We start from the raw sequence: 72,089 nt of genomic DNA, 5'->3' as shown, positions 1-72,089 counted from the left end.
TAACTGTGCCCAGAAAAACAACATTCTGGAAAAACCTGCCTTTTTATTCTTTATACACCAATTATCTACTAAACTTACCATAGTACATTTGAGAATTTTTTAAAAATATGTATCATTTTGTTATATATTATCAAGCAGAATCATAAGCATAAACGCTATAGTATGGGAAATGAGAAACATGGGCAAGTCTTATTCATTACTTTGGATCACCAGATCATAGATTTGAAAGGAAATAAGATTTAGATTCCTTTTTTTTGAAGGACAGACTCAGACTTTGAAAATTTCAGGTAATGTAGTTAATAAATGGAGAAGTTAAAAACAAAATCAAGTCTTCATGCATCCAAAATCAGTGTTCCATACTGCTCATACCAATTATTACATCTTGACCAGTCGAATTGACCCAAAGTAACTATAGAGTTCCTACAATGTGATATGTATTGATGAGGAAACTAAACCTTAAAATGGTTTTCAAATTTTAAGACTGCTGACTGTACTACCATGAGCTTTATTCGTACATAGGAGATATGAGCAGTTAATAAGTAGTATCAAAAATAATATGGAGTAAAGTATTCAGTAGGATATGAACTAATGAAGAAAAATGGTAGGCATGGGGAATTAGGGCAGAAATAGCTATATGGGTTATTTTTATGGTCACCATAACCCTATACCTAAGAACAGTAACTTCAAGGAGCAAGGGACTTATTTTATTTTATTTTATTTTTATTATATTTTGGTGCTAGTACTGGGGCTTGAACTCAGGGCCTGTGCACTATCCCTGAGCTTCTGTGCTCAAGGCTATCACTCTACCATTTGAGCTACAACTCTGCTTTCAATATTTATGGTGCTTAATTGGAGATGGTGGTTAATTGAAGATAAGAATTTCACAAACTAGGAGTTCCGGGAAGATGGAGGAGGACAAGCTGGAGTCTAAACAAGCTCTCGCATAGAAAGCAGTTTTAGAGTTCCAGTGAACAGTCCTAAGTCAGAGAATCACACCAAGTGTGCCATCACAGGACAGAGAGTTAGGCAAGAGAGGGAAAATCCAGGCAAGGAGACACATCTGAGCTCTTGCCAGCAGCCGCCGCAGCGACGGCAGCTGTGGCGGTGGCGGCAATCGCAGGAGCCATACCTGAGCCACACAGAGTCCGGGAGGAAGGAGCCAGACGCAGCGGGTGAGTGGATTCTACTCAACACCAGCAAGAACGGACAAGGAGCGGACATCTTAATCCTGCAGTTCGCAGACCAGAGACGACCCAGGAACCAAGACTCAGCGTGAGTAGAAGCCTGACGTCCTCACTCCACTCCTTCTCAGGGAGCAGAGGAGGGAAGGCCACCTATCCCCCAACCCCAAGTACTGGAGATCTCCATCTTGGATACCGACAAAGCGCGGAGGAGCAGCTAGCTCCAACTCAGGCCTTGGAATAAAACGAGTCATTTAGCAGGTCACAATAACTTAACCACGGCATGACATACCAGACTCAGCTCCACCCAGGGAAAAGTCACCCAGCTCAGGCGCCAGCACTAGGAGTGGCTTTTTTCACTGGGTAATCAGAGCCAGAGGCTGCCCCTCCCTCGAGCAGCCTCAACAATCAATTGAAAATGAGTAAACAGAAACCCTGAGAATGGCTCCAGGCTGGGCTCTGTGAGTTTTTCACAAACTAGCCCCCGGGAAAAGCTACTCTCTGTTGAAAGGTCGCAACTCTACCCAGAACCTAGCCTCATCACTGCATCCCCCTCTTTTGTGATACTCAAAGCAGATCTGCCTCCCATTAAACTAGCCTGGGAGGAGGATCGCCAAATCCTGGGTAAAGCAGAGCATTTTTCTGCCTGTTCGAACAAACTGACTTAAGAAACCAACCAAGCCACAGGACCATAAGCAGACCAGAGACTCCAACAAGGGGCTGGTTACGGACACAAGGGAGATACAGGATTTTTCCCACCCCTCCCAAAAAAATCAAAGAACTTTTTTTTCTTCTTCTTCTTCTTTTTTTTTTGTACCTTATATAAAAAAACAAACTTTTTTTCTTCTCTAAAACTTTTTTTAATCTTTAATTTTTGCCTTTTTTGAAAAAAAAATGTTCTCCAGTAACTTTTTTTTCCTCTTATAATTTTTCTTTTAGGGATACGTGAGTGTGCGTTTTTCTTCCTTTTTTTATTTTCTTTCTCTTTTCTTTTTTAATTATCTTTTTGTTTTTTGTTTAGCTCTACTGAACTCATCTTTTTTTTTTCCTTTCTTATCCTTTTCACCTTCTCCTCTCTTTCGTTCCTCTTTATGTGACTTAATTCTTGTCGTGCACATCCTCAGATAAACCCGTAGTTGACTATTAGACCCTATCCCCCATTGTGTACACACTTAATCCACAAATTTATTACTCAGTTCAAAACCTCCGAGACTTAAATTCCTTAATAGCAGTACTACCTCTTTATACCTACATAATATTTTAAGCATTTTTATTTTTAACTTTTTCACATCTCTTTATATCCCTCCCCTTCCCTCAATATATTCATGTTCTCTAAATCGATTGTTTTCGATTCTACATAATATTATTACTTTTCTATTTTTTTCTGGTCTCTTTTCTTTTCCCTTTCCCTTTCTTCTTTTTTTCTCTCTCTCTCTACTTTCATCCTACCCAACATATTTCCTGCTTTGAGATTAGGACTTAGTTAACTCTCTCTGTGCCTCCCCACATCAATCTATTCCTATTTTTTACCCACATCTCTCCCTAACCCTAATAATTTCTGGTCTTCCAAATTCTTCTTCGCGGTTCGTAGCCCATTAACATATAGTTGTTTGATGTTGAATATATGTATCTGTTGAACTAGATTGTATCTGTAGACTATTGACTGTGCAAATTCAGAGTTTGGTTGATGCTTGCCTTAAGGTAGTGTTCTAGCACAAAACTGATGCTAGTTTCATCTCAAATGGGCAGAGTGAGCTAGAAAAACATAATAAAAATGGCAAATCCAGGTATCTCAATTCCCAATCTTGATAATCAGGGGACAGAACAGATAATGAATAATCCAGAGGAGAGTTCCCAAATAGCTCTACAAACGTTGGTGGCAAACATGATAAATGAAAAGATTAGAAACATACAAAGGACTCTGTATGAGCGTGATAGGGAGAGAGAGGAGGCAATCCAAAAGTTTATGCAGGAATATCATAAGTGTGAGGAAGCTACTCAAAAACTGATACACGATTTGGGTGAGCAGCTTGAGAATACTCAAAGAGAAAGGCAGGAATGGCGTGAGCAGGCTGAGAACACTCAAAGAGAACTACAGGAATCCCACGAACAGGAGGAAGCTAATGAAAGAGTAATACAGGAATTGAGAGAGCAGGAAGAGAATACACAAAGATCACTAAAGGCATTCATGGAATCCATTAACAAAGAGCTGAAGGAAGTCAGGGAGACCACAAAGGGACTGCTGAATGGAACCCAACAAAAGGAATAGGAGTCCAAGGAAACTATAACCAATCAACTAAGTGATTTGAGAATAAACACTGAACACCAAATTAAGGAAGTAAAGAAGTTCATACAAGATCTAAAACAAACCTTCAACAAAGAATTTGAAGCCATCAAAGCTGACCAATTAGAAGGAAAAGAGATAAAAAAAAAAAAACAAAGTAGAAAGTCTTGACAGCAGGTTAGACCATGCAGAAGATCGAATCTCAGGGATTGAAGACAGCCTAGATATTATAGAGAAAGAACATACAACCATCCAAGACAAGTCCAAGAAATATGATAGATCTATCCAATACTTGGAAGACACCATCAGAAAGCCTAATCTAAGGATAATGGGTGTAGAGGAGCACCTAGAAACAGAAGTTAATGGTCTAGGAAATTTGTTTAACAGGATCCTAGCAGAGAACTTCCCAAACATGCAAAAAGATAGGCCTATTCAGATACAAGAAGCCTTTAGAACCCCAAATAGACCAGACCAGAATAGGACATCCCACCGTCACATTATAATCCACACAGGATCAACTCAGACCAAGGAAAAGATCCTTAAAGCTGTCAAGGAGAAAAGATTAATCACGTATAAAGGAAAACCAATTAGAATCACCTCAGATTTCTCAGCAGAGACAATCAAAGCAAGAAGAGCCTGGAATGATGTATGCCATGCCCTAAAAACAAACAACTATCAACCAAGAATACTGTACCCAGCTAAACTCTCCTTCATAACTGAAGGCCAAATAAAAACCTTCCATAGCAAAGAAAAATTGAAACAATACATCTCCACCAAACCAGCCCTACAAAAGATTCTTAAAGATGTCCTACACATAGAAAACCAACAAGACCGCAATAAAGGCCAAGAAACTGCACCCAAACTGAGAATCCAAGAACCATAGGAAGAACCCAGTTTTCGCACCCCCCAAGAAGGTGGATAACATGGCAGGAACTCCCAAATACCTCTCAGTCCTATCTCTTAACATTAACAGACTGAACTCTCCAATTAAGCGACATAGACTGTCTAGTTGGATTAAAAAACAAGACCATTCTATCTGCTGCCTTCAGGAGTCACATCTTGCCCGTAAAAACAAACACATTTTCAATGTTAAAGGCTGGAACAAAATCTACCAAGCAAACGGCCCCCATAAACAGGCGGGAGTTGCAATCCTAATATCAGATAAAATAGACTTCAAATTAAAATTCGTGAGAAGAGATAAAGAAGGTCGCTACATACTAATTGAAGGATCTCTCCTTCAGGAGGATATTACAATTCTAAATATCTACTCGCCAAACAATGGAGCACCCAAATTTATCAAAGAAACACTACTTTCCCTCAAATCCCATATAGATCCAAAGACAGTAATTGTTGGGGATTTTAACACACCACTCTCCCCACTAGATAGATCAACTCGGCAAAAACTCAACAGAGAAACTGCAGATCTAAACAGCTGCATAGATCAACTAGACTTAACAGACATCTACCGAACATTTCACCCAGCAGCATCAGAATACACGTTTTTCTCAGCAGCACATGGAACGTTTTCTAAAATAGACCACATTTTAGGCCACAAAGCAAACTTGTCTAAATTCAGAAATATTGAAGTTATACCTTGCATTCTCTCTGACCACAAGGGAATAAAATTAGAACTCAACACCAAAAGCCACCAAAGAAAGTCTGGTATCACATGGAGGCTGAATAACACACTGCTGAATCATGAGTGGGTCATGGAAGAGATTAGAAAGGAAATTCAAATGTTTATGCTATTCAACAAAAATGAACACACAAATTACCAGCTCCTCTGGGACACAGCAAAGGCAGTACTCAGAGGCAAGTTTATAGCTCTGAGCTCCTACATCAACAAATTGAAGAGATCTGAAACAATTTAATGACACATCTAAACCTCGTTGAAAAAGAGCAGCAAGATAAACCACAATCCAGTAGACGGAAAGAAATAATCAAAATTAAATCAGAATTAAATGAATTAGAATCCAAAAAAACTATAGAAAGAATCAACAAAACAAAGAGTTGGTTCTTCGAAAAACTTAACAAAATTGACAGACCCTTAGCAAATCTTATCAGAAAAAGAAGAGAACACACCCAAATTAATAAACTCAGAGATGAGAATGGAAACATCACCACGGAAATAACCAAGATTCAGAACATTATAAGGGAATACTTCTCAAAACTTTATGCTAATAAGTTTGAGAACTTGACAGAAATGGACCTCTTCTTAGCAAATATTGACATGCCAAAACTAAACCAAGATGAGTTAAACTATCTTAACAGGCCCATATCAAGCATTAAAATAGAAACAGCAATAAGAGACCTCCCAGCTAAGAAAAGTCCAGGACCAGATGGTTTTACAGCAGAATTTTACAAGGCCTTCAAAGCAGAGCTCACACCAATTCTCCTCCAACTCTTCAATGAAATTGAAAGAGAAAGCTCACTACCGAACACATTCTATGAAGCCATCATAACCCTCATCCCAAAACCAGGCAGGGACTCATCAAAGAAAGAGAACTATAGACCCATTTCTTTGATGAACATTGATGCAAAACTTCTCAACAAAATTTTGGCCAATCGACTTCAACAAATCATCCAAAAAATCATACACCACATTCAAACAGGATTCATTTCAGGGATGCAAAGCTGGTTCAATATACGCAAATCAATTAATATTATTCATCACATCAACAGGAGCAAGAATAAGAACCACATGGTTATCTCAATAGATGCAGAGAAAGCATTCGACAAGATCCAACACCCCTTTATGATGAAGGTTTTGGAAAAATTAGGAATCCATGGAACATTCCTCAATACAATAAAGGCTGTATATGACAAACCTACAGCCAGCATTATACTCAATGGTGAAAAACTAAAGCCATTTCCTCTTAACTCAGGAACAAGACAAGGATGCCCACTCTCTCCACTTCTCTTCAATCTAGTATTAGAATGCCTAGCTACAGCAATAAGACAAGATGCAGACATAAAGGGGATCCAAATAGGGAAAGAAGAAATAAAACTCTCCCTCTTTGCAGATGACATGATCTTGTATTTAAAGTATCCCATAGACTCCACTCCCAAATTACTCAAGCTGATTCAAAACTTTGGCAAAGTAGCAGGTTATAAAATTAACCCCCAAAAATCAATGGCTTTTCTGTATGCCAACAATGAGAAAAGTGTGGCTGAAATTAGGAAAGCAACTCCATTTGTAATAGCCCCACAAAAAATAAAATACCTAGGAATTAACTTAACTAAAGAAGTGAAGGACCTCTATGATGAAAACTTTAAAATCTTGAAAAAGGAAATCAACACAGAACTAAAAAAATGGCAAAACCTCCCATGCTCCTGGATTGGAAAGATTAACATCGTGAAAATGGCAATACTTACCAAGGCTATCTAAAAATTCAACGCAATACCTATCAAAATTCCACCCTCATTCTTCAAGGAAATAGAAGAGGCAATCCAAAAATTCATATGGAACAATAAAAGACCCCGAATAGCAAAAACGCTCCTCAACGGAAAGAACACTGCTGGAGGAATATCAATACCAAATTTCAAACTCTACTATAAAGCCGTAGTAATCAAAACAGCTTGGTATTGGCATAAGAACAGACCTCAGGACCAATGGAATAGAATTGAAAACCAAGAAATGAACCTACAGACCTATAGCAATCTAATCTTCGATAAGGGAGCTAAAACAATAGAATGGAAGAAAGACAGCCTCTTCAGTAAATGGTGCTGGCAAAATTGGTTAACTACATGTAGAAAACTAAAGCTAGATCCTTATGTATCACCCTGCACCAGAATCAACTCCAAATGGATCAAAGACCTTGAACTCAAAGCAGACACTCTGAAAACATTATAGGATGGAATAGGAGAAACCCTAGGTCTCCTTGGCTCAGGCCGAAATTTTCTGAATAGAGACCCGGAAATACAACAAATCAAAGAAAGGTTGGACAAATGGGATTGCATAAAGTTGCAGAGCTTCTGCATGGCAAACGACATAGCTAGCAAGATCAATAGAAAGCCCACAGATTGGGAGAAGATCTTTACTAGCCATACAACGGACAAGGGTCTCATATCTAAAATATACTTGGAACTCAAAAAATTAAATCCCCCAACAACAAATCCTCAAAGAAACAACTGCCCAATAAATAAGTGGGCTAAAGACTTAAAGAGAAACTTCTCTGAAGAAGAAACGATGGCCAATAGACACATGAAGAAATGTTCAACATCCCTAGCCGTAAAAGAAATGCAAATCAAACAACATTGAGATATCACCTCACTCCAGTTAGAACGGCAAAAATCAAGAACTCTAACAACAACAGAAGCTGGAGGGGATGTGGACAGAAAGGAACCTTACTTCATTGTTGGTGGGAATGTAAACTTGTTCAACCACTTTGGAAAGCAGTATGGAGGTTCCTCAAAAGACTTCACATAGAACTCCCCTATGGCCCAGCAATCCCACTTTTGGGCATTTACCCTAATGTTTACAAAAAAGACCACACTAAAGCTACCAGCACAACTATGTTTATTGCAGCCTTATTTGCCATAGCTAAGATATGGAACCAACCCAGATGCCCCTCAGTAGATGAATGGATCAAGAACATGTGGTATATATACACAATGGAATTCTATGCCTCCATCAGAAAGAATGACATTTGCCCATTTGTTAGGAAATGGAAAGGCTTGGAAAAAATTATATTAAGTGAAGTAAGCCAGGCCCAAAGAAACATAGGTCCCATGGTTTCCCTTATTTGCAATATCTAGTATATGTATGAGTCAAGCGGAAAAGGTCAGATCATGTGATGTTAGGAAAAGGAACCCTTGAATATGTATTTTAATGTTTTCTTTTCTTTCATGCATGTGTTTCTAACGCATTTATAAGATTATTTCTTTGTTGCTTTGTATGTCCCCCCCCCACAGTGTAACCCCCGCTTTCACTATATTTGATGTCAGTATAACTTGTGGAGGAGATGGGGACAAACAAGTCGTTTAAGGATTCAGGTGGACCTGTTGCAACAATGAGAAGTACAAAATGTCATGTCAAAAATGAGCTTTACAATGTCGGTGTAGGGGAGGGTGGGAAGGATTGAGTGGGGGGGAGGGGGGAGGCTGGGAAGGGAGGTGAAGGGTAAACAAAGGAGGAGGCTGCAATGCTTGGTAAGAAATATATGCATTATCCTGCCCATGTAATTGTAACCCCTCTGTACAGTATGTTTTCAAATAAAATTAAATTAAATTAAAAAAAAAAAGTACAAGTTGTCATGTAGAAAATGAGCTTTACAACGTTGGTGGGGGGGGCTGGGAGGCATGGAGGATTGGGGGGGGGGGGAGGCTGGGAAGGGATGTGAAGGTTAAACAAAGGAGGAGGCTGCAATGCTTGATAAGAAATGTACGCATTATCCTGCCCATGTAATTGTAACCCCTCTGTACAGTGTTCACAAAAAATAAAATAAAATAATAAAAATTTTAAAAAAAAAAGAATTTCACAAGCTTTCCTGACTGAGCTGGCTTCAAAATATGCTCATTAGATTTCAGATTCCTACAGAGCTAGAATTACAGACCTGAGCCACCTAACACCTGACTTGAAAATTTTATTTTGACTCATAGTTTCGGAGGGTTCAATCATGATGGGGAAGGTCAGCAGAGCAGAGCAATCCACACCATAGTAATCAGGAAGCAGAGAAATGGCAATTCAGGCAGATGCTAGGCAAAATACAGCCCCTAGGGGCAGGCACCTGGAAGTATTCTTCTCCAGCTAGGTGTTACCACCCTCTCTTTCACCCCATACTACCATCATAGTAGGAATCCAACAAGGGATTAATCTATTTAGTGGATCAGGACCCTCGTGATCTAATTGTCTCTGAAATGTTATCACAGATCCTCACAGAGAAGTGCTTTACTAATCTCTAGGTATCTCCCTCCACCCAATCAAATGGACAAGATCAACCATCACAGAAGGGAACTATACTGTCTTCTCCAAAACAACTAAGCACCACTATGAGGAGCCATTCTCTGACTAGGGCAATTTCAACCACCAATATATTAAGAATAAAAATATAATTCTATATTCACTTTCTTCACAGGGCACATGTGGAAAAGTTTATGAGACATATATTTACTAAGGAATTGTAAATCCTTCTTCCAAGAAGATTAGCCATACAAACTATTCATATATGATTACATGCTGAAGCTAAAGTTTCTTTAACAATAGTTTCTTAGATCTCACTAGCATTCTACTGCTGTTATAGTCTTTCTTTTATCCAAATAGTATGTGACTCAAAAAAAAAAACATACAGCTTAGAACAGAAATCTTTATCAACATGGAAGCACTGAGTGTCCCAAATGCTTCATATCAATAATTAAAATAAAAATGAATACTTTGAAAATTATTTCAGGAAACAAAGAGAGCAAAATAAACAAGTAGCATTAATATTTTGGTTTTACCCATTTAAATAAAATGTTTAGCTGAGTTCGGGTGATTCACACTTGTAATCCTAGCTACTTGGAAGATAGAGATCAAGAGGTCTGTCAATCAAGTCCAGTCAATGCCAAAAAAAAAAAAATATGATGAAGCTCCCTCTCATCCAACAGCTTGGCAAGGGGCTTCGTGCCTGCTATTGCAGCTATATGGGAAATGTAAGTAAGAGGTTCATGGCCCAGGATGGCCGAGGCAAAAATAACCAGAGCAAAAAGGACTGGAAGCATAAATCATATGGTAGAGGACCTGCTTAGCAAGCATGAGGCCTGAGTTTAAATATCACTATCTCAAAAATATTGAAAGGAAATTTTATACTGGAGATACATATAGCTCAGTGGTAGAACACTTCCCTAAAATGTACGAAATCCTGGGTTTAATTCCCAGCACTGCAAAAGAGAATAATTCAAGGAGAATAAAATTACTGTAGTATAAAAATTAAGGTCAGGGTCTGGGAAGGTGGCTCAGTGGTAGAGAGCTTGCCTTGCATGCCTGAGGCCCTGGGTTTGATTCCTCAGCACCACATAAGCAAAAAGAAAAAAGCCGGAAGTGGCGCTGTGGCTCAAGTGGTAGAGCGCTAGCCTTGAGCTGAAGAGCTGAGGGACAGCGCCCAGGCCCAGAGTTCAGGCCCCACGACCGGACCCAAAAATAAATTAATTAATTAATTAAAATTAAAATTAAAGTCATAAATATGTGTGACTGATCTATTTGAAAAATAAATTACAGGAATTGGTGCTGTGGCTTAAGTGATAGAGCACTAGTCGAGCTGGAGAGCTCAGGGACAGTGTGCCCACACCCATGACCAACAAAAACAAAAGAAAAAAATATAAAAAAAGATATTACATCAACTAGAAATTCTAAAGCAAACATTATGCCATTATATCCATTTTAGCATGACTATATCCATATTTCTCTTTACCTTTTTACGTTTTGTTTACTGTTGTATTATTCCCAAGGTCCTGTAACTATGGTGGCACATAGTAGGAGTTCATTAAATATTTCTTTAACTTTTCTATATTGGGCTCATTTCCTCTTCTCAATGTATTAACATTTAATTTTGATGGTTGCTTAGGCCACAAGGACTACACAAAGAGACTAACAACATTTTGAAAACATACTTTCAAAGACATTTCATCAACAATGCTAAAATTAGATGTCGTCTTGTGGAAAAAATCCATTTCTCTTTCTAACTGTACAAAAAAAAATACAGAGAGAGATTGAAACTTGCAATAATTTCCACAGCTCAGTGTAGTTCAGAAAAAGACAGGTAGACACACAGACAGAATGAAAATGAAAAATAAAAGGAACAAGACAGTATGACACACTATGAAAGGACCAAATAACCTTCTATCGATCACTCTTAAGAGAAAAATAAATAAGCATAACAAGCACATTATAAATACTGGTCCCAACAACAGAAAATTGAAATTGTGTGATTTTACTACCAACTGATACTTTTAACCCTTGGCTTGAAAAACATTGGAGGCTATGGAGTTTTGAGTTATGAGTACTGGCTTTGGGTTTAAGTAGTTCAGCATATTCATTCTAATTTTACCTCTTAGTAAATGTGAGATTTGTGGGGTTAGTGTAGCATCAAAGGAAAATCAATAACTAGCACCTACCTACCAATAAGGATAGCCTTTTCAGTTTCTAAAGTTGCCATTAGAGTTTAGATTACAAATAGTAATCATGTATTTAGTCTTTTTTTTTCTGGCCATGGGGCCTGAACTCTGGGCCTGGGGTCTGTCCCTCAGCTCTTCAGCTCAAGGCTCTACAACTTGAGCCACAGCTCCACTTCCAGCTTTTTCTGCTTATGTGATGCTGAGATATCAAAATCAGGGCCTCATACATGCAAGGCAAGCTCTCTAACACTGAGCCACCTTCCCAGCCCTAATCATGTATTTAGTCTTAAAAGGCAATTTTATGACTAAATCTAATATTCTCATTATAGGTACTACAGACCTGTCAGCAAAATAGCTAAAATTTTATCACTCTAATAGTTTCCCTCAAGTCAGTCACAGAAGAGAAATTTCCAAAAATATTTACACATGGAACATTATTTTCAGTTTGATGAGTTATAGCCAGATTACCTCCTTGAAAGGCACTGACAATTCAAAAAGTGCAATATTGATAATGCCCTTTATCTAATTTAGGTGATGAGCATGGTTTGCACATTTATATTTTCTCTAATTGTATGGTTGAATTTTTTTAAATCTCACTGTGAGCACTAATTTGCATCTTCTTGATATTTCTATTTTTTTTTATTATTTTCATTTCTCCTTTTCACAAGGCAATTCACTTTTTATCACTATAGTGAAATATTTGAGGCTGGCTTATTCATAAAAAAAGAAAATCATTTAGACTTCCTTTGGGGTAATGAAAGTCCAAACACATCACTGTCTTTAGTGAAGGCCCTATTGGTTGTATGTCACTACATCATGATGGATAAACACAGTAGGAGAACATGAAAGAATAAGATACCACATGGCAAGACAGGAAGCCAGAATGAAGGGAGAGGACAATCTTGGTGGTTGTTGTGTGTATAACAACCTTCAAAAAAAAACAATTTGGGTTTTCACAAAAACGACATTAAATATGTATGAGTCAAGCGGAAAAGGTCAGATAATGTGATGTCAGGAAAATGAACCCTTAGATGTGTATTTTAATGTTTTTTTCTTTCATGCATGTGTTTCTAACACATTTATAAGATTATCTCTTTGTTGCTTTGTATGTCCCTCCCCCACAGTATAACCCTTGCTTTCACTATATTTGATGTCAGTATAACTTGTGGAGGAGATGGGGAAAAACCAGTTGTTTAAGGATACAGGTGGACCTGTTGCAACAATGAGAAGTACAAGTTGTCATGTCCAAAACGAACTTTACAATGTTGGTGGGGGGGGGGGCTGGGGGGAGGGAGGAAGGAGAAGGATTGGGATTAGGGGGGGAGGGGGGAGGCTGGGAAGGGATGTGAAGGATAAACAAAGGAGGAGGCTGCAATGCTTGGTAAGAAATGTACACATTATCCTGCCCATGTAACTGTAACTCCTCTGTACAGTAAGTTCACAAATAAAATTAAATTAAATTAAAAAAAAAAAAAAAAAAAAAAAACGACATTAACCTCTTACAAGGATAGTGTTTCTGATGATGCCCAACTAGATTTAGCCACTGAAGGGTATAACCACCTTTCATATTACTTCCTATACATGAATGTTTGAAGAAAAAAATTGTTATCCACACCATAGCATAGAGCAAAATAATAAATTATTTACTTACATTAAAAAGGATTAGGGTAAGGAGTAGGGGTAAAAAATAGCTTTTCCATAATGTTAAACATTTTTCCAATGAGAATTTATAAGTTAATAATTATGGCATTATCAATTGATGCCCCCCAAGTAATTCCCCTTACCCCTGACCCTGGAGGGCTGGCAAGGACCTGCTACCTAGAGACTCTGTGTCCATCTGCCTGCCTTTCCTGCCTCCTGGTAAACACAGTCTCACCTGGGCAGAGTACAACTTGCCTCATGGTCACTCCTCTGCCACCATCTCCATCCTGCCTCTACTGGAGATGCTCCAAAGGGACTCTTTGAACTCCCATTGGAGGCATCATGGTCCATGTAAAGATTGATGTCTCTGGGAAGTCTAAGTCTTTCCCATCTGCTTATGATCATTCCGCTTAGCTATGGGGGCTCTAGGGAATGGGGAGAATGAAGTTAGCTTTCCAGTTGGAAAGATATATATATATATATATATATATATATATACAATAACTATTTCCTTATGATTATGTTTACAACTTAATGTAATATAACTAAAAATGAGAAAAAGTCAGAAAAAATGTTTAAAAGTTGGAGTTTTTTTCTTTTAAATGAATTGTTTTATCATCTTTAGTTATACAAATGAAAGTCCTTTCAAAATGACAGTTTATAAGTACAATGCATCTTGATCACTGTCACCCCTTCTAATAAGTGTCTTCCCCTATCTCTCCCAACCCTACTCATCCCTAAGGTTTCCTAGTTCCATTTTCACATATGGACATTGAGTTTCACTGTATTTGTCATTCATTCCTCTCTCCACCCATCTGCCTCTCTCCCTTGAAATGCACACCACCAGACAAGACATATTTCTGCTTCCTGATATTTATTTTTTAATTGTCTGTTAATTTTTCAAAGGGATTACACCAGGGGAATCCACCCCTGTATATATGATACTTTAGTCAGGTTTGCAAGCCCTTCTATCTCTGAACATACCTGACACTTAACTTCATTTGTCTTTATTTTTCTTATCTATGTAATTTGGATATCTCACAAGACTACAGTGAGAAATGCCTCAAAACTTCCAGAGAGCTAAAACCCATACCTGGTACAAAGTAATTGTACTTGATATTAACTATTATATCAATATTATGTATCTTAGCTCAATTTAACAAATATTCATTAACTAGCTCTTTATTAATGGTTACTCTAGTTGCCATTACGGTATAAAGATGAGTAAGAATCAGTCCCTGCATTTAATATGCTCAATCAATGTGTAAATTCATGATGTGGATATCATGGTCAGTAGTTCAAAAGAGTAATATTTATGGGGCTGGGAAGGTGGCTCAGTGGTACAGCGCTTGCCTTGCATACATGAGGCCCTGGGTTCGATTCCTCAGCACCACATAAGCAGAAAAAAAAATAAAGCTGGAAGTAGCGCTGTGGCTCAAGTGGTAGAGTGCTAGCCTTGAGCTGAAGAGCTGAGGGACAGCGCCCAGGCCCAGAGTTCAGGCCCCACGACCAGATCCACACACCCCCCAAAAAAGAATAATATTTATGTTGTGAGAACAGAGGAGGCCCACTCAACCCACCACTGGAAGGCAAGGGTGACGGAGTGGGCATATTAGCTCTGGAAAATTCCAATAACTTTCTCTCCATTCCCTTTTTCAACAAGGAAAAATGCTTGCTTGATTATATATTCTTCTCTAGAAATGTAAAAGTGATCCACTAAAACCACAAGTCTTGAGATTACAGCACATACTTAGCAGTCAAGAGTTGCTAGTATGAGACATTACAGAATTATTCCACAGGACAAGTTGGGAAACAACTACAAATTGTGTTGTAAACCTCACAGGGAGCCAACTTTATTCCACAGGGTGCCAGCCTTTCAAAACATAGTTTCCTCATTTAGTGAGCATTTTATGGTCAGTTGCCAAATGTTGTTTCACAGCAAATACTTCAGCTCTTTGCCAAGTCCTTCTTGGACTTGATGTTGTACAAACTCAAGATAAATATGAGTCAGCATTGTATTCCTTAAAAAAGCTATAACAAAAGCATGTATTCATAAAAGCATATTATCTAGGAACTATTAGGTAACTCTCCAATAATAGGTGAATGTGTTGCAGGATTCAGACTAAATATTTAAGAGAGAGATAGGAAATCTGACAATGATTAAAAAGTACAATATGTAAGGCAATAATAGACTAAAAGAACGAGGAACACTTTCCCACTATTTCAGTAAGACTTATCCAAGCAAAAAATAAGAGATTTTTGCTCATGAGACCTCATGGTCTAGTCAGAAATACAAAATGCACATGCAGAAATGTTATTAATTCTTATACAAGATGAAGTTAAAATATAGTCTCAAGCAAGCAGGAATTTAGTCTCTAAAAAAAATTCTCATTCTTGGGGCTGGGAAGGTCGTTCAGGGGTAGAGCGCTTGCCTTGCATGCATGAGGCCCTGGGTTCGATTCCTCAGCACCACATAAGCAAAAAGAAAAAAGCTGTGGCTCAAGTAATAGAGCACTAGCCTTGAGCTGAAGAGCTGAGGGACAACACCCAGGCCCAGAGTTCAGGCCCCATAACTGGACCCAAAAAAAAAATTCTCATTCTTTATGTAACTCTTGTTAATAGCTTTTTCTTGTCCAAAAAATAAGTCAACATTCCTTACTATCTCCAAATAGAAATAAATAGTACATCTCAAGTTTCACATCTGACATACTTTCCTATATAAATCCTAGACATAAGTAGCCACATTAAACTAATCTCTTCCATGGAAGTTTCATAGCTACTAGCAGCCCACACTCTTTCCCTCCATGAAATACTTCTACCACTTACCCAGAGTCTATAGTTTCAGTCTAATGCTCTCCCAAGTGAGTTCAAATACTCTGGAAAGCAGTTTAGAGGTTCCTCAAAAGACTAAACATAGAGATTCTTTATGACCAAGCATATATTCAAATGGACACAAACAAGGCTGCACTAATGCCACCAGCACAGCCATGTTCATTGCAGCATTATTTACCATAGCTAAGATATGGAATCAATCCAGATGCTTCTCAATGAATGAATGGACCAAGAAAATGTGGTATGTATACACAATGGAATTCTATACTTCCATCAGAATGAATGATATTGCCCCATTCATAAGGAAATGGAAAGACTGGAAAAAATTATATTAAGAGAAGTAAGCCAGACCCAAAGAGACATGAGATGCCTTGTTTCCCTCATTTGTAATAATTATAATGTGCCTATAAGTCTACAAGTAAATACAATGGATAGTAAAAGACAAAAAAAAATTGCACTTGGACATAATTAATTAAACAGGACTGTAAACACAGTGACAAAGGAGGATATTCTTAGAAGAGGATCACAAGGGCTCAATAGCTATGTACATATTATCATATAAAATAATATTTATTGAAATGAACTTATCAAAATGGAAACAAGAGGCTTTTTATTGTACTGTTTGTGGTTGTGGGTTTTTTTTTTTCCTTTTTCCCTTTTGTCGCTGTTTTTTATTTCTGTAACCTTTGCCTTGTGTAAAAGTTTATCTGACTTGGGGAGAGGAAGGGGAAGCACAGAAACAGTGGGACAAAGGATGAACCAATTCAGCAGTGATACTCACTAGACGCTATGTTAGGAATGAACTGTACAATTTGTTGGGGAGTGGAATCAGGAGAGGAAAAACTGGGAGAAAATAAGGAAGCAGATAACACTGTTCAAAAAGAAATGTACTTATTACCTGTCCTATGTAACTGAAATGTCTACTTAATAATAAAAAATAAATAAGGAAATAAAAGAATCTATAGTTTGCTTTTGTTTGTAATATCTACCTCTATCAGACACTGATCATGAATTAAGAAATTTACAAACTACAGAAGCATATGGTCCAGGGCTGGGAAGGTGGCTCATTGGTAGAGTGCTTGCCTCGCATCCTTGAGGCCCTGGGTTCGGTGTTTTCAGCACCACATAAGCAGAAAAAGCCGGAAGTGGAGCTGTGGCTCAAGTGTTAGAGTGCTAGCCTTGAGCTGAAGAGCTGAGGGAAAACACCCAGGCCCAGAGTACAGGCCCCACAACTGACAAAAAAAAAAAAAAGCATATGGTTATCTCACGTGGTCAGAATGACTCACAGGCCTCTGATACTTGACTCAATCCTAATTGTATCTAAGGGGAGCACATATTGATCAAAGAAAAAAGGAATACCCAAGAGCCAACAGCTCATACCTATAATCCTATAATACCTGTAATACCTGTAATTCAGAAGGCTGAGATCTTAGGATCATATTTCAAAGCCAGCTGTACCAGGAAAATCTGTGAGACTCTTATTTCCAATTAACTACCAGACACTGGAAGTTGAACTGTAGCTCAAGTGGTAGAGTACTAGCCTTGAGCAAAAGTGCTCAGGGACAGTGCATAACCACTGCTTGAGTTCAAGCCCTAGGACTGGCACCAAAAACATTGAATACATATCTTAAAGATTAGATTTGGCTATATCCAGACAGCACTTTTCTGGAGAGAGGAAGTTTTGTTCCCTAGACTTAAGTACTTCTATTCCCAGAGGCAAAGTATGTACAAAGTTTTCAGCAGCTTCCTGAAAACAGACTGCCAATACACATATACACGTGTTAAAAAAAAATATATTGCCAGTCATGGGGCTTGAACTCAGAGTGTGGGCGCTGTCCCTGAGCTCTTTTACTCAAGGCTAGCATTCTACCACTTTAAGCCACAGCTCTATATCTGGTTTTTCAGGGATTAGTTGGAGATAAGAATCTGACAGGGACTTTTCTACCCAGGCTGGCTTTGAACCTCGGTCCTCATACCTCAGCCTTCTGAGTAGCTAAGATTACAAGCATGAGCCAGTGGCACTTAGCTGACATCATATATTTTTGTTTCCACTTTTTCTATCCACTGCCAGAATTTCCTACCCACTGGATGAGAAATTTCAGAAGCAGAAATTCTCCAATCTGCATTTCTCAGCTTTATTGCAGTATAATATACACACTGTTAGTGTAATCTCTTTTTGGTGTCATAAATTTAGAGATTGTAACCAATGTATGGATGAATAACTATAATCATAATTAAGTTATAGAATGCCTATGACAAACTTCATATATATATATATTTATATGTATATATATATATATACACACATGTCGTATATATGTCAACAAAAAGAAAAATACACTTTTCCTAAAAACATACAAGTAACAATTTTTTCACCAAAACATGTTATTGTGGAAGGGGGAAGGAATGCAGTCAAGAATTCATTGTAGGGCTGGGAAGATAGCTCAGTGGTAGAGCGCTTGCCTTGCATGCATGAGGCCCTGGGTTCGATTCCTCAGTACCACATAAGCAGAAAAAAAAAAAGCCGGAAGTGGTGCTATGGCTCAAGTGGTAACGCTCTAGCCTTGAGCTGAAGAGCTGAGGGACAGCACCCAGGCCCAGAGTTCAGGCCCCAAGACCGGACGAAAAAAAGAAAAAAAAATTCATTGTATATATCACAAAATTAAGTAAGAGAAGAAGAGGATCAAAGGGGGTGAGAATGTTGAAGGGGTGACATTGATTAAGATTTATTGTACTCATAAACTGTTTTGTTATATAGGCCCTCTTTTGTGTAAGTACTTAAAGATGACCAAAAACGTTTTAAATGATATTGTCATGTTAGCTTACCAAGACAGAATTCATAATGTACTGACAAAATCCTGAAAATGAGAGACAGGATTATCTTTTCAGGCCTAAGTTATGTTAAGACAATGTATTAGAACAGAATTATAAAAAGCTACTTTCATAAGACAGAATATTTCACAGGCCTGAAATCTCCTTGACTGTAATCTGACTGCAAATATTGTATTAACATAGTGTCTCTAGCAGAGGGAAGATTGGTTTGGTCAGTTATTTTCTAGACAAGTATTAAGGAAAAATGTGATCCTTGGACTGGTGCCCATATAAGGACTATTTGAAACAGGTCTATCATGAGGTAAGTACTGAAAAGGAAGGCAAACAATTAGAAGTTTTATTATAACTTGATAGTAATTTTATGCCAATTGAATCTAATTATTTTACATGGTGTACCTTGTCTCATTTTTTTTTTCTTTTGTTGGTCGTGGGGCTTGAACTCTGGGCCTGGGTGCTGTCCCTCAGCTCTTCAGCTCAAGGCGAGCGCTCTACCACTTGAGCCATAGCGCCACTTCTGGTTTTCTGGTGGTTTATTGGAGATAAGAGTCTCATTGTCTTTCCTGCCCGAGCTGGCTTTGAACTGCGATCCTCGGATCTCAGCCTCCTGAGTAGCTAGGATTACAGGTGTGAGCCACCAGTGCCTGGCTTTCATTTTTAATACTTTATTTTTATTGTGTTTAAAAATCATTTGGGTTTATGATAGGGAAAAAACTAGCTCTTCATCTCACAGATTGGGAAGAACTGTTGGAGTTCTGTCCTGTGCTACTTCCCAAATCTTGGACATTTTACCCCTTACTCATGTACTAACTTGAGTCAAGGTTATGCAAACTTTTTTCTGTAAAAGAGCAGATAGCAAATACTTTCAAATTTGCAGGCCATCTATCCAATCTGTCACAATTAATCTGCTCTGCCATTGTCAGCCAAAAGTAATATCAAGCAATATACAAATGAATAAACTTGGCTACCTTCCGATAAAACTTTACAATAACTAAAGGCTGGGCTGGAAACATGGCTTAGTGGTAGAGTGCTTGCCTAGCATCCATGAAGCCCTGGATTCGATCCCTCAGTACCAAATAAACAGAAAAATCAATAAGTGGTGCTGTGGCTCAAGTGGTAAAGTACTAGCCTTGAACAAAAAAAGCTCAGGAAAGTGTCCAGGCCCTGAATTCAAACCCCAAGGCTAGCAACAAAAAAATAACTAAAGGCAATCTAGGTTTGATTCACGAGCTATGGTTCACTCTGCTTATATTGTCATTTAATTTTTTAATTTTTAATTTTTTTATTTTTTTTCTTTTGTCAGTCATGGAGCCTGAACTCTGGGCCTGGGCACTGTCCCTCAGCTTTTCAGTTCAAGGCTACCGTTGTACCACTTGAGCAACAGTGCCACTTCTAGCTTTTTCTGCTTATGTGGTGCTGAAGAAATAGAACCCAGGGCCTCATGCATGCAAGGCAAGCACTCTACCACTGAGCCACCTTCCCAGCCCTTATCATTTAATTTTGTCAAATTAGATTGAATTTCTTCAAATGCAGACCCAAGGGCTAACTTTTTTCTATTCAAATACTGACTGAAAATTTCAATAAATACTTTTGGAATAAAGGAAAAACGAATACTCATTAAACAAGAAGGCTAGAAAACTATTCCAGATTATTGAGACCAAAGAAAAAACATAAAAAATTATGCATATGGGGCTGGGAAGGTGGCTCAGTGGTAGAACGCTTGCCTTGCATGTATAAGGCCCTGGGTTCAATTCCTCAGCACCACATAAGCAAAAAGGAAAAAGCCGGAAGTGGAGCTGTGGCTCAAGTGGTAGAGCGTTAGCCTTGAGCTGAAGAGCTGACGAACAGCATCCAGGTCCAGAGTTCAGGCCCCATGGCTGGACCCAAAAAAAATTATGTATATTTGTGTTTCAGTTTGTTTGCACTGTTATAACATAATGCCATCAACTGAGTGCCTTATTAACCGTAGAATTGGCCAGATGCTGGTGGCTCACACCTGTAATCCTAACTACTCAGGAGGCTGAGATCTGAAGATCATAGTTCCAAGCCAGCCTAGGTAGGAAGGCCTGTGAGACTCTTTTTTTTTTTAACTTCTTTTTTAAAAAAATTTATTGTAACTGTGATGTACAGAGAGGTTACAGTTATATAAGTTATTAAACGAGTACATTTCTTTTTGAACAGTGTGAACCCCTCCCTCATTTTCTCCAGTTCCCTCACAAACACTCCCCTCCCCCCAAGTTGGAAAGTTCACTTTCAATGTAGTATGTAGTATCATTGTTGCATTGGTTCACCCTTTGTCCCACCATTTTTGTGATTCCCCTTCCCTTCCCCAAATCAGATAAACTTATACACAAGACAAAGGGTATAGAAATAAAAAAAAAATAAATAACAACAGGGAATAAATCAAAGAGGGGAAGAAGGAAATAAATGCAAACAGTATACTAAAAAGACCACACAAAAAAAAACAACAATGAAAAAAACAAAAGGCTCTTGTTTCCATTTCTTGGAGTTCAATTTAATAAGCATCATTTTAGACTCTTCTTTCCAATTAGCCACCAGAAACCAAAGTGGCACTGTGGCTCAAAGTGGCAAACTGCTAGACCTGAGTTCAAGCCTGAAGACTGGCAAAAAAAAAAAAAGAACCTCTTCAAGTGTCTCACCTAATACCAGTAGACAGATGATATAATTTTTATATGTGAATTTGCTGGTATTGGAGGCAAGGTGGTACACGCAAACATTCAGACCAAAACAACCAGTTAAAATAAATCAATCTAAGCCAAGAAGAATGATGATATTTTTTCAAAATATCCATTGGCTCTTTAACATCCTGTTGTTTTAAACAGATATGATTTTAAAGAAGATATGTGAATAACCAACAGGTAGGTGAAATGTTACTTGTTATGACTTTTAATATTTCACTCTCTAAAACTGTTTTTCTACCTTGGCTGAACACAGAATAGAGAAAACAAGTTGTCAATTTTTCAGAAATGATATAGGTGCACATAAAGACAAACTTCTGATAAACTGTAGTAGATTGTGTTGATCAGTAGGGGAATCTTTTAAATTGTTTTCTTAATAGAAATTAGCCTGAATGAACTGTTTTAAGAAATTTCATTAAACTATCCAAGAAATGTCTTGGGTAATTCTTTAAGGTTGCTTTTTATTTTCAAGACTATTAATTTATCAGATGACTCAGTTTGCCCAGAGATAGTAGACCTTATAGCTCTAATAAGGAAAGTCTTTAAAAGAAGCATAACATTTTTGTTTTAAAATAATTGATACACAAAATTATATATTATGCCCAGAAAAAAACAGTCTAAAGATTTTTAAGAAAAGTACTCACTGTAATAAGTGACTAAAATTTAATCCAAATTTGATGCCTTTTGCCTTAGATCACACAAATATCCATGTGGGCATTAAAACAAATAGAGGAAAGAGAATAGGTTATAAATATTGCAAAGGTGGAATATAAAGAATGTTAAATAAGTGAATTGTCAGTCTTCATTACAGCTGTAAAATTGTCACATAAAGTCACATTCATGTATTCACTTAGGCAATAGCACCGTGAATTGTGAATCACAGTATGAATCAAATATAAACCTTGCTTTCAAGGTGCTTAGGTAAGATGTAAGATGTGAAAAGTGAAATAGCACAAGCTAGCCATGTATTACCACAAGCCAACAAAATTTATAGGCACTTTCCAAAACCTATCAATATGCATTACAAAACTTAGTGGAGCTGGGCGCTGGTGGCTCATGCCAATAATGCTAGCTACTCAGGAGGCTGAGATGTGAGGATCATGCTTGAAAGCCAGCCCAAGCAAGAAAACTCCATGAGACTCTTGTCTCGCACCAAAAAAAAAAAACAAAAACAAAAACAGAAGTAGAGCTGTAGTTCAAATAGTAGAGCACTAACTTTGAACATAGGGACAGCACCCACACCCTGAATTCAATCACTAGGATTGGCAGGAAAGGGAAGGGAAGGGAAAGGAAGGGAAGGAAAGGGACTCTAATATCAGCTGTACATTGTATTGCTACTATGTCTCCCCAAAACAGAATTGTTGGCTCTGCCAAAGTAAAATAATAACCACTTTGGAGCAACAGAAAATTTATTAGCCTAATATGATTGCCTCAAAAGGCCTAGTGGAAGGGATATAACTAACAGCAAAATGAAAAAGTTTCAGGCTTAGGAGTTTCATTCCAACTTATTCTGATGTATAGTTAATATACACTTAGACCACAGATATTTAAAAAGCCACTTGAGATTCTTGAAAGTCACACAACCTGTAACAAAACTCTTGGCAATTGAAATATTTACAGATGTAAATGAGTCATATTGTGAAAGAACTATCTTCAGCTTCCTTAATTAAATCAATTGCATACTGATTTATACATTAAAGCAAAAATGTAAAGTCTGAGATAAAGGTCACTCCTTTTGTATACTTAATGACTTTATTAACCAAAAAAATTTCCATTAAAATCAACTTTTTAAAGACATCATAATATGGAAAGTTTGATTTCTCTTCAACTACATGCGGCATTATGGTCTACACTCAAGGTAGATCAACTTTTTTTAGATCAACATTTTAAAGACATCTTAATATGGAAAGTTTGATTTTTGTTCAAACACTTGTAGCTTTATTGTCCACATTCATGATAGAAGAACTCTGATCTGGTCCTCGCACCACAGCTTAGTCAGTGTGGAATGAATTTGCAAGTGTCAAAGGTCTCCATCAGACTGGGAGTCACTAAAAATTTCTGTCTACTTTCTATCTAACCCATGTTCCTCATATATGAGGCCCAGAAACTAGGCACAATGTATTTTTTGGTAATTTTTACTGAAGAGCTGGTCTATTATTCAAGATTTGTCACCAAGTCTAGGGCCATGATTGACTCACAATAACCTCTCTGAATTGTCTCAGTGTTTTGGTACTCACAATCCTAACATTACCCAAATTAAATCTTTTATTTTGACTTAGGATTTTAACTTGTGTTGTATGTTCCCAGTATTTGAATCCAATCTTCTAATGAATCCAATTTTCTAGATCTTAGTCATGACCAGATTTTGTTTTTCCCTGCCTATTTTTCTTTTTCTTTCTTTTTTTATTTTTCTTTTTTGTCAATTGTGGGGCTTGAAATCAGGTCCTGGGCACTTGTCCTTGAGCATCTTTTTTCCAAGGCTACCACTTTGAGCCACAGCTCCACTTCTGCTTTTTGAGCCACAGCTCCATTTCTGGTTTTTGAATGGTTAATGGGAGATAAGAGACTCACACTTTCCTGCTAGGGCTGGCTTTGAACCATGATCCTCAGATCTCAGTCTCCTGAGTAGGTAGGATTAAAGGCATGAGCCACCAGCCCCTTGCTGTTGTTCTTGATGCCTTGATTCCAGTGGAGCACTAACCTAATAGAGGCTGTTGGGTTACATATGTGCTAATTCTGCCCAATAGTATGCTAGTTAGAATGTTAGTGATGAAGTTTATAATGAATAATTCATCAAAAAAACTTGCATTTACCTGTACAAAGCAATGTTAACTCATGTGTGTGTGCGTTGTGTATGTCTGTGTGTTGTGTGTTACTGAGGATTAAACCAAGGGACTCACATGTGAGTAACAAGTGCTTTACCACTGAAGCCACACCTCTCCACTCTTCATTTTGTATTTTGTTTTTCAGATAATGTCTCACTAACTTTACTTGATTGGTCTAAAATTGCAGACATTCCTGTTTCTGCCTCCTTAGTAGCTTGGATTACAAGATCAACTATTTGGTAATACAGCCAAATCATCCAAAAATCCTCATCCTCAGGGAGCTCAGTCTAATGAGAGGTAGCAAAAAATAAACAACAATTGAAATAGAATGTGCTGTAAAAGTACCACATAAACCTGGGACCGATGACTTACGCTTGTAATCTTAACTACTCCAGAGGTTGAGATTTCAGGATCACAGTTAGAAGCCAGCCTGGGCAAAAAAAATCCATCAGAGTCTTATCTCCAATTAATCACCAAACAAATTAGAAGTGGAGCTCAAGCAATAGGGTGCTACCCTTCAGCATAAAGATGCTCAGGGGCAGTGCCCAGGCCCTGAGTTCAAGCACCAGGATCAGCACACACACGCGCGCGCGCACACATACACACACACACACACACACACACACACACACACATACATATACTACACAATAAAAACCATGCAAATATAAGGAGGATAATAAAAGTTTCCTGAATGAGATGATATATCTGAGGCTTAAAAATCAATTTGCAAGATAGAAAAAATTAGTAAGAAAAGGGCAAAAGAGGTATTCCAAGAAGAGAAAGAGGCACATGTCAGCAAAAGCTGACATAGAAAAGTAGAGAGCTACAAATACCTTAGTATGACTACATGCTTGTGCTCAAATACTGAAATAGGATTGGTTGGAGCCATGTGATGGAGTCCCTTAGAACTGTATTCTATGTAGCAAGCAATAAAGCCACTGAAGCAGATTAACTGAGGAATGCAGTGATCAAACATGTTTTACATTATTCCCCAAAGTGGTAGAATAGAAATAGTTGAAGGAGAATAAACACAGAGGTGACTCAACACTAATCCAGCTAAAATGTAATGAGGCACCAAAATAAGAGAGCAGCAATAGAAATAGAAATGAGGCAGGGGAGTAAAACAGCAAGAGATGTTGTGGTATTTGACCCTAGAGAACTTGACAAATCTTGGGGCACAGGGGAACAAAACAATTCTAAAGTAAGTTTGAGATACTAAAGGAAGAAACCGTTTGTAATTGAAGACGTGATACAGGTGATGGCTTACTGGATGATGCAGAGTATCTTGTGATTTGTCAGCATCCAAATGGAGATACATAGTGGACAGCTGGTGGTAATATTCTGCAGCTCAAGATAAAAGTTGTACCTGAAAAAGACGTGTGGCTTGTCTGCACAGACATTATAGCTTACCGGAATGAGTGGAGAAAGTTAAAAAAAATCTGGACATATTTTCAAAGGAAATTTTAGATAAGACTATAGTTTCCTGTAGGGTTAGTATTTTGTGACATACAATATGTAAAGTGTCAAGAGAAAAATCATTATCTTATCCATTCATTTCTTTTAATTTTATTTTAAAGATGCTGTATAGAGGGGTTACAGTTACATGAGGAAGGCAATGAGGACATTTCTTGTCAAGCATTGTTACCCCTTCCCTTCTTGTTCTCCGACTCCCTCCCCCACCTCCCTCACTCCTCCCCGTCCCCCCGACCCAAAGTTGTAAAGTTCCTTTCCAATACACTGTCTTGTGAGTATCATTGTTGCAATAGGTCATTCTGTGTCCTTGTTTCAGCATTTTGTTATTCCCCTTCCCCTCCTCAAATTAGACAAATGTATATACAAGATGCAAGGTACCAAAATCAAGTACACTGACAACAGGGGATATACCATAGGGGGAAGAACATACAAAGGAAACAAAAAAAATCACATAGTACATTAAAAACAACAACAATAAAGAAAGATCTCTTGTGTCCATATCTTGGGGTTCATTTCACTTAGCATCATCTAACATGGTCATATGTACAGAGCTTTTGAGCTCTTTTGCTCATCTGATAAAAAATTAGATGTATACTATTTATTTCTAAAAGCTTTCAATTAATTATTTTCAAAGTAGTTCTTCTTACCTAATTTCATGTGAACCTCCTCACAAATGCACTTTAAATTCAATAGGTCAACTAGCGTTCCTTTTCAAAGAACTCTGTTAATCCTGGAACCTCTTTTGCTTCCTTCTGTCAGACTCTGGATTTGAGCCAAACCAAAAGGCTTGGCCCTGTTGTTAGCCATGTCCCAGCATGACATTCTGACATTTATTTTATAGATATAAGGGACAGGGCACTAAATATTCAAGTGTTTGCCAGAGGCCACATATCAAAGTAAAATAGGATGTACAGAAAGACCTAAGAATTGTTGGCTTCTTGTTTTGGAACTATATTTTATAATGTACTTTCCAGAAATAGAAGTATTACACAAAGCATAGCAGAGTGTTTACAATATACACTTTAACTATACACATATAATCATATAGTTATTGAAATGTATTATTTATTTACCTGTGACAAAAAAAAAAACAGTGGAATTTTAAACATTTTACAATGAATATTTATTTTAGCTTCTTACTAAAATATCTAACTCTAAACATGAAATCAGTTCCCACAGGAAAGTTTCTTGCTTTTTTTCTTTTTTCTCTAACATAAATAAAAATTGCTGTCAGGAGCTGGTGGCTCATGCCTATAATCCTAGCTACCAAGGAGACTGAGATCTGAGAATGGGATTTCAAAGCCAGCCAGGCCGAAAGTCTGTAAGACTCTTATTTCCAGTTAAACACCAGGAAACCAGAGGTGAAGCTGTGGCTCAAAGCAAAATTGTTCAGAGACAGTCCCCAAGTCCCAAGTTCAAGCCCCATGAACATAAACAAAATTGCTCATTTGAAAATACAGCAAATCTCCTAACATTAAAAGATTTATAGTGTCTAATAAAATGACATGGTATACTCTAAAAAAATGCAAAACACTAATAACAGAAGTTTTAGCAAAAACTATAAAATAAAATACCTTTCTAAAAATAAGGATGTAAAGCTTTATACATTGCAGGAAATACATAGAAGAAAGGAGAAAATATGTTCAGGTAACACTAAGATACCTTCTAATAATTTTGGAAATTACTCTAAGAGATATTAGAAAATCAAGACTTAATGAAACTGATCATAAATGGGCAAAGACACATTAAAGAACAATGACTCACAGACTATAGCAAGTTTAACAGTATATAGCAGCATATCTAAACAAAGCATGAATCTCTGGAAGAAATCCGACAGGAACATTTACAAATGGCCTTGGCAAGACATCCTAGCACTTTAAACTGTCCAGAAGAAAGACGTATGTCCTGTGTCAGGACTGTAGGATACTGTAGTCCTGTTAAAGGTAGAGACTAATTCCCAAAATGGATACACTGATCTTTCAGAGTCACTAGTTACTTCATGCTGGTCTCATCCCACTTGCTCTTCATGTCACCTTTCTATTGTGTAGGACCTTCTATACAGAGAGAACATTTCGGTTACTTAAGCATACACATTCCATTTACTGTAAGGGATATATATTTTGTTGTTTATCAATTGACTGAATTTAGTCAATATGAATATATCTATGAGCCATAGAGTAACTCTCTAGGTAAGCAAATTCAATTTTTTCTTGTTTGTTTTTGTTTTTGTTTGCTTCCCTTTTTCTTTTTCTTTTGGGCTAAACTGGGATTTGAACTCAAAGCTTTACACTTGCTAAGCAAATATTCTACTATATGAGCCATTACACCAATCCAATTTGCATTGATTATTTTCAAGAAAGGGTCTCAGTTTATGCTCAATATGTCTTAGACTGTGAATGACACGTACTACTGCATCCAGCCAAACTTTTCAAATCAAAGCCATTGATTAAAAACACACTTTTATGCCCTGGATGGCCTTGGATATCCATCCCCTATCTTTTCTCACGTCCTTTTCCTATGCTAGGATTACAGGCTTCAGACACTGGCCTGACTTCAAAATCTGCTTTCCTAGGCTACCTTGTTAATTGACCCACATTGACCTGGGAAAGTGCCTTTACTCACACTTGAAGAGAAGAAATATACATAACCAATACAGGATCAGTTTCTATATTCTCTACACAGAGTAAAAGCATAGTATCTCAGCTATAAAAAGTATTGCTAAGGGCCAGATGCCAGTGGCTCACACCTATAATCCTAGTTATTTAGGAGGCTGAGATCTGTGGATCATGGTTCAAAGCCAGTCCCAACACAAATGTCATTGTAAGACTCTTATACCCAATTAACCAATGAAAAACTGGAAGTGGAGCTGTGGCTCAAAGTGGTAGAGAACTAACCTTGAGCAAAAGAGCTCAAAGACAGCACCCAGACCCTAAGTTCAAGACCCACAACCAAGAAAAGTAAAATAATTTTTTTTAAAAGTACTGCTAAGAACTAAGAATGGTTTAAGTTGGCAACTTAAATTTTTTTTCAGATATTTATTGATGTTTTGGGGTTGAATCTATTCTCTAGATGCAAAACATTGGCTCATATCTACCTTAGATACATACATTCATGGCCCAATCCCAAATAAACATGTATAGCACTACATAAATTAAGTGGGTACATATATTATCCATTTCTTCTCATTTTCTCTCAGAAAAAGATTCACAGAACAAACAGGTTTGGGAATTAGAGATCAGTTGGAAACAAACTTTCAGCACTTTCTGCTTTCTTATTTTCTCTCTGTCTCCGTTTCATTATCTTTAAGGTGGAGCTAATGATGATAAATAGTTCATAGAACTAGTGAGGAAATTAAATGAGATAATATATGTACAAATGTTCAGCTATCAGTTTTGTTCCTCTTCCTTTTCACCATATGGCCCATTAATTTAAAAAATCACACATAAGCTGGGCACCAGTGGCTCACACCTGTGATCCTAGCTACTTAGGAGGTTGAGATTCTGATGATTGTATTTCGAAGCCTGCATGGGCAGGAAAGTCTGTGAAACTTTCTATTTCCAATACGATAAACTATTCAGAAAAGTGCTGAAAGTGGTTCTGTAGCTCAAGTGGAACAGCACTAGCCTTGAGCACAGGGCTCAGGGACAATGCCCAGAGCCTGAGTTCAGTCCACAGAACCAGCAAAAGAAAATAAATCAGGTGGCTCGCACTAGCTACTAAGAAGTCTGAGATCTGAGGATCATGGTTCCAAGCCAGCCTGGGCAGGAAAGTCCATGAGACTGTTATCTCCAACTAATCACCAAATAGCCTCAAATGGAGCTATGCTCCTTCTGAGACTTTGTCCACCACACATTATGTATAACCTCCTTTGGCCTTTGTTAATGATTATGGTCCTATATAATTTATAATATCCCAGTGCTATTTATATATATTTATATATATATATATATATATATATGCCACATTTTCTTAATCCATTTGTCCACTGAGGGACATCTAGTCTCATTCTATATCTTGTCTATGATAAACAATGTTGCAATAAACAAGGTGTGCTGGTGGCTTTAGTGTGGCCTTGTTTGTAATTATTTGGATAAATGCCCAGGTGTGGGCATTTTGAGGGACCTTCATCAGAGTGATTGAACAAGTTTACATTTCCACCAGCAGTGTAATATGGTTCTTTTTGGGCACTTCTCCACCAGCATTTGTTACTGTTAGGTTTCTTGACATGCTTGTAATCCTAACTACTCAGGAGGCTGAAATCTGAAGATCATAGTTCCAAGCCAGCCTGGGCAGGTAGAATTCTAATAATGGCCATTCTAATTGGAGTGAGGTAGAATCTCAAAGTTGTTTTGATTTGCATTTTTTATGGACAGAGATGTTGAACATTTCTTCATGTCTGTTGGCCATTCTTTGACTTCTTCTGAGAAGTCTCTCTTTAAGCCTTTAGCCCAATTATTGATTAGGTTGTTGAGTTTTTGAGGGTTTTTTTCCTTGGGAGAGCCAGTAATTTTTTGAGCTCTAAATATATCAAATACATTTTGAACCATGAAGTCAAACTTAAGAAGTTGAGATTCTGTGGAACTAAATTTCTGAGTCAGCTTAGTGATATCTGTTAGTTAACTTTTTTGAACCACCACACACATTAAAGGCCTTCATATATACAAAAGACCTTATTCAATGTTATCTCTGTAGCTTCTACCTTGTGACCTATGAGTAGTCAATGGGAAGTTGACATTTTAAAAGTTTGGGGTTTTTTGGTCAATTACTGATAGGCAAATGCAATTAGCACGCCAAAGCTGCCTTAATGAACTACTGCAGTCTGAGTGACTTAACCAACAGAAATTTATTGTCTCCCAATTGTGGGAGCCAGAAATCCAAAATTTAAATGTCAATTGTCCTCTTACAGACTATGAAAGAATGACCTAGAATAGGTCATTCTTTCACAGTCCATAGGAGGACTATGAAATTCTAGGTCATTCTTCCTGATTTTCTATCTACTATCTATTATCTACTCCAAATATCTTTTTTATTATTAATTTACTTCATTGTTATTATAGAGGCGATGTACAGTGGGATTACAATTGCAAGAGTCAATAATGAGTACATTTTTTTTAAACAGTGTCTTTTGTTCCCTTAATATCTCCCTTCTATCTCTATCCACAAATTGTATAGTTCACTTTCATCAGTGTCCAGTGAGCTCTACTGCTGCACTTCTTCCACCCTTTTCCCCTGGATGTATACCCTCCTCCCAGACCCACTGAAGGTATACACTTGTATACACCATACATAAAGAAAAAGAAGACACAATCATCAAAAATCCAAGATTATAAATGTTTAAAAAAAAGGAAAAAAGAAAAGAGAGGAGTCTTGTTTCCATATCTTGGAGTTCATTTGGATATGTATTATTTTATATAAATATGATGAGGCACTGAGACATTGTGCCTTTCTGTTTCTCTTGTAAGAGTATCCTCTTTTGGTCTCACTGTGTGTGCATATTTAGAATCCGGTGTAGTTTATCATATCCCAATGTATTTTAGATCTAATTTCAGCATATCAGAGACAACATGCACCATTTTTGTCTTTCTGAGCTTGACTTAATCTCACTTAACATGATTTGTTCTACCCCAATGTCTTCACATTGCTTTTCATCTATGTCTAAATTTCCCCTTGCAGAAGTACACCAGTGATATTGGGTTAAAGCCTAGTAATGACCTCATCTTAAATTATTCTAACTTCAATGACCCTGATCACATTCTGAGGTACTGTTAGTACTTCCAGTTATTTTGGGGACATACTTCAATCTGTCACCGGACAGAGGTGAGGGTTAATGAAGCTCCCCTTTAAATATAGGAACTCTTCACTTAGGGTTCTTGACTTCAATCGCAGAATAAGAATTTCTGGACAAGTCACAATGGTAAGAAAACTTGGCAGAGCTTTATTAAGTAAACAAGCAAGGAAATAGGCAAAAAAGCAAACGAAAGGGAAGGGGTACACTCTAGCAGAGTGTGGGTGCTGTCATAGGGACACAAAGACACAAACACAGACAAGGAGACACCCAGAGAGACACCCAGCGCCTTGGGCTGTTATAGGGTAAAGGCAGGGGGTCTGGCTTTAAGTTATGCAAAACTAGGTGCTTTGTCTTTGCTTTAACTTCACCTGGTGTTCCAGCTAAGAATGCACCCTGCCATAAAACAGATCCTTATCCTTGAAAGGAAGAGGCATCCTGCTATCTGCATTTTGGGGCATCCTATCAGGCAGTTGTGAATTCTTGGGTGAGAATCGCATCCTTTAGGAAAGAATGCATTCAGTTGCCTCTCTTTGAAGCAAAGATAGCATTTCTAAGTTTTTAGATACCATATTTCTTAGTTGCCTATACCAGGCCTCAGTTTCTATAAGTTATCCTGCTCCAAATCCATAAAAACAACTTCTTTAGCGCCTCTAGGCATAGCCTATCCTTCTGGTTGTTTTCTCATGATTAAATACCAAGAAAAACTATTTGGTAGTTACGGGATTCACCTTTTAGGATATTTGGATGGTCCTGAAATAACCTGAATATGCAACCATGCCATGTGGTAGAATGGGTCAGTGAAGTTGTGAGAGAATCTCACCACCTACCAAGCATTGGCATCTTAACTGTTTTCTATTCTTGAGAACATTTTGTGTGTTGAGAGACAAGAGAATGAAGGGATAAGCAACAGTCTGGGTTACAAATTTTAGTGAATTTTGATAGTGTAGCATATAAGGATATTTTTCTGATAGTTTTAAGATTGTTTTTAGTTTGATTTTTGTTTGTGAGATTGTCTCACTGAATAACTCAGGCTAGCCTCAGAATTGAGATCCTCTTGTCTCCGCCTCCCAAGCAATGGGAGTATATGTTTAAGAAATGCAATTGTCATTCCAGATATACACAAGGAACTGTAAGAGCATGAAAACAAGATCATGAATTTGAGATAGATGAATTTCACAACAATATTAAGGAATTTCTAGACATAGGACAGGAATAAGCCTCAGTAATGATTATATATTTCCATTGAAATAAATCAGAATGCAGATGTTCCATTGTTTTAGGCATTTTCATGATTTGGGTGCAAGTGAATTAATCCAAATATTAGTCTTTAAACTGGTTAAAGAAATTGCCTTTTTTAGAATTGGCAAAGAATTTCATTGACTGTAAAAGAGTTTCATTGAATCTGTGTCCTATTTCCCATCTGTTCATCTAGATCAACGTATGGGAAGAGTTTACTTTGCTTGATTTGGGGAAATAAAGATAGATTGATACAATGAATGCCCCTGTGAAGGAGGATTTTCTTTTTGTGGCGATGCTCTGTGCCTATCACAGTAATAGTTTAGTAGTCTGGAAACTGACACCTTTATTCTTAACTTGACTTCTAAATATCTTGTGTGCTTGATAAAGTCACATCTTTGTCTCAAATGGAAAGCAGTATGTTACAAAGGAATGGGTTTTGTACCAAGAAGGAGAAATGTCTAGCTTCTATCAGTTCTGGCTTGTGGCCTGGGAAAATCACATGAGAGCTCTTGGTTTGTCTTGCAAACTAAAGGTTTTTTTTTAATCAAGGGATGATGATATGTAAGTTCTCATTTAGCTCAAAAGCTCTACAATCCTGTTGCATACAACAGTTAGGTCTTCATTACAATGTACTTCACTCAAATGCAGGACCTTAATCTAAAAGAGAACTTTTCCCAGCTGTTGGAGGTGTAAATGGAGACTATTCACATGAAGAACCACTCCTATTTGCTTTGCAAATTATTTCTTATGGTTTCATATTGTAATTCCCAAAGTACACATAAAAAGCTACATGCTTTTAAATATTTTTGTCTTTTATTCCAAAATACTAAACTCTCTCTGCTATATCACTATCATTACAATGTAACTAAAAGCAATATAATTTTATTTTACATAAAACTTGGCACAATTACCTTGGCGCTTTTGCCTTGGCTAAGTACCAGATGCATATGTACTGGATGTATACCAACTATTCTTTGTATTTTAAAAATTATCCTTGATAATGTTATAATTCCTCTAAATAATTAAATGGACTATGACTAGCTTTAACACTGATAACAAAATTTTAACTTAATCTTGCAATTTTAGTATTATCACGTGATACTTGGAATATTAATGAATTTAGCTTGTATTCCAAGTATTGCATTTTGTGACACTTACATTGAATAATCAATGTTTGATATTATGCAGCCTTTGTAAACCAAGCTCTTCAAGGAAGATAGATTATATATTGATTAGCTTATAGGCAGAGTTTAATTTTTGTAATACAATATTTAAAACTGAGGATTAAATTTTTATATTTTAATTCATAACAAAACCCATTCTACTACTTTATACTTTTTTCTTTTTTCTTTCTTTTTTTTGGGGGGTCCGGTCATGGGGCCTGAACTCTGGGCCTGGGCACTGTCCCTCAGCTCTTCAGCTCAAGACTAGCCCTCTACCTCTTGAGCCACAGTGCCACTTCTGGCTTTTTTTTCTTTTTTGCTTATGTGGTGCTGAGGAATCGAACCCAGGGCCTCATCCATGCAAGGCAAGCACTCTACCACTGAGCCACCTTCCCAGCCCTAATACTTTCTTTTAAATTAATCTGAGAATCAAAATTCATTTCCACTGTTTTCTTCATAGCCCAATGTGATAGGCAACAACCTCTTGGAAATGGAAATTTATTCTTATTTCTTAATGCAATTTTTATATTTCCTGTTTATTGTAGCATCACTCAACTATTTTTATCATACTGTTAAAAAATTGGAAAATCTTTACTTATTACAATATTTTCTCCAGTTCAAGTTTACTTGAAACTACAAGAACTCAATCCTTTTCTCTGTGTGTGTGTGTGTGTGTGTGTGTGTGTGTGTGTGTGTGTGTGTGTATGCACGCGCACGTGCGTGCACCTGTGCAGATCCTGGGGCTTGAACTCACAGACTTTTCTGCCTGGGCTCTCTTTGAACTGAAATCCTCAGATCTCAGCTCCTGAGTAGCTAGGATTACCAGCATGAAGCACCAGTGGGCCAGCCCTAATCCACTTTTATTAACATAATTTTAACAGAAATGGAATCTATGCAATTTATCATAGCAGGCAAAGATTGTCCTAGGAGATTACTTTCTGTGTTTGGCACCAGTTCTTTGTGCACTCTGTGCTCTCCCACCCTAATTATAAAGTATTAATACAATATTGCAGTATTTTCTTTTAGAGAATAATGGCCACTTGAGAATGGTTCCTCTAATTCCTACTGGATACTTTAAGTCATAAGCACAAAATTTAATACATGTTGTGCAACTGAAAAAGTCACTCTCCATATCCATATCTTTTTTCCCTTGTCTATTTTGGGATTCAAATGAATTAATATACATGGAGGCTTGGGAAATATGTAGTATCATACACAAATATATAGACTGCTGTTATTGTAGTCATTGTTACTGTTGCTGATATTATTATTTATTAGGATATGTGATGAAAGAGATCATTGTGATAGAAAAATAATTCTATCTCATCTCTCTCATATGTCATAGTGAACTATTTCATCATATAATAATATATTCAGATTCTGAACTTCCTTTCCATCATCATAATACTTAGAAGACTTTTACAACATGCAGAAAACTAGAGAAAGGAAATTTTATAATGTATTATGAAACTTATAAGAAAACTAAACTTTTTCATCATGAAGAGCCCATGGCAAAAAAAGTGAAGCTAATTAAGGAAGAATTGGAAAAGAACCTAACTGTAAACTTCTGTAAACCTCCAGAAAAGTCACACCATGCATGGCAGCATCCACAAGCAGACAGGTCATCAAAAATTCAATTACTGAATGGATCTCAGCAATGTGAAACTAGCTCCCAAGTTGTATTTCAGGTGGGAATCATGGATCTAGTATGGTCCTTTGGTGTGTTTTAAACCACTGATCCATAGGTAATAGTATACCTCCAAAAGACTTTCATTGCGCATGCTTTACTATAAATTCAGCAATTATCTTATCTAAAAAGTTTTACTTAATCACCATCAAATTGTGTTTAAATCATTCTTTTGTGTTTCTGCACTTTTTGCTGCTCTACAACACATACAACAGCTGTTAGTTATTAAGTACACACTCTACACCAAGTATTTTACTAGGAATGTGGGAAGAATGGTTAAAAACAAAGTCTGTGCCCTTATGGGTCATGCATTCTAAAGAGGAGAAAAGAATATGAACAATGAAAAATAAGCAGGTAAATATAAAGTGCTTTGTGGTGATGAGTACTGTTACCAGGAATAATACAGAATAATAGGTATAGAGAGCTGAGGGGGGGGGGGGGCGGTAAATGGTATTTTATATACATGTCTTTAATCCTCTTTTTAAAGTTTATCTTGGTTAATAAATTATTATTTTCTATATATATATTCCTTTAGAAGGAAGTATATGCCATATCTTTATAACGAGTTCCTTATTGTTGTCAGGTGTTTAACCTTATTCCTCTACCATAAGCAATACTGAGCCGGACATAGCTATTTATGCCAGTGCATCCTTGATCATTTATTTAGGAATGGAAATCATTTCTAGGAAGGGGTTAGCTGTACTCAGTTGTAGCGTTCTCAAGCAAATCTGCATCATCTTCAATTCCTTGCACCCTGGCACTGATATCAAAAGCCTCTTTCTCCAGGAGTCAGTACCAGAACTTAGTTCCTTACTTCTGATGCTAGACACAGCCATTCACTGTTCTTGTTCTTTCCTGGTGATGCAGCAAGTGTATTGATTACAGGTGTGATGATTCATACCTGTAATCCCAGTTCTCATAAGGCTGAGTCAGGAATACTGAGAATTCAAGGACATCTTGGGATCCACAGTGAGTTCCAGGCCATCCTATGTTACCCTATGAGATTCTAAAGAAAAGAAAAGAAAAGGATAAGGGGAAGAGAGGGAAGGGGAGGGGAGGGGAGGAAAGGGAAAGTGAGGGGAAGTGAGGGGAGGAAAGGGAAAGTGAGAGGAAGTGAGGGGAGGGGAAGGGAAGGGAAGGGAAGGGAAGGAAGGAACTTAGTAGGAGCCACACAGGTTCAGATTCTCCAGAAGTAACTTCCTAGAATTTAATACATCTATATCCCAAACTGATTGGTCTTGAAATCCTAAAATATCTACTTCAGGTATACATGCTGTCAATGTTCAGGTGGACAGTAAGAGTGTCCTACTTTGCTTCAGATCGGTCTTCATTCCTATACAGAGCAAACTTAAGTTTGAGAACCTGTTTCTTGACCTTCCTCTTCTGGAATTCATTACTTTCGTCTCACCTCATTTCTACTAGACCTCAGCCTTCCACACTTTTGAATCTTGGCTGTCTTCCTAGCTCTAGTTCTGATCACATTGTTTTAATCTAACAAGAAGTAAATAACTTAGGTAGCCTCCCTATAATGACCAATATTGGCTCTACTTTTGGTGTTAGAGCTGAGAATTGGATGATATGTCAATCATTTCCCATTCTCTTGTGTGTGTGTGTGTGTGTGTGTGTGTGTGTGTGTGTGTGTGTGTCTGTCTGTCTGTCTGTCTGTCTGTCTGTCTGTCTGTCTGTCTGTCTGGTGCTTGTACTCTGGGCATATGTTCTTGCTAGGCAAGAATTCAACAACTGATTTACATTGCCAGCCCTCTATTGTGCTCATAATTCTGGGAGAGGGTTTTGCTTTTTGCCCAGTTTTGCACCTGTACCCATGATCCTTAATTTTATGCTTTCCACTGCACTGTACATGGAATGACAGGTATGTGCCACCATGCACAACTTCCTCTATTGAAAGGAGTGGCCTGGAACAACAATCCTGATCTCAGTCCTCCATTTAGGTAAGAAGATAGACATGTGTTACCATGCCCAGTTATTCATTGACCGGAAAGCAGGCTCAAAACGTTCTACCAGAACTGGTATCAAATCACAATTTTCCTGATCTCTCTCAGCCTCCTATCTAAGATTAAAAATGTGAGTCACAACACCTGTCTTACTGATAGTTAAAAAAAATGATGATTAAAGAAAATCAGGCTAATGATTAGATTTTACTTATTCTTCAAAGCACAAATGATTATAGTCTCCAAATAAGCTATTCTATTTTTCTATCAGATTTGTAGTAACTCTAGCTTAAGAAGTTTGAAGAATTAACAGTTATACTAGCATCAAGGAGTACTGACAAGAATATAAGAAGAGCAGTCAAGTGAAAATATTTATTAATTAGATTGTGAACATATGTATCTCACCCCACAGACTTGTTCATTTTAATCAACTCAATTTAAGAACTAGAACTCATACAGTTAGACCAAAACTGTAAGATCTTCGAAAAACAGGCATTTAAGTACCCTGAAGAAAATACATCTACTTTAGAGAAACAGTATTTTTTATCTGACTTTTTAGTAGGTGTGATTACCTTTCTTTTTTGTAGTTTTTTTTCTGTAAGTTAATTACAGTCATTACTACAGATTTTCTCAAAGTGATGATGGACAAATTAGAAGCCATAGAGCCACCAGCAGATGTGACTTCAATTCTGCTTTTCTCAAGGAGTGTTCTTCAAGCAACCAGAACGTGCTGTGCACCACAAAGTCACATTTTTGCTCTCATCCGCAGAGATTGGGAGCAAGAGTTACTGCTCTGTGAGTTACCTTGTGAGAATCTTTTATTGTTTTCCTACTTTCTTGGATATACAAAGGAAATAAACAAGCCTAACAAGGATGTAAGATTTATCCTGCCTAGAAAACAATATACTACACAGCATGAACACCGCCAATAGCTATAGCAGATGTTTCTAGAGATGATAAGTGGTGTCTTCCCACCTATAAATCATAGGTCACGCTATCCCATCTCCTCTACTCCTTGAATGATGGATTTCACAGGGTGTTGTCCGTCACATAATCTATATCCCACTAGTTCTTTCACTTTCACCTGAAAATGGAGCTGGCAAGGCCATAAAAAGTTGGTATTGAGAAAAGTGGACAAAAAAACCTGCTGAGAGAATCAGGTTGCTGAATTTACATCAGATTGGAAATATTTCAAAGTCTACCTAAAAGTAAATGTCACATATTCACCCTAACTTAGATCAAAGCCTGGTTAGGTTTCTGTTAGAAGCATGAGAGTCCAACTGGAGATGACCAAGAATCGGGAGACAAAGATGATGCATGAGGGGCTGGGAAGGTGGCTCAGTGGTAGAGTGCTTGCCTCTCATGCATGAGGCCCTGGATTTGATTCCTCGGCACCACATAAATAGAAAAAAAAAAACAGAAGTGGCACTGTGGCTCAAGTAGTAGAGCGCTAGCCTGAGCTGAAGAGCTGAGGGACAGTGCCCAGGCCCAGAGTTCTGGCCCCATGACTGACCAAAAAAAAAAAAAAGATGATACATGAGGAAAAAACAGCAAGCTATAGATAGGCATGCAGTATCAGGAAGAGCCAGAGAGCACAAATCCATAAGGTGCCTGAAAGTAAGGAAGGTATGACAGCAGGAAAAGATGAATGAAAAACTATGTTCTGTTTTTAGTATTGGAAACCTGAAAAGCACTGGTTTATATGAGGTTCTTTTTTTTTTTTTTTGCTTTTGTATAATAAAAAAATCTAGTGGTTGTTATATCCAAGCTCAGAATGAGAGCTCTTAATGTCATCAGAGAACCAGTCTCTCTTATTGTCTTCATTTGTCATACCCCAGGTGTGTGTCCCTCATCTCAATCCTTCCATAATAGTCACTGAAACTTCATTTGCCTTTAAAGAAGAGTCTTGCAGGAAGCTTAGATACTTTTCATACATGTCTGCTTTTAGCATCCCTATTTATTTATAGAGAAGGTCATATAATTTTATGCATACCAAATGTATATAAGTTCTGTTTGTGAGAATATATGCGTATATATATATATTAGCATCTATGACTAACAACTTGTACAATAATCCAAAGAAGAATCATTGGGACAGCTTCCATTTTGTGATTTAAGAACCCGAGTTTCTTCCATTTTTGTGATTTAAAAACGAATTTCCTGTTTTTTCTTTTTCCATCTCTTCCCTTACTTTTCTTAATTTTGTGGTATATACAATCAATTCTTGATTGTATTCTCTCCCTTCCCCCTTCATTTGTCTACCCTTTTCCCCTTGGCCCCAACCTTCTTTGCAAGTACCCATATCTTGGTGCTTATTTTGATGGACTTTGACTTTGTCATTCTACAAAATTATACTATTTGAGCTCTCTATACAGTCGATTATACTTGTTTATTCATTTGTAACCTCTTGCATACAACCCAATGTTGTTTCTGTATAGGTTTATAGGCTCATTCTATCTACCACAAATAAGGGAAAACATGCAACCTTTGTTTCTCTGGGGCTGACTTACTTCACTCAACACAATTTTTCCAAGTCTTTACATATCCTTCTTTATCTTTATCTTTATCTTTTCCTTTTGCTTTTCCTTTTCAGTTACTTTCATTTTCTGCCTTTCTTCCTTTCTCCTTCCTTTGTTTTTTGAGAGAGACTCTCACTATGTATCCTAGGTAGCCAAGATAGGTTTTGAACTCAGAATCCTGATTCAGCCTCTAAATTCTGGGATTACAGATGTAAACTACCTTACAAACTATTTTCAATACATAGTTTTAGTGGTCACCACAAAAAGGAAAAGAAAAGGCAGGAAAGAGACACTTTCTTAACAATCTTCGCACTAATTCATCTTACTTTGGTTTACACCTACATACAAAAAGAAGACTTGCTATGCCCTGGATATTCATATACTTCCTACAGTAAGGAAGAGAAACAGCAATGTTTGGTGGCTGGCTAGTCATACGCAGGAGGGAGATTAGACAATAGAAACAGGAAATCAGCCAGAAATGAGAGTTCAAAGACTAGGCCAACACTCCATGAAAGGACTAGAAAGGGGTTGTTTCATACCTAGGCTGCACATTAACTTTATTACATATATTAGCGTTTTCAATACAGTAATACTAATACCCAGGATCAAACTTGGAGCTTGAACTCTGGCCCTGAGCCCTGTCCCTGAGCTTTTTGTGCTTAAAGCTGGTGCTCTCCCACTTGAGCCGCAGCACCACTTCTAGCTTTTTGTGGTTAATTGAAGATAAGAGCTTTATGGACTTTCCTGCCCAGACTGCCTTTGAACCATGATCTTCAGATCTCAGCCTCCTGAATAGCTAGGATTACAGGCAGACTCTCTATTTATGATGAATATATTTTATTATATACAAAGCATACTATTTATTAGTTTTTTAAATCTTTTACTTGGTTACTGTGACAAAAACTTTCTGTAATAATCATCTTAAAAGAAGGGAATGTTTAAGCCAGGCACTGTTGGCTCATGCTACTAAGGAGGCTGAGACCTGAGGATCACGGTTCAAAACCAGCTGGGGCAGGAAATTCCATGAGAATCTTATCTCCAATGAACCATCAGAAAACTGGAAGTGGCACTGTGGCTCAAGTGGTAGAGCACTAGTCTTGAGCTGACCAGCTAAGGGACAGCGCCAAGGCCTTGTCAAGCCCCATGACTAACCCAAACAAAAAAAAAAAAAGGAAGGTTTATTTTGGGACACAATTTGGAAGGTTTCACTCTATAGTTTGTTGGCCCATGCTTTTGGATATATGGCAGCACAACATATCATAGCCAGAAAACAGGGCAGAAAAGGCCTAAGTCCTAATGACCAAACACCTTTCCCTAGGCCCCACCACTTTCCACTACTTCTCAATAGTGTCACTGGCTAAAGATTGAACCTTAGCAGTTATTGCAAATACAAACTGTAGTAGTAATTAACACAAAATTAGGGATTTAAAACAACATTGTGTTGTTGCTAAGAAGACAGACTGGGTTCTTATCTGGAGCTTAGGCTCTCGTTCCAAAGTTATGTGATTATGGCATAACTCCGCTCACTGTGACTATAGAACTGAAGCCTTGTTTCCTTCCTTGCTATAAGTCAATAGAGGCTCCCATTTAGAGTCTTAACTCTTCACTACATGGATTACTTCATCTTTATGACTCAAGAAACGGAGAATTTTCATTCATTGGAATGCCTGTCATACTTCATAGTTCCCTACCTGGAAAAGCCTAGCCTCTCTTCCAAAATTCATGTGACTGGCCAAGTGCTAGGACACAACACAATCATCAGTTCCATCCATACTAATAGGAGATTATAGAAGAACTACCTCTTATGTACATATTTCAAATACATTTATTATAAAAGTAATCTAATGCAAAGGAAATTAAGAGAAATTTAATGTTGAACTTTAGCTACTTACTCACATGGTCAGATCTGGGAACTCATTATCAACCCAACTGCACAACTTGGGAAAACTTCAATTAATACATCTTAGTCTCTGACCACAGTCTCTTATCTTTGTAGCTCCTTTGCCCCATTAGTTCCGCTGCATTTATTCTGTGACCTGCAAGTCCTCTAGTATTTTCAAATCTGTATGCCTTTATACTTACCATCATTATTCTAGCTTTAACTCCTTCCTCATCCAATTCAGACTCCATGGTACATCATTGTAGTCTCTTGTTCCTCCACATTATAATACTTATTAAATTGTGTCATCATATGTGTATTCCTCCACTAGACTTATTGCTACAAGGTCTTGTCTAGCATACAATAAAACCTAAATAAAAGGGCTGGGAAGGTGGCTCAGTGGTAGAGTGCTTGCCTTGCATACATGAGGCCCTGAGTTCAATTCCTCAGCACCACATACACAGAAAAAGCCATACGTAGAGCTGTGGCTCAAGTAATAGAGTGCTAGTCTTGAAGAGCTAAAGGACAGCACGGCAAAAAAAAATCTAAATAAATACTTGCAGAATGGGGAAGTAAATGATTGAGATACAAGTTATGTGTGCAAGAAGGGATTTGGAGTGAGGGAAAAAGAGAAGCCCTAGTGAGTAAAAACAGTACAGAAGACTGGTAGTAGAAATCAATTTAGAGGTTGAGGGCTACATAGGATTGGGACAACTTTGGAGTCAATCGAATTCTTTCCAGGATGAAGAACAGTAGAAACAAAAACTTGCATGAATTTTAAGGAAGAGTGTGCATCACAGCTGAAGTGGGACCATAAAGAGATCAACTTGATTGGTTGAAGTAGAACATTGGGAGGGATCTGGTGATCAGTAACAGATGGAGTTCTAGTAGAAGACAATACCACAGACATCAAAAAGATGGTAAGAACAAGAAAACAAAAATAAACAAATGAAGTCATGAAGATAACCCATAACTCTACTGAAATCAATCTAAAATCTAGAAAATGGGAATCTAATTGGAAACTGGAAGGTCCTAGAACATATCTGAGTGAATTATTCATGTAACTCTGCAAATGATCCTTTTCAACCAGGATAGTTTTGTCTGGATTGTGCAATCCTTGACTTCCTTTGTTTTAAAAAGCTTTCTCTGGCATCTGAAACAGAAAGTAAATTTTGAAATATGACAGACAGAGAGAGAAAGTTCTGGATATAGAAAACTTCAGAAACATGGAAAGGAAGTTTTGATTTAATGCAGTAGTAAACCAAGATGAGGCCTATTTGGTAGTAAAATTGGTGGAAAAATAGAAAAGCTTGTAAGGCTGTATAATGTAAGATAAATTTGTCATAACAGACATTTTCACTCTAATTTTAAAATAGTTTTGGGATCATATTAGCATTTATATGATCCAGAAATAGGTGATTTCTTGAATAACATGTCCATGTTTGAAATAAACCATAAAACGTCAATATTTTTCCTATATTTGTTTCAAACATGTTATGAGGAAGTTTGGATTTGTTTTTAACAAATGAAAGTTGGATTTTAACAATCAACAGTTATATATTAAAATGGGAAGGAGAAACAAGGCATTCATTCTTTCTTATATCATTTTGTTAATTAACATAAATTTAATAAATAACCTGAAATATATCAAATGAAGAAATTAGTAATTTTTCCAAAACTTTTCCATACCATTTGAAGCAAAATAAAAACTGTAACTGACTGATTTAATCATATTGCATAATATGAGAAAAGCGGCTTAGTAAAGACTTTAAACTATCTAAAAATTGGACACATTTTAAGCTAATGAATTCTATGATGAAAATAGGTTGTTTTGATAGCCTCCGTAATAGCTTAATTGTGTATATTTTTTTCAAATATAAAAGTTGTAAATTTGCTCTGTAGTACTGGGGATTGAACTGAGGCCTTTGTACATGCTTAACAAGTGTCCTACCACTGAATACATTCTCAATCTGAGGTGAAATTTTAAAAAAGGAATTGAAACATTCATTTGAGTTCTGAGATTGGATATTTAAGAAGTAGATCCCAAGTGAATTTGTATTATAAGCTGATGAATAAATTATTTGTTTGGAGTAAAATAAAATATTTAAATTTTAACATTCTCCTCATGGGTGTAGTTAAATACTTTTGATGAAGATGGATCTAAAGCAAAGATGAACATACTCTAGTCCATAGATCCACACAAGTTCCTAGATTTAAAATATAAATAGACATATTGCCTGTTGATAAAAACTGGAGCAACAACATGATCTGCAAATCTGAATGACAAAGGCCAACTCACTGCACATATTAATTTTCCTATCATACTTCAACATATTTACTTGTCATTCTACTGCAATGGAATAACATTCTAGTAGCCAGAGAGAATGTGGGATGTAGATACTACCAGCACTCCCTTAAGTAACTCTTACCTTGAACTGATTAACTCCTTAAGTAGTCAAGAAATTCTATCCCCTGTGAGCATGTGCATGTGTTCACACATGCACCCATGGCAAGAAGAACCATTTCTGAATTTAAAATTCCATGCTAATGCAGGTTCCACTTATTTTAGCAATGAAAAATAAATAAATTATATATTTTTCATATATATTCATGGATTTTCAAAATCAGCATTTGGAAAAACTGTGTAATTGGTTATTGCTCAAGGACTTTCAATTTATGCTTAGCAAACACTATACAAAAAGAACTATTATGTTTTTTCATAGAACTTATCAAGTAACATGTGTTTTAGTGTCTGTTCACATCATAGTAGTTTTCTGATTTAGGAAAATGACTTACTTTTTTATTTATATCCATGAGAGATTAATCACTTTTTCAGTATTTTCTTTAGAAAAAATAATAAAACATAAGAACCCTTGAATTTTCATAATTTAAAAAACTCCAAATTCATCACTAAACATTTTTAAGCTATCAGAAGTGTGATTCTCTCAAAAAATACATGATGATGAGCTAATTCTAAATGCTTTGAATTAGAATAGCATTTTTATGGAAGCTTGGAGATGCTATCTTAGTCTAAACAGTGAATCTTCATGAATGATTTGTGCTTATATATGTATCCATTTTATTAACTATAATTAGGCTGTGTTCAAGTATGATTGGATATTATGAGTTAGGATAAGTGATATACTTTCTTACTAGCATTAGTATTCAAATGTCAGAAGAACTAATAGCTCTTCTGGTCAGAATATTAGAAAATAACTTTGTACAGCTAATGTGAAATGAGATCCTTAATTTTCATTCATTTAATTACAAAGTAGCATTATAAAAAAATCCCTACCAAAATAGTTCACATTGCAGTCTGCAATGAGGAAGCTTTTATGTGAAAACACATTGTGTAAGCTTCGTCAGTAGCCAGAAGTGATAGGATTTTGCTGAGCAAGTCATGACATTATTAGAGGATGCTGGCATAAACAGAAATGTAGATCAGTAAATGAAATAGAGGATAGAAAGAAACCAATAAAGATGGTGTGTTAAAAAAAGTTAAATGTAGTTTATTAGAATACACATTTAATACGTTTAATAGTTCAGTGAGTAAAGACCTGAGGAAATGACCTTCTATTTCAGCATAAAAGAAATGTAATTATAATTTATTCCAACCGAGCTCTTATGCAATAAGACAGGATCATTCAGACTAGCTCATGAAAATGGTTTTATTGATAAGATGGCACTAATGATAAATTGACTCTTCATAGTACCAAAATATTGATTGGTAGTGCACTCACAAAAATGCTGTTTGAACTCAGCACCTCTCATTTGCTAAACAGGTATTCTATTACTGAACATGACTCTAGTCCCTTTTTATGTTGGTTAATTTTGAAATAAGGACTCATTTCTTGTGATAAGGTAGTACATACTACCATACCTAGCTTCTTCTGTTGAGAAGGAATCTTGTGCACTTTTCTGCCTGAATTGGTCTGGAACCACAGTCCTCCCATTCTCAGCCTCCCAAGTAGTTAGGATTACAGACATGAGCCACTGGCACCTGACTAGTACCAAAGACTATTTCCTGTTTATTGCTATTAATTATTATTATTATCTTTAAGTAGTTGTACAAAGTAGTTACTATTCGACAAAACAGTTTATGAATACAATGCATCTTAATCGATGTCACCTTTAACATCATTCACCCCAATCCCTCCCAACACCATCCCTTAAGAACAGTCAAAAATAAATTTTAAAAAGAAAAAAATTCTGTCTTCCAGAGAAATAAAATATTACTTACCCTAGGAAAAAATATCTATCTTGTTGTGACATTTTTATCTATTGCAGAACTAGGGCTCTATTAAGAGAAACAACATAGCCATCAAATTCCTAGTAGCAAGTTATTCAATTAAAATAATGACTCTACTTCATTTTCACAAGAATGTGTCTATTGAGACATTTATAATCGCATAGTTATCTGGCCTGAAATGGACTTCACCCATACATAATTAGACATATATGCTAGGACAAATACGTTAGTCCTAGCACTGATGGGAAGAGTGATGGGTGGGATCTCATATCCTTGAAATCTTCTGACTGTGTCATGCTGCTTGCTTCTATGAAAGGATCTGAATAACAGCTCAGAGGAGACACTGCCAAGTACACATCACATTCCAGCTACATCTATGGCCTCTCATCTCTACATAGTGTCAGACTGAATTGTATTGAACCAGATCTTAGTGACAATCGTTCTTGGTTTACCAACTCCCATCCTAGTTTAAGGCCTAGACTAGAAATAAGAAGTGGGGCTCCTTAAGCCTTTCGTAGAGACTATTCCTTGGCCTCAACTGCTCCCTTTCCTTTGCTATCAGATCTTACACTGATCGAGGATGAAGGACAAATCGAATATCTACCCTTAAAATTCTAAAGTAGATCTCTATTAAAATTTCGACCTGTGCCAAGGAGACCTAGGGTTTCTCCTATTCCGCCCTGTAATGTTTTCAGAGTATCTGCTTTGACTCCAAGATTTTTGATCCATTTGGAGTTGATTCTGGTGCAGGGTGATATATAAGGATCTACCTTTAGTTTTCTACAAGTAGTTAACCAATTTTGCCAGCACTACTTACTGAAGAGGCTGTCCTTCTTCCATTCTATTTTTTAGCTTCCTTATCAAAGATTAGATGGCTATAGTTGGGTTCATTTTTGGGTTTTCAATTCTATTCCATTGGTCCTGAGGTCTGTTCTTGTGCCAGTACCAAACTGTTTTGATTACTATGGATTTGTAGTCGAGTTTGAAATTTGTTATTGATTTTCCTTCAGCACTGTTCTTTCCGTTTTGCTATTCGGGGTCTTTTATTGTTGCATATGAATTTTTAGATTGCCTCTTCTATTTCCTTGAAGAATGAAGTTGGAATATTAATAGGTATCACATTGAATTTGTAGATAGCCTTGGGAAATATTGCCATTTTCACGGTTGATCTTTCCAATCCAGGAGCATGGGAGGTTTTCCCACTTTCTAAGTTCTGTTTTGATTTCCCAGAAACACAACAAATCAAAGAAAGGTTGGAAAAATGGGATTGCATGAAATTGCAGAGCTTCTGCATGGCAAAGGTCATAGATAGCAAGATCAATACAAAGCCCACAGATTGGGAGAAGATCTTCACTAGCCATACAAGAGACATGGGTCTCATATCTAAAATATACCTGGAACTCAAAAAATTAAATCCCCCAACAACAAATCCTCAAAGAAACAACTGCCCAATAAATAAGTGGGCTAAAGACTTAAAGAGAAACTTCTCTGAAGAGAAAAGAAGGATGGCAAATAGACACATGAAGAAATGCAAATCAAAGCAACACTGAGATACCACCTCACCCCAGTTAGAATGGCTATAATCCAGAGCTCTAATAACAACAGGTGCTTTCCGGGATGTGGACAGAAGGGAACCCTAGTGCATTGTTGGTGGGAGTGTAAACTTGTTCAACCACTTTGGAAAGTAGTATGGAGGTTCCTCAAAAGACTCCACATAGAGCTCCCCTATGACCCAGCAATCCCACTTTGGGGCATTTACCCAAATGATCACAAACAAGACCATATTAAGCTACCAGCACAACTATGTTTATTGCAGCATTATTTAACATAGCTAAGAGATGGAACCAACCCAGATGCCCCTCAGTAGATGAATGGATCAAGAAAATATGGTATATATACACAATGGAATTCTATGCCTCCATCAGAAAGAATGACATTGCCCCCTTTGTTAGGAAATGGAAAGACTTGGAAAAAGTTATATTAAGTGAAGTAAGCCAGGCCCAAAGAAACATAGGTCCCATGGTTTCCCTTATTTGCAATAATTAGTATATGTCTGAGACAAGCAGAAAAGGTCAGATAAGTTGATGTTAGGTGAAATTAACCCCAATATAGGGACTCAAAAGTTTTTTCTTTCTTGCTATTGTTTCTAACATATTTATAAGATATTTCTTTGTTGCTTTGTATGTCCCTCCTCCACGGTATAACCTCTGTTTTCACTATATTTGATGTTGGTATACTTTGTGGAGGGGAAGGGACAAAACAAATAGTTTAAACAGGGATACATGTGGACCCATTGCAATAATGAGATGTACAAGACATTATGTCAAAAAACGAACTTTACAACTTTGCTGGGGTGGAGCGGGGGTGAAGAAAGGACAGACAGGGGGCAGGGGGAGGTGAGAAGGGTTGGGAAGGGGAAACAAAGGAGGAGGCAACAATGCTTGATAAGAAATGTACTCATTACCTTGCCCATGTAATTGTAACCCCTCTGTACGGTATTTTCACAATTAAAAAAAAAAGTTTAAAAAAAAATCTAAAGTAGAGCCAAGCCCTGGTGGCTCAGACCTATCTATAATCCTAGCTAATCAGGAGGCTGAGATTTGAAGATCCAGGTTGGAAGCCAGCCAAGGCAGGAAAGTCCGTGCGACTCATCTCCAATTAAATACCAGAAAATGGGAAGTGGTGCTGTGGCTCAAGCCCAAATTGTTCAGGAACAGTGCTTATGCCCTAAGTTCAAGCTCCACAACCGACCAAAAGAGAGAGAGAGAGAGAGAGAGAGAGAGAGAGAGAGAGAGAGAGAGAGAGAGAGAGAGAGAGAATCTATGGTAGAACTTGCTTAAACTGCCTTCTGTGCCCCAGACATTAACTTCATATGTTCACTTAACTGTACAAAAGAATACCATGAGGGCTTCCAACTTGAAAAAAGCTCATCTTGTCACACTTTCCATATGAGAACACACTGCAGCTTAAACTTTTACTTCTTTTGTGTTTCTCAGCTCCAAAACTCTTAAAAATTGTGTGTTCCTTATCCTTGTTAGAGGGTTGTTCCTTCTAGAAGATAATTGTTGAGGAAATAGTTGACCTTTCCCAGCAGTTAGAGTATGCCACTAACAATAATTAGGCTTAACCGTGAAGAATAATTAGACATTTTTTGTTTAAGTTATTCTTATTTCAGGGATGCAAATTCTATCTAACACTTCATTGACTTCATTATATGCAAAGTAGCAGGAGCAAAGATTTCTGTAGTTCTGTCTTCACTTCCATCAACTGGTTGTTATTTTCTAATAAGCAATTTATTTCTACCATCTAGGCGTCAACACACTATGGTACATATTTGGGAACACATCAGCTTGTTAATTGGCCTGGCTTATGAAAAACTGGTTCTGCAGCAATTCTCTGCCATGTATTCATCCAGTCAATATTCTATTAGAATATGTTTGCTGAGCATGGTCAGTTTTGTGTATAGCTCAAAATTGGCTTCTAATTTTAAAAACAATCTAGTATTCAAGATTAGCGTATCACAAAGACAACTTATGAATCATAAATACCATGATAAATATCACTATGGTACAGGAAAAAGGTATGAAATGTGTGTTAGAAAGTATAGCTACTATGTTTGGCACATAGAAACTTTTATATAGAAGAGGTAGGACTTAAAGAGAGACTTTGCTGGACATGATGGTAAATACCTGTAATCCCAACAATTGTGAGGCTGAGGCAGGAGAATCTCAGATTCAAACCAATTGGGACTACATGGCAAGACTATCTCCAAAAAAATTAAATAAAAATATTAAAGAAAGGGAGACGAATAAATGTAGGATTTTGCAGCAGTTGAAGTTTACCGTGTAGTCTCAGATACTTATTGTCAATATATGGTTTGAAGACAAATAATATCATCTTCCTTATTAGAAATGCAAATCAACAGGCTTCATCTCAGGTTTAATGAATCTAATTGATCTGATTTATCAAGTTTCCACTCAATTTTCATGCATGCTAAGATTTGAACAACATTGGTTTAATCAATCAATTAGCCTATATTTATGGATTGGTTTACATGCAAGACACAAAATAGACACTTGTAAAAGCCTAGGGCTTTATTTTGGCAGGAGGTTAAATAAAGTGAAGATCATCTTTAATGCTTTTGAGGCTTGTATTTAGGCCAATACTAAAGAAATGAGAATTCAGTAAGAAAATACTTAGTACCTAGTATTAGGTACTCAGTGTCCAGTACTGATATCTCCAGTCAGTGCCTCAGATATACAATAGTGTCTCTCCTTTCTTGCCAGTTGAAACCAAAATATTTCATAGATTTTTGTGTGAAGTTTTGAAATTGACTTATGGCTTCCTAGTAGTTACATTTTTCCTGACAATTTTTTTGTGGAGTCTTACCCTAGATATGCAAAGATTGGATTCAGCCAAAGACTTGAGATTCATATGTAGATTTCTAGAGCCATTTCTATATGCAGCTCCCACCTACCTGTCCAGTACTCTGCCTCACAAGTTCTACTTGGATTGGCCTCCCTCAATTCTGAACTCTATTTTTTTGGCTCACTGAGAGCCACTCTCCCTGTACTATGGTCAAGAAAGTGCTCAAACAAAAAGTCAAGGAGATTATTAGGCTCCCCATATCAATTTCCCTCCTCTGAAGGATCAAAATAATTCATAGTCAACTTATTATAGTGAATAAATTGTTTCATAAGCCAGGAACAGTGGTTCATGCCTATAATCCCAGCTACTTGGAAAGTGAAATTTGGGAGGAGCACAGTTCAAGGACATCACAGTTATCAAGATACATTTCAATCAGCAATCCAAATGTGGTGGTATCCATCACTAATGCCTACCTTGGGTGGTATAAGTGGGAGAATGGAAGTCAAAGGCTAGCATTGTTACAAGTAAAACCCTATCTGAAAAATAACTAAAACCAAAAGAGATGGGAATATGGCTCAAGCAGTAGAGTGATACCCTAACAAAATCACTTTCATGAGTTTGAACCCTAGTATTACAAGAGTCATTTTATGTATTGTGGGTCTTGTGGATCACATGTATTTTTCTAATGATATATGGCAATAAAAAGAATATTGATAACATGGAAGTGAATAGGAGACCCCCAAATGCCCAAATTAGTAACATATAAAAGAATATATAACTATAAGCCTAGAGGCTTTAAGGATGGAGAACTGAGAGTTATGCTGAGATGTATTTGGTAAACATCGCATGTAGTGGTAGACAATTATTTCCCACTGTACTCTGGCTGCTTTTAAAGTTGTCCTGACCCCAAGTGACTGGATGCTCTATATACACTGACATTAATAAATAATTGCTGTAGACATTAAGTGCTTCAGAAGGAATGCCTAATTTATTCTTCTTATCAACAAGTCAGATCAAATTCAGTGTTTGCATTATCCAGGAGATTTGTCTGTTCTTTATTGGAGCATTTTTTATGATGAAAGTAATGTATGCTTATCACTTAAAAATGCACACAATACAGAAAGAAATATATGTAACAAAGTAAAAGTAAAACTCTCTCCATTAAATTTCACTCACTGTTATAGTTGGGATTCACTACCTACCTATTTATTGCTCTGTGTCTGGCTATCAATTATCTATCACCTATCTGTCAACTGACCAAACATTTATTTTTTTTTGTCAATCACGGGGCTTGAACTCTGTATACAGGCGCTGCCCCGAGCTCTTCAACTCAAGGCTAGCACTCTATCACTTGAGCCACAGCACCACTTCCGGTTTTCTGAGTGGTTTATTGTAGATAAGTGTCTCATGGACTTTCCTGCACAGGCTAGCTTTGAACCGTGATCCTAAGATCTCAGCCTCCTGAGTAGCTAGTATTGCAGGCATAAGCCACAGGTACCCTGCTTAATCATCTACTATAAAAGTCTATTTTCTCTACCACTGTGTTGTCCTACAAAGAACCAACAACAGAACTTTTTCTACTCATCACCTCTCTGCCTTGGATAATTTATCAGAGTAGAGGAATATTCACAAGGACTAGTTTGGATGTAAACCAGAAAAGCCCAGGAATAGGTTATCTCTGCTAGATGAAGACAGGGAGGGCCTTAGTAAGGTCTTTTGTTTGTTTGTTTGTTTGTTTTATTATGAAAATACCGTACAGAGGTGTAACAATTACATGGGCAAGGTTATGAGTACATTTCTTATCAAGCATTGTTGCCTCCTCCTTTGTTTCCCCTTTCCATCCTTTTTCTCCTCTCCCTCTGCCCCCCACCAAAGTTGTAAAGTTCGTTTTTTGACATAATGACTTGTACATCTTATTGTTGCAATGGGTCCACCTGTATCCCTAGTTAAATGATTTGTTTTTTCCCTTCCCCACCACAAATTATACCAACATCAAATACAATGAAAACAGGGGTTATACCATCGGGGAGGGACATGCAAAGCAACAAAGAAATCATCTTATAAATATGTTAGAAACAATGGCAAGAAAGAAAAAACATTTGAATACTTATCTTGGGGTTCATTTCACCTAACATCAACTTACCTGTCCTTTTCTGTTTGTCTCAGACATATCTTAGTAAGGTCTTAAAGCAAAATGTTTTCTTATAGATAAAAGATGGCATGACTCTGCTGCCTGTTGGTGCTTTCTTGCCTAGTGATGAATGTTTGGAAGTATCAATTCAGCTTTCACTTGGCTCTCTGACAGTCATAACTAAGAGTACTTAAAGTGTCCCTTACTACTGGCTCACTCCAATTATCCATACACTTCCAGCTCTAGTCTGTCAGTGTCTAGGTTAAAAACACTCCCAAGGACTTGTCTTTTATTACTATACAAACTCTCTCTTGTCCAGATGACTTTAACAACTTCATAGGACTAGAAATAGAGTAGGTAGAGAGAGTCCTTTTTGCTTCTATTTTCTTGGCAAGCTTTGTATTTTTCTGAACTCAACGAAAGCTTCCAAGAGGGCCTCCTCTCTTGTTTCTTCTAAGACATACATTAAAAATGAAATGAAAAACAGCAAAGAATGCACACTCTTTGTCTTTGAATTTTATTATCTTTAAGTAGTTGTACAAGGGAGGTATCACTTAACAAAACAGTTTATGAATACAATGCATCTTGATCAGCATCACCCCTTTCAACATTCTCACCTACCCACCCCTCAACCCACCCCTTTCCTTACTTTTTGGATTTTTGTGGTACACACATTGAATTCTTGGTTGCATGAAGATGACTCAGAAGGACCTGGAAAAGGTTCAAGAGGTTCAGAAAGTGAAAAGAAGAAAAGGCAAAAACATAAATAGCAAGATCATAGTCTTACCAACCACTACTTATAGAAATGCTTCATGACATTACCATATCATAATATTGCATGCATTACCACAATAGAGCTACCAATTCACACAGGTAAAGAAAAATACTTTGTGTCTGCACAAATTTATGTTTGTCTACTTAAAAAATTCCTGCAAGTCTTAAGTGAAGTAAGCCAGGTGCAAAGAAACGTAGGTACCATGGTTTCCCTTATTTGCAATAACTAGTACATGTGTAGGACAAGCAGAAAAGTCCAAAAGCTATGTACATATGACCATATAAGATGATGTTAAGCGAAATGAACCCCAAGATAGGGACACAAATGGTCTTTTCTTTCTTGCTATTGTTTCTAATGCATTTATAATGTCCCATGTGATTTTTTTTGTTTCTTTGTATGTTACTCCCCCATGGCATAACCCCTGTATTTGATGTTGGTACCCTGCATCTTGTATATACACTTCTCTAATTCAGGGAGGGAAAAGGAAAAAAACAAAAAGTTTAAATAAGGATACAGGTTAGCCCATTGTAACAATGAGATGTACAAAACACTATGTTGAAAATGAACTTTACAACTTCTCCAGCAAGGGGTGTGTAGGAGGGTGTGGTGGGGATAGTTGTGGAGGTGGGAGTGAAGGGATGGTAGGGGGGAAAACAAAGGAGGAGGCAACAATGCTCAATAGGAAATGTACTCATTACTTTGCTCATGTAATTGTAACCCCTCTGTACAGCATTTTTACCATAAAAAATGTACAAAAAATTCCTTCAATAGAAATGTGGGATCAAAAGATATTTAGTAATTAAATTTAGAAGATAATAGTAAAATGCTTTCCAGAAAAGTTTATCAATAACATGCTTTGATAAATGGCATGTAAAGCTGACAGTGATTGATTATAACATTTGTATCAGTATTTACCAAGCTAATAGATTAAAATGTGTATTTTAAATTCTATTTCTTTGATTAACATTTGAAGATATTTTTATATGTGTAGGAGTTTTGTGACTTCTCAGTTCATATTCTTGGAGCATCTTTAATTTTGTTGTTACTGTTTTGCTTATTGATGTGCAGCAGCTCTGTAACTGTGCCTGTATTAATCCTTTACATGCTGTAGTTACCTTTATATTACACATATTTTCTAATTTAACATTTGCATTTTACCATTATATAGAAGTCTTTTACTATGTGAAGATTCATTCATTCAATAAATATTTATTGAGAGGCTATTGAAGATCAAACATGAGTGTGATGTGTAGGGCCATAGAAGTGAAAATGACAGACAAGTTCCTGCACTCAAGGAGCTTACATTCTAAGGGAGAAGTAGGAAAATCAATAAACAAGAGAAGTATAGACTTGGCTCTATGATGACAAAAACAAATGGCAAAAAAGGAATGAGAGAAAATGGTCAGTTAAAGTTGGATTGAGGACTTGATCCTTGAGATATGACCCAACATGGGAAAATGAGAAATACATGAAGGAATATGTGGAGATAATGGAAAGCTATGGTATGAAAACAGTCCTCAAAATGTCCAAAGGCAGGAGTTACTGGAGACCCTGGTTACTAGAACATAGATAGAAACAAATAAAATTATATAAATAAGACTAGAAGAAGGTAGGTGCCAGATAATGCAAGATGTTACCTTAAGAGCCACTGAAGAGTTTTAAGTATGGAAGAATATAATTTTTTTATATATTCTTAAAGTTCACCTATTTTTTGCTAAACAGAAAATAAATTAGAAAGTTAAAAAGAAAATAACAAACAGAAAGAAGAGTTAGGCAACTATTGTGGGCATCTAAGTTAAAATTAATAGTGATTTCAATCATGGCAGTAGGAAATCAAGTGGAAAGGGCAAATTTTAGGCAATACAGATTGAGCAGCTATCTGTTATTTCCTAGTATCAATGATATACCTTCATCTTTACCTCCTCTTTTCTGATTCTGTTTAGGATCAAGAAATGAGGAGCCCCATCTCTTTTCTAAGACAAGCCTTTCAGGACACAACCAAAATGATCTATTCAAGAAACCTTTTTCAAATGAAAGACAAGACACGACAGAAGCACCTACACAGCCGTGTCCATTGGCTAGTCACAATAGCCAAACTATGGAAACAGCTCAGATGCCCCACAACTAATACATAGATCAAGGAAATGTGATCAGGATGCATTTTAGATAGATACTTTATTCTTCTATAAAGAAGAATAAAAATATGTTCTTTGCAGAGAAATAGATGGATCTAGAAACCATTAGATCAATCACCTGTAAAGGGAAACCAATTAGAATCACCTCAGATTTCTCAGCAGAGACAATCAAAGCAAGAAGAGACTGGAATGATGTATGCCATGCCCTAAAGACAAACAACTATCAACCAAGGATACTGTACCCAGCTAAACTCTCCTTCATAACTGAAGGTCAGATAAAAACCTTCCATAGCAAAGAAAAATTGAAACAATATATCTCCACCAAACTAGCGCTACAAAAGATACTTAAAGATGTCCTACACATAGAAAACCAACAAGACCACAATAAAGGCCAAGAAACCGCACCCAAACTGAGAATCCAAGAACCATAGGAAGAACCCAGTTGCCGCAGCTTTCAAGTTCTTAGGATGATTCTAATGCTAGAGTTCTTTTATTTGACCCATGCTCTATCAGAACCTGGCACTACCACTCTGCCTCTCAGCTCTCAGCACAGCCCAGTTCCACACATGCTGTATTCAGCAACCTCTTCCTTCATTAATACAGGCCTTCTTGTCTTCCTGATCAAACCAGTTAGTTCCTACCCCTCTACTCAGCTGTAGTCTTAGACAAGGAAGGACGCTCATAGCTTAAGAAGAGGTCTTAGTGCTGGGGGCAGATATCAATTTCAATTTGTCCAGTTATTATAGCTCAGATCTGAGTCTTCAAGCCATCCTATGAACAAACCCCTGATGTGTCTGCCCTGCTGGGCATCTAGCTATGCCTGAACATGTTTGAACCCACAGTGGGTGATATCACAAGTTAGCCTCTCACTCTAGGATTCCTGCCACACGTGAATAGCTTTCATAATTAAAAAATAACTAATAAACCTGTAACAACAAAATGAATGAAAGCATGTGAAAGTGCTTTGTAAATTACAAAATGCTTTGCAAACACAGTACACTATAATGAGTCCCCTTATTAGTTGTTGGCTTATGTGTTTACTAGAGATCCATGTCACTGGGGAAGATTAAAAAATAAGTCAGAAATGATTAATTGAAGGAGAAATCCAGTTGATAAATCCATGGAAAAGAACTCAAAGTGTATGCACAAACAGAATTAGTGTGAGACTATTTGAATGGAAGACTTGCTTGCCAAATTAACAAAGATGAAAGTTAGAAAAAAAGATGAAAGTTGGAAGCTGATTCTGGATTACCTAAAAAGGGAAATACTTAGCTTATGTACTTTAGGCAATAGAAATGTAAGTGAAGATTTACCAAGGCTAACTCCTGGAGTCAACTAATTTAGTTTAAATCTGAATCCTAGCACTTATGGATTGTAGGTGAATTATGGTAAATGAATCTGTTTCTAAACTGTAATAGACATACAATAGTACGATCTTCCTCTTTCTTTCTGAACTTATTGAGTCAATACATATAAAACACTTTACTATCTGCTCAGACACATAGCAAGTAGTCACTATGGATGCATGTTACAACTCATCTACACAAAAGGAAATTGAATGCGTCTATAATTCACATCAATTTTCACTAACATAGAAATTTTGGAACTTTTATTTTTTAGTTAAGCACTTGGTGAATGATACCAGTGATTGGATTAAAAATTACTCTATTTCTTTACATTTAAGGAAAAGTTAGGATGTAGCATAGAATCTTCAAGTAGATGAAACATACACATTATATATTAGCAGCTCCTTTATCCTTTTTTTTCTCACAATGCATTCACAAGGACACATTATCATAGAAAAAGATCAAGAAATAACAGTTGATATAAAAATGATTAAACATTTCATTGACTCAAAATGACTACAATAAGTGGAGATTACTATCCCCAATTGCTGTGCAAAATAATATTCATGTGCAGGTACAAATTTATCACATACAAATATCACAGGGTTTACAGTGTACTTTATTTTTAAACAACTGCCATGAATGGAAATCATTTTCACTATCACTAAAGAAAGGTGCATTAACAATTATATTTACATATAATTGAACTTTGCAATATTAGTGAATGTAGCAGGAAATTTGACCTAAAGTATTCCCTTTTCAAAAGAAATTATTTTCATAATTTGAGAGCTTAATTACTAATCATAGATACAGTTTTAGTTCCAAGAATTCATTTATTGTGTAACACTTGAAAATAATTATACTCTAAAAACATTTGTTTTCAACAGTTCTTGAAAAGTAAATGCTTAACCTAAATCACAGACTGTCCAGCATAAAAATACTCTCAAACTCTGTTTACTGAAACATTAAATTTGAAGCAATAATTTTTTTTAAAAAGATTTGGATACTAGTAAAATCATGGAACAAGTCAATAACATTCCCACAGATCTAAAAGCAGAGGTGCCTGCCAGAGTCCTGACTCATAAGAATTCTGTTGGCCATTTTTAGCAGAGGAGCCTGCAGTTGATTAGCTGTGCTCTGACAATAAATGGCCAATCATTGCCACCAGTGAAAAGCATTATGGTATGGATAACTTCTAAGACTATCCCATGCTAGTCAAACAAGAATATGCCCATGTGAAAACTCATAATAGGAAACTGGCTTCATGGCATAGATCCCCATGGAATTTAGTTAAGTAGATAGGCAATGGCTTCATCCTGGCAGTACTCAACTAAATCATTTTGAGCCTGATTAGCCAGTTCCTAGGTTATCCATGTCCTGCTTTTTCTCCCACTGCTTCCTTCGGCTTACAGCTTTTTGAACATTTCACTGTTCATTAGCTCCTGCAAAAGATAACTGAAAGATGAACTCAAACCACTCAATTAAGCTTCTCATTAGCAGCTCTACGGAAGGGCTCTGTCCAGGAGATGGTTACAATTATCAGGTAAAATTAAGCTTTGAGATTATCAGTGGATTTCACTTATCCATGTTGCTCCAGTCCTTCCTTAACCAACCTCCATAATCTGGAGTCGGCCATATGTACATTACTTTGTCTTCCCACACGGAGAAAGAAAGACTTCAATAGGGAAATTAAAGACATTGGCTTTCTGTTCTGTTTCTGTTGAAACTTTTCTCTCCAGTTTCTCTTTGGTATAGCCAAATAAAGCACACATGAGGCTCTGTGAGAAGACACACTAATTATGTAATTATTACTATAATTGACAAAACCTTAAAGGCAATTTTATGGATATGTAGATGTTTAGCCACATTTCTCACATTTGAAGGATTTTTATGTGAGAATTTTTGAATACTTCATTTGGGTTTTTGCTACTTATACTAGCATCAATCAAAAAGAGAACGCCAGAAGAATATACTCTTAGAGGTTTATCCTATGAACCTATGCAGGAACAAAGGTATGACTCCAGGGAAAATAAGACATCCATTTCTCTCTCCTTCCTTCCTTCCTTCTTTCCTTCCTTTCTTTTGTTCTCTCTCTCTCTCTCTTTCTTTCTTTTTTTTTTTTTGGTCATAGAGCTTGATCTCTGGCCTTGGCATTGTCCCTGAGCTCTTTGTGCACAAAGTTAGTGCTCTATCACTTTGAGCCACAGTGCAACTTCTAGTTTTCTGGTGGTTAATTTGAGATAAGACTCTCACAGACATTCCTGCCCTGCTGGCTTTGCAGCACGATCTTCAGATGTCAGCCTCCTGAGTAGCTTGGATTAGAGGTGTGACCCACCAGAGACCAACTAAGAGTTACATATCCTTCTAGATAATGAAATATCTTAGTGTATTATATAACTTCTGATGCCCCCTTGGCGTGGAGGGCAGCTAAACACTTGCATTATAAAGGATTACATGCTTGCTGATCATGTTTGTAATACTATTTACTGGGGAGGAAGAAATAGGAGGACAGTGGTTGGAGGCCAGGCCCAGTAACAGCAACAAGACACTATCTGAAAAAGAAAAACTGAAAACGAAACTGCTATAGGCTGAGGCCTTGGTTCAAGTGGTAGAGAACTTACCTGCCAAGCATAATGCCCTGAGTCTAATTCTCAATACCACCAAAAGAGAAGGTATTACATATTTATCTAAGAAAACAAGAATTACCATACAAATTACCAATAATTCCACTAATGACAGTTGGCTCTATTAGTGTACTTGCATAACTAGACTGTTCATAACTAGACTATCCACCTTCCTCTATATTTGTCACATATAATTCTGTCTTATAACTCGATTTTTTTTTGGTCAGTATGTAGTGGATATTTTTCTGTGCTAACAAATATACTTGTATAACTTTCTGTGAATGGGCTTCAGGGTATTCCATTGTAAGACTGTGCCATAATTTATTTGAATACTTTAGATTTGAAAAGTGAATGTGCAATACAGATCCATGGTAGATACTCTACAGTCCTGCTATAACACTGCTGAGCATATATCTGAAGGAGTGTAAGTCAAAATACAATAGAGCCACATATGCAATCATGTTTATCACAGGACTATTCACAATTGCCAAGCTGTGGAGTCAGCCTAGGTGCTCATCAAATGATGAATGGATAAAGAAAATGTGATATACATATACATATATTCAATCATAAAGAAGAATGAAATTATCATTTGCAGAAAAATGGAGGTGGAGATCATCATGTTGAACAAGATAAGCCAAATTCAGAAAAACAAAAACCCTTATAATGAAGAATGGGACCCTCCAGAATGTTTTACCCATTAATCCTTCAGAGTGCTCTTTGAGTGTTTTTCTTCTGTTTTCACATTCTATGTCAACTACTTTTTTTTTTTTTTTAGTACTCTGGGGTTTGAACTCAAAGCCTCAAAATCACTTTTCTTACTCATTTAGCTGGCATTCTACCACTTGATTCATGCCTCCAGCACAGCTATCCACAGGTTAATTAGACTTTAGACTTCCTTGGGATCTCAGCCTCCTGAGTAGCTAGAATTACAGGCCTGAGTCACTGGTACCTGCTCACAGTTTTATACTGGCATATTATCTTATTTTTCCTCTTTTGTAAGTGGAAAAGCAATTTTAAAAAAAAAGCCTCATCCTGTAAGCATTAAATCTGTATCATCTTTACTTGACACAGCAAATATTCATTATATTGATTGAGAGCTAACTCAATGCCAGATGCAGTGGACATACATCTTTTTATTTATACAGCTTTTTATTTATTTTTATTTATATTTATTTAGTCAGTCGTCAGTTGTGGGTCTTAAATTCAGGGCCTGGACGCTGTCCCTGAGCTCTTTTGTTCAAGGTTAGTGTTCTACCACTTTGAGCCACAGCTACACTTCTGGATCTCAGTCTCCTAAGTAGCTAGGATTACAGGTGTGAGCCCCCAGTGCCCAGCTAAACAAAGTTTTTAAACCTACTAGTTTCCACACAAAGAGGGGTCAAAGAGAATATACACTATGTCAATTATGAAGTTTGTTATAAACCAACCAACAATGCTATGGGAAAGTATAGAGCAGAGTAGACAGGATTGTATGTGTGTATGAGTAACTGTGTGGGTGTATATGCACTTGAGTGTACAGTTTTCATTGCTATTCTTTGTTACAATGTCATGGTTTGATTTGAGGTATTTATTGAGCACATATTATATAGGTCAGATTCTGTCTTCCTGTGATACTAGACTTCTCCATGATTTGATTATTGTGTGTCAAGATCTTCATGCACTTAACAACAAAATCTTGTCACTCTTTCTTTAATTTACTTAGTGTATTGTGTTGCTTTTAACAGCTAATGCATTTATCTCATTGCCTTCTGGGCTAGTGCTGGGAATTATGGCTTTCACCTTAAGAATTTGTTGGCTATCTTCTTCCACAACAACTGCCTCTTCTCCTATTTAGTCTTCTGTCTTGTTTATGCCTCAGGCCTGCCCAGTGGCTGTCAATGACAACCACAAGCATTCCTTAGCCACAGAAGTTTGACTGAAAAGGCCATAGTCAGAAATTAATTACTGACCGAGGAGGAATTAGACATGGTAAGCTAATTGGTTCTTTTTTTTCTTTAAGAAAAGAAGGGTTATGTTGATCAGAACCCTTGTTACTTTAGCTTCCCTTCAGTTCACTGCTGATCCTGAAGGGGTCCCTATATCCAGAATGATTCTGGGCTCCCTTGCTTCCTTGATTCTGAGACTGGTTTGGTGGAACAGTGCTTTGGGTTATCCCTGTGGGTTTCAGGCAAAATGAAATTTCTTAATCTAGTGAACTGACTGTTCAGATAAGAGGAATTTAATTGACTTGCCTATTTAGGAGATGAGTTATGGAAAAATGTAGCTCCACTCAGAACTTTTACTTTTCTCTTCATAAAATGCTGATTTCCTCAGTCCAGCCAAGCTCACAGGGGTTTTAAGCGGATTAATTAGTGCTTAAAAAGCACCTTTATAAATGAAAAGTAGCTAAGTACTAGGATAATGGTTTAAACTCTGGATGCTTGCCTTTTTTATTCACGTTACAGTTCTAATTTCATACTTTTTTCCATAATGTCACCAGATTGTAGGTGAACTCCCAAAATAGACACTTACTAGGACTAAAACTGTTCTATGACCCAATATGCAAAATAGCTCTGGGAAAAGAGTGCTGAAATTGACTTGATTGCAGCAATGGCCTATTCTTTTAAAAGGATTCTTGTTTGTTTGGTGTCATCACAAACAGTTTTTCAGGGATTTGGAAATGAGAGCATTTTATATTTGGTATAGTACAAAAGAGGTTATTTATGTAACAGCTATCACAGATTAGCTATGATGCTATATGAAAGTTCCTTTCAAACCTACTTAGCAACAGGTCAGATTAATTTTTCCTATAAATCTTCATATTGTAAGTCCTCTTTCTTCTTTTTATAAAGCAGATTATTTTCAGATATTTCTCTTTCAAGGTTGATTTTAAAATATTCATTTGTATTTATAATCAAGTGTCTGTAAGAGAAACAAGTAAAAAATTACACCTAAAGGCAATACAGAAATGCTACTGCATTTTAATGGAATTTTTGTCCTATTTCATTTTGCAAAAAAAAAAATGTGAGGGAGGAAGGAGGGAAAGAAGAAAAGAAAAAGCGAAGGAAGGAAGGAAGGAAGGAAGGAAGGAAGGAAGGAAGGAAGGAAGGAAGGAAGGAAGGAAGGAAGGAAGGAAGGAAGGAAGGAAGGGAAGGGAAGGAGGGAGGGAGGGAAAGGAAAGGGGAAAAAACAGAAACTGGAAAGAAGAAAAGGAGAAGGGGGAGGAAATAAACAGAAAAGAAAAAGCTAATAGTATGGTCTGAATCTAGGAAGTTTTGAAATAATGCAAGTTCCTTAGAGGTGGTTGAGAGTCTGCGGTTGTACCATGGCTTCTAATCTTGAGCAAATTTAAACTTTGGTAACAACTCAATAATTACACATAGAATCTATAACAAAGGAACATCTCTTGGCTTGCTGTAGCTACTTCAATAGAATGAGGATCTACTGCTCTCCATGATATAGATAATGATTACTTAATGGTATTATCAGCTAACTGTATGTATTATAATATTGTGAATACAAAAAATTTAACTATCCTATTACTTTGTTTTGTTGAAATTTTCTCTTTAGAAATAATACCTTCTTCATTTTTCCTTCCTTTCAGGAACTTTATACTGTATTCTCTGAAAACTTCAGTGAATAAAATTAGAATGTTTTAACACAAATCAAGGTGCATATACTATATTCTGCTATATGTTCCTAGGTTGTTGTCACATAAAAAATGAGTTAAACATTTAGACTATAAAAATGTTGAATTGGTCAGATACTTTTAGTTGGTTAAAGGAATAAAAGTAAATCTAAATACTGGATAAAATATTTTGTTTGTTTAATATTAGTAAGCTTTGAATTCAGGAGCTCATGGTATGCTAGGCAAGCATTGTATCTCTTGAATCACACTCCCAGCTCATTTTGCTATAGTTTACTTTTTGTTGTTGTTGTTGTCAGTCGTGGGGCTTGAACTCTGGGCGTGGGCACTGTCCCTCAGCTCTTCACCTCAAGGTTAGCATTTTACCACTGGAGCCACAGCGCCACTTCTGGTTTTCTGGTGGTTTATTGGAGATAGTCTCACAGACTTTCCTGCCCGGGCTGGCTTTGAACCTCAGTCTTCAGATCTCAGCCTCCTGAGTAGCTAGGATTATAGGCGTGAGCCACTTGTGCCCGGCTCACCCTGCTTAGTTCACTTATTAGATAGGGTTTCATGGATCCAAAAACCCTTGCCTGGATCCTGCCTTAGACAATGATAATTCTACTCTAGCCTTAGGATAGCTAGGATTACAGCAGGCTTATAGGCACAGACTATCAGGCCCAGCTTAATATTTCAGAGCAGAAGAGTCTTGCTAGATTTTTTATGTTCAGCCAGCTAGTTGTCAGCCATGATTCTTCCATCTCTGTTAACCAATATCTGGGTTTACAGTCATGTACCACCACATCTAGAAACAAATTATTTTAATGCAAAAAAATCAGAATAATCATCAATATTATTCAACAGGTGAACTAAATGACTAGCCTCGAGGAGAGGAAAGTATTTGCCTTTATGAAAAAAATAGAATCACATCTTTTGGTGATTATATATTAAATTCAGTAACCAAATTATGAACATGTGCTACTTTAGCTACAATTTATAAAGTATTTAAGAGTGGAAAGCCAATAATAAGATTAAATGTCCCATTTTCAATGTGTATCAGTGTGTATAGGGAAGAGCTACAGTCTCGTGTATGACTTGTGGTGTTGCAGTTTTATGAATTCATTAAGAATCAGAAGGATGTATTTGAGAGGTAGTCAAGATGAAGAGGAAATTATAAAACATTCCTGGGAAACTAGCAAATATTATCCTTGGACAACAGATGAACAATGACAGATAACAATTTAGTATCTCTGTGTACAAGTCAGCAGACATTGGAAAATATTAAATTGCTGCATACTCTATAAGATTCTAAATTAGAATATCTGAAGGAGTGTTGGAAAGCTGGCCCACTATGTTTGATATGACCATTTACATTTGGGGACAGAAGCCACCATGTTGACTGAGCAGAGACCTTATCCTATAGTGGAGGCAAGAAGACAAACAAAACTAGACACTAATGCAGTGGGGTAATTGAGACTGAGACTCTTAACATTTCCTAGAGTAAATAATTGCCTTTCTGGATGGTTCATCTCTAGTCCTGCCCTGCTTAATGCCCAACAGAAAAAAGAAAAACACAATCAAGGGGTGGTGAGATTTTGGTAGAACAATTGCCTGACAGTCACCTACCACTCTCCAAGTAACCCAAATACAACTCATTCACTCCTCAAACTGTATTGACAAATACAGTCGTTCTTTGGGCTGTCAGCACCCCTCCCATTTGAAAGATACTCTTCTCTTAAGTCTTCCTATGAAGTTCACATTTGTTTAGCAAGGGACAAAAACTTTAAATGACCACCATAGGGAGAATTTCGTAAGACTGCTCAGTGTTCAGCTATGTTCAACTACTGGGCAACATATTCAAGTGTCATGAATCAAGTGAAGAATTCTTCCTAATACCTTAACTACCTAAGCTTTCAGTCACCACACACACACACACACACACACACACACACACACACGAATGAATAAATGAATGAATGAATGAAGGGCCATTTGGACTTGTTCGGAGCAAACAGATGTCTTTCAACTTTATTTTGGTATAGTGAAATGCCTTTAAAATTATTTTTAGTATTTCATTGTCCCTTGGTATAAAAAGAAAACATAAAGAATCACAGCTGTTTAGTATAAACAATTAAGGGAGAAAATGTCAGATCATCTTGGAAGTAATATAGGATAGTGGCCGTGAGCCTGGACTTTGATATCAGACACATTCATATTCCAGTCCTGCCTCATTTCTAAAAAGGAATCTCTTACTCAAGACATTAACCTATTGTCTGGTGTGTAGCAAACACTCCAGAAGTGAAAGTGTTATAAATATACATTTCTCAGTGGGCTCCCAGTGGCTCATACCTATAATTCTAGCTAATCAAGAAGCTCCAAGTTTGGAACCAGCCTGAGCAGACAAATACGATACTCCTATTTCTAATTAACCAGCAAAATGCCAAGACTAAATGTGTGGCTCAAGTAATAGAGTGATAGCCTAAAGCAAACAGCTCAAGCCCCAGTAATAGCACAAGTATATGTATGTATATAGGCCAGTTCTGGGGTTTGAACTCAGGGCCTGGGCACTGTCCCTGAGCTGCTTCTTCTTCTTCTTCTTTTTTTTTTTTTTTTGCTCATGGCTAGCACTCTACCAATTGAGCCACAGTGCTACGTCTAGTTTTTTCTGTTTATGTGGTACTGAGGAATCGAACCCAGGGCTTCATGCATGATGGAAAGCACTCTACCATTAAGCTGCATTCCCAGCCCACAAAAATAAATTTCTAATTGAAGATTTACTAGAAGCTTTTATATAACTCAGTAGGCCAAATTATATTGCTAGAGCTTTTCTTTTTTTGTTTGTACCAAAATATAAAGTACATAAGCTCCAACCACACAACGTAGTGAATTTTCACAGAATGAAACAATTTGCATAAGCATCACCTATCTCAAGAAAAAGAATATTAATCAATCTCAAAAAGCCTCCCTCACTACTCAGGAGGCTGAGATCTGAGGATCGTGGTTCAAATCCAGCCCAGACAGGATAGTCTGTGAGACTCGTATCTCCAATTAATCCCCAGAAAACCAGAATTGGCGCTGTGGCTCAAGTGGTAGAGTGCTGGACTTGAGCACAGAAGGCTCAAGAACAATGCCCAGGCTCTGAATTCAAGCTCCAAGACAGGCAAAAAAAAAAAAAAAAAAGGAGAAGCTTTGTTTTCCCCCACCTGTTATATCCATCTGCCATGATATTTCTTTCTTGCCATGGGGCTAAAACAATGGAGTCAACTGACCATGGACTGAAGATTCAAAAACCATGAGCCAATGTGAATCTTCCTTCCTTCCTTCTTTCTTTTCTTCCTTCCCTTCCTCCTTTCTTCCTTCCCTCCCCCTTTCCTCCCCCCTCCTCCTCCTCCTCCTCCTCCTTCTTCTTCTTCCTCCTTCCCCCTCCCCCCCTTCTCCCCCCCTTCCCCCTCTCCCTCCTCCCCACCTCCTCCCCCTCCCCCTCACCTTCCCCTCTTCCCCCCTCCTCCCCCTCCCCCTCGGCCCACTCCTCCTCCTTCTCCTCCTCCTCCCTGGTATTGGGGTTTGAACTCAGGCCTCAAATTGTCTCAGCTTGGTGGTTCAGCTAGTGCTCAAACACTGGAACCCTGCATCTAGATCTGCTTTTTGGTAGTTATTTTGGAAATGGAGTCACAATGACTTTTTCTGGGCTGGCATCCAACTGCAATCTCTTGATCTCAGTGCTCCGAGTAGCTAAGATTATGGACATGTGTCACAAGCATCTGGCTTAAAGACTTCCCAAAGTGGGAATTGAACTTCAAGTTGCTGTACTGAAAGCGCCAACTCTAAACCACTGGACTATCAGTGAGCATCCTTTCTTCGTTTTGGTCATCTTTGTCAACTATTCTGTCACATAGACAAAAGCCTAACTAGCATGAAACCTCTAAGGTCCATTCCATTTCTCAGGCTCAAATGTCACAATCAAAAATTTTCTAAGCACAGTAAACCTCAGCCAGTTATTTTATAGATATTGACAAACTAAGTCTAAAGATTATATGGAAAGCAGGAATAGCCAATATAAATAATCTTGACAGAGAAAAACAAAGTCAGAGGATTGACACTACCTAACTTCAAGACTTACTATAAAATGTTTTTATTGTATTCATTATCTAATAGTGAGAGTCAAAACTGGGAATCTCATAAGGCTCTATGTATTCCCTACCATATATATTCTGGACAGTCTTTTTAGGTAAGTGGTCAAACTACATTTTGAGATACATGATGCTTAAAGGCTACCTTTGTCCTTTATTCTGGCATAATGTCTCCATTCCTCCTGGCTTGAAGTGAATCCTATTTGATTCTCAATTTTAACACATGTAGTATCTGCTCTGCTAACAAAGTGACAAAGATTCCATAATTGTTTCAAATAGTTCATTCTGATTTTAGAAAAATAACAGGATAACACGAGGGGAAAACTGGGAGAGAGTAAGGAAAGGGGTAACATTATCCAAAAAGAGATGTACTCATTACATGACTTACATAACTGTAACTTCTCATCTTTATAATAATAAAAATTTTTTAAAGTCACAGGATAAACACTCCTCCATCTAAAAAAATATTGAACCCTTTTTTCTTACTTCTTGAACTTGTCAAAGCCAATTTTTTTCTTCTTTTAAAGAAAATTTGTTACTATAAAGGCGATGTACAGAATAATTACAGTCACATAAGTCAAGTAAAGAGTGCATTTCTTAGCCAGGAGCTGGTGGTTTACATCTGTAATCCTAGCTACTCAGGAGGCAGGACTGAGATCTGAGGATCTCAGTTTGAAGCCAGCCCAGACAGGAAGTCTGTGAGACTCTTATCTCCAATTAACCACCAGATAACTGGAACTGGTTCTGTGTCTCAAAGTGGTAGAAAGCTAGCCTTGAACAAAAAAGCTCAAGGATAGCACGGGGCCCTGAGTTCAAGCCCCAGGACTGAAAAAAAAAGTACAATTCTTTTTGAACAACGTCCCTACTCCTCTCAATCTCTTCTACTTTTTCCCTCCCATCCCCACCCACAAGTTGTATAGTTTATTTTCAACAGTGTCTAGTGAGTACCACAGCTGCATTTGTTTACCCTTTGTCCCTCCAAAAGCCAAGTTTTTTAAGTGTGACTATCTAATAACATCTTTTAAACTACTTTATTTTGTTCCTTACAAGGGCAAATAAACATGACTTTAAAACACATATACTTTCCAAGAGGTTGGAAAAATTGACTAATTTGCATTCACTGATGTTACTATTAGCCATGACCATCTTCAAATGGCTGATTTGCATAATTTCATTTATAAAGTGTACATAGAAGTGAAATATAGCCATTCCTTTATTTAGATTTTTTGCCAAGTAGAAGTGTCATATGGCACTCTGGACCCTTTAATACAGTATGAAGTAAATTAGAAACCATTTATATGAGTACAGATGTGTTTTCCAGTCTTCCTTTCTGATGTACTTGTCTTAAGGTATGATGGCTTCTTTCTGTACCTTCCCACTTCCATGCAAAGTTGTTGTGCTGCAGAACATCTGCCATTATAACCACTACCTTACCACTTGATCTGGTTTCAAATCACTGTAATGTCTTTATAGAGTTACACTCATTGCATTCCTAGCTTTCTGATTAGTGAGCGTTTGCTTCTATCCTGATATATAACTAGCCTGCTGTAGAATTTAAATAGTTTTGAATTCTGCAAAGTACCCTGGAAAATGAAAGGAAAAATAATAATTCAAGTAAATCAAAAAAGACTACACATTTCTATGAAAACCATCTGTGATGAGGTAGAAGGAAAAAGTTAAAAGCAAAATGAATTCTTAGGCTTCTGGATATAATATGAATGAGATTTGGGGATCAAGCAAAACAATTTCCCTTTGGAGTGGTTTACATCCAGTCTCACCAAGTGAACTTTATCCCCCCCCAAAAAAAATAAAGATATGCAATAAGATGATGAAAATACATTTGATGCCTTGAATCTCTAGGCCTTGAATCAAAAATTAAGCAAATCCTATCCTTGTGCTGATGTTACTCCAGCAAATGTTTTAGAAACTCAGGAGCACAGCTTCCAAAAACCAAGTTAGTCTTTTATTTTTATCTTTTTCTTTGAAAGTACTGGTGAAGCTTAGGCAACCCAATCAACAACTTCCTAATCCATATTTCTAGCTCATAAAAAACTATTCCACAAATATCTGTTATTTTCCAATCAGCCCAGGATTGTTAGAATCAGTCTTGTACTATTTAACAATAATAGCAGCATCTATGTAACAGCTGCTATATAAAATGCTTCCTGTAGACCTATTTGATTGAGAAAGCAGTAGCAGTAAGCCCAACTATACCCAGATGAAATAAATGCCTGCTGTGCTGTAAGTTGTTTTCTCCAAATATGGGCTCCTGGTTTTTACTCAAGTAGGAAAAATTAAATTCAACCAACCTTTTCCAATCATTGTCATTAGACTGTAGATATCAGTGTTTTCACTATAGCAGGTCCTCAATTATCCCAAATGGCAGCCTACTGTGCATCCAGGCTTGGTTTAGCTAAGGGAAGAACACGTAGATAGGGGAAAATGGTTTTATGTTAGGACTCTCTAGGCTGGTTTGAAGCAACACAGAGTTCATGAAAATATTTTAATGAAAGTATCAAGTAAAACTCAAATTGTATCATACCTGAAGCCTGCTTCTCCCTGCCACCATTATCACAATGAACTCATAAAGGTGTAAAATTATGCAGAGCTATGTCAGACACATTAAAATAACATCTGCTAAATGTCTCCTACAGCACATTGCTTTCCTTCTTAGTCTTTCCATTCATCATGTTCTCTTTACTTAGCTTTGAATTGGCCTTAAATGAGAAACAAAGAAACAAGAATTCTACTGTGTTTCTGTAGTACAGCTGTTTAGTAAGCTTTTACATATTTTTTTCTAGCAATGTTCTCAAAAACGTTAAAGAACAGCATACACAGAGTATTGCATAAGCATCAAAAACTGTTATTTTAATCTTCATTTACATGGAAATTGTCTGAAAATAGTAACTTTGTAAAAATACTAACGTCAACTTAAGAGTTAAACCAGGCATTGTTGACCCACACCTGTAATGCTAGTTACTCAGGAGGCTGAGATCTGAATATAAAGGTTCAAAGCCAGCCTGGGCAGGAAAATCCCATAGGAGTCTCATTTCCAATTAACCATCAGAAAACCAGAACTGGAGCTATGGTTGAAAGTAGTAGAGTGCTAGCCTTGAGCAAAAGAGCTTAGAGACAGCACCCAGTCTCTAGCTCAAGCCCCATGACTGACAAAAAAAAACTAACAACTAAAAGTTGAACCTATATTATTACCACTACATAGAGATTCTTTTTCAATTGATAAAACATACTTAAGTTTGCTACTTTGGTTACCATAGATATCAGATGAATACTTAACAATCATCTTTCAATATTCCTATCTTGGTCTACTATCTGCTCACCGAACACAGAAACCTGTCGTTCATCCTTCACTTTAAATTGTAATAACTAAAAATGCATAGTGGTGTAACATATAAACCCAGCCACTCAGGAAGCTGAGGTTGTAGAATTTGAGGCCAGTATTGGCTACATAGTAATAAGACTCTATCTCAAAAGAAAAATTAACATTCAATCTATGTTTATTCTATCTTTTAAAAAAACATTTTGAATCACTCCTAAGAGATTAGTTAGTAATTTCAGTCTTTTCTACAGTTGCTAGTTCTACTACTCTTATTTTGGCTTTTCACTTAGATTATTCTACATCATTTCTAATCTGCCTACTATTCATCTCTCATCTCCCAAGCCATCTTAAATAACCTAACAGAAGCATCTATCTAAAGTGAAAATGTTAGATTACTTAAAATTTTATGCAGGGGATATATCTGAATGGTACTGAGATTCCTTAGCATGTATGAGGCCATGGGATCCATCCTCAGCAAGCCAAGAAAATAAAAAAGAAATTCATAAATAACTCCTTTTATGACTTTATAGTGAAATCCACATTGCCACACATGGATTTTTTTGTGGGGTGTCAGTCCTGAGGCTTGAACACAGAGTCTGGGTGTTGTCCCTGAGCTTTTATGCTCAAGGCTAGCGTTCTACCAGTTGAAAGCCAGGTTAACTTCCAACTTTCGGTGGTTAATTGGAGATTAAAGTCTCACCAACTTTCCTGCTCAAACTGGCTTCAAACATCAATCCTCAGATCTCAGCTTCCTGAGCAACTAGGTTTACAAGCATGAGCCATTTGCATCTGGCTATATGGCCTCTTTATTGCCCCCCTTACTTCTCCCATTTCGTCTCCAACCACTTCCTCTCCAAACATCCATTTAGATTGGTCTTCTTGTAATTTCTTCAACATGAGTGCTTCTAACTCCAAGCATTCCCATGAGCCATTGTCTCCTGTGGCTGGGAGGTGTCTCTTGAACTCTTTATGACAAACGACTAAACTTCAGTATTCAGTTTATTTTTTAGTATAGTATTTTGTGACATATAATAGAGACAAAAGAAAATGAAGGTCACAGAACAAAATCCAAAGAAAATTAAAGTCTTATAACATAATTAGGCATAGAGATTGGCTACTTATTATTTTATAATTATTGCAGATGGGCATTTGTTATCAAGGGTTGGAAATAGTGATTTCATCTCTAGGTTACACATTTGTATGTCAAGAATAAAGAAAAGACAGACCAAAGAACTTGTTGAAATTGTTTTTAGCAAGGAAAAACAAGACATTCCACAAAGCCACATTCAGTGATTCTCATACCTA

This window comes from Dipodomys spectabilis, unplaced genomic scaffold (assembly GCF_019054845.1).
Source record: "Dipodomys spectabilis isolate Male_0828 unplaced genomic scaffold, ASM1905484v1 ptg000369l, whole genome shotgun sequence".
Lineage (NCBI taxonomy): Eukaryota > Metazoa > Chordata > Mammalia > Rodentia > Heteromyidae > Dipodomys > Dipodomys spectabilis.
The sequence above is the reverse complement of the archived record's forward strand: the minus strand, read 5'-3'. Positions refer to the sequence as shown.